At 39.0% G+C, this 72,089-nt stretch overlaps 3 protein-coding genes across 3 annotated transcripts in view; 2 read left to right on the top strand and 1 right to left on the bottom strand.

Moving 5' to 3' along the window:
• Positions 1–7,981, bottom strand: part of LOC133644308 (mitochondrial coenzyme A transporter SLC25A42-like) — a 40,450-nt gene extending 32,469 nt beyond the window's left edge. Inside the window, exons 1-2 of the mRNA XM_062038689.1 lie at positions 7,686–7,981; positions 7,368–7,480 (exon numbers count right to left, since the gene is read on the bottom strand). Of these exons, the coding sequence (XP_061894673.1) occupies positions 7,368–7,436 (69 nt within the window). The 5' untranslated portion in view covers positions 7,437–7,480; positions 7,686–7,981. The remainder of the gene's footprint in view (positions 1–7,367; positions 7,481–7,685) is intronic.
• A 10,718-nt stretch (positions 7,982–18,699) lies between these two features.
• Positions 18,700–54,605, top strand: mau2 (MAU2 sister chromatid cohesion factor). The gene is made up of 18 exons (XM_062038581.1): positions 18,700–19,023; positions 19,344–19,427; positions 23,420–23,515; positions 30,695–30,789; positions 31,024–31,051; positions 32,055–32,210; positions 32,321–32,467; positions 32,551–32,641; positions 32,733–32,836; positions 33,349–33,426; positions 36,811–36,876; positions 36,976–37,059; positions 41,812–41,861; positions 46,013–46,090; positions 46,189–46,300; positions 52,198–52,288; positions 52,370–52,497; positions 52,562–54,605. The coding sequence occupies exons 1-18, from the start codon at positions 18,790–18,792 to the stop codon at positions 52,634–52,636; spliced, it is 1,797 nt and encodes a 598-aa protein (XP_061894565.1). The 5' UTR covers positions 18,700–18,789; the 3' UTR covers positions 52,637–54,605.
• A 9,299-nt stretch (positions 54,606–63,904) lies between these two features.
• The window catches only part of gatad2ab (GATA zinc finger domain containing 2Ab), a 100,147-nt gene continuing 91,962 nt past the window's right edge, over positions 63,905–72,089 (top strand). The window contains exon 1 of the mRNA XM_062038502.1: positions 63,905–64,127. The gene's annotated coding sequence lies outside the window, so the exon portion shown is untranslated. The remainder of the gene's footprint in view (positions 64,128–72,089) is intronic.

Genomic DNA, 72,089 nt, shown 5'->3' with positions numbered 1-72,089 from the left:
AGCCTTGTCTTGGTTTAACTCTTATCTTACTGACAGGATGCAGTGTGTCTCCCATAACAATGTGACCTCGGACTATGTTAAGGTAACGTGCGGAGTTCCCCAGGGTTCAGTTCTTGGCCCTGCACTCTTTAGTATTTACATGCTGCCGCTAGGTGACATTATACGCAAATACGGTGTTAGCTTTCACTGTTATGCTGATGACACCCAACTCTACATGCCCCTAAAGCTGACCAACACGCCGGATTGTAGTCAGCTGGAGGCGTGTCTTAATGAAATTAAACAATGGATGTCCGCTAACTTTTTGCAACTCAACGCTAAGAAAACGGAAATGCTGATTATCGGTCCTGCTCAACACCAACATCTATTTAATAATACCACCTTAACATTTGACAACCAAACAATTAAACAAGGCGACTCGGTAAAGAATCTGGGTATTATCTTCGACCCAACTCTCTCGTTTGAGTCACACATTAAGAGTGTTACTAAAACGGCCTTCTTTCATCTCCGTAATATCGCTAAAATTCGTTCCATTTTGTCCACAAGCGATGCTGAGATCATTATCCATGCGTTCGTTACATCTCGTCTCGATTACTGTAACGTATTATTTTCGGGCCTCCCTATGTCTAGCATTAAAAGATTACAGATGGTACAAAATGCGGCTGCTAGACTTTTGACAAAAACAAGAAAGTTTGATCATATTACGCCTATACTGGCTCACTTGCACTGGCTTCCTGTGCACCTAAGATGCGACTTTAAGGTTTTACTACTTACGTATAAAATACTACACGGTCAAGCTCCTGCCTATCTTGCTGATTGTATTGTACCATATGTCCCGGCAAGAAATCTGCGTTCAAAGAACTCCGGCTTATTAGTGATTCCCAGAGCCCAAAAAAAGTCTGCGGGCTATAGAGCGTTTTCTATTCGGGCTCCAATACTATGGAATGCCCTCCCGGTAAAAGTTAGAGATGCTACCTCAGTAGAAGCATTTAAGTCTCATCTTAAAACTCATTTGTATACTCTAGCCTTTAAATAGACTCCCTTTTTAGACCAGTTGATCTGCCGTTTCTTTTCTTTTCTTTTCTACTCTGCTCCGGGGTGGACCGCTAGCCTGTCCATCAGATGGGGACATCTCTACGCTGCTGACCCGTCTCCGCTCGGGATGGTTCCCGCTGGCCCCACCATGGACTGGACTTTCGCTGATGTGTTGGACTTTCACAATATTATGTCAGACCCACTCGACACCGAGGATGTCGTTGTGGCTTGTACAGCCCTTTGAGACACTTGTGATTTAGGGCTATATAAATAAACATTGATTGATTGATTGATATATATATATATATATATATATATATATATATATATATATATATATATATATATATATATATATATATATATATATATATATATATATATATATATATATATATTTTTTTTTTTTTTTTTTTTTTTTTTTTTTTAAAATAAACCTTTATTTATAAACTGCAACATGTACAAACAGCTGAGAAACAATAATCAAAATAAGTATGGTGCCAGTATGCTGTTTTTTTTTCAATAAAATACTGGAAAGGATAGAAATGTAGTTTGTCTATTTTATCCGATTTTTAATCGATTAATTGAAGTAATAATCGACAGATTAATAGATTATCAAATTAATCATTAGTTGCAGCCCTAATATATATATATATATATATATATATATATATATATATATATATATATATACACCTTCTCATTTCAATGTGTTTTCTTTATTTTCATGACTATTTACATTGTAGATTGTCACTGAAGGCATCAAAACTATGACACCTGTGAAGTGAAAACCCTTTCCGGTGACTACCTCTTGAAGCTCATCGAGAGAATGCCAAGAGTGTGCAAAGCAGTAATCAGAGCACAGGGTGGCTATTTTGAAGAAACTAGAATATAAAACATGTTTTCAGTTATTTCACCTTTTTTTGTTAAGTACATAACTCCACATGTGTTCATTCATAGTATTGATGCCTTCAGTGACAATCTACAATGTAAATAGTCATGAAAATAAAGAAAATGCATTGAACGAGAAGCTGTGTCCAAAATGTTGGCCTGTACTATATATATATATATATATATATATATATATATATATATATATATATATATATATATATATATATATATATATATATATATATATATATATATATATATATATATATATATATATATATATATATATATATATATATATATATATATATATATATATATATATGTATATATATACATATACATATATATATACATATATATACATATGCTGGCGGGCTGGAGCCGGCACGCGGGCCGTAGTTTGGGGACCACTGGTTGAGCCGGCTTTATGGCCGCAATAGAGGACCTCCATTGACTCCATCGTAAGCAGACTTTTATTTACATTTATTTACGAGTTACAATACATTAAAAAAAACATGTTCTTGTCTCTCATAAAGTTTGTAAATTATAAGAAAAATTCCACCCCAAAAAGTGCACGTCCCCTTTAAATAAGCTCAGCATTAGAACAGGGATGTCAAAGTCAAATACATCAGAGGGCCACAAAAACTAATTTGCTAGAAGCCGAAGGGCCGGACTAGATCAATGTTTATTAAAACATATTAAAATGATTGCACATAACCTATTGAACCTAACACAGTGTACTGTATTTTATTCAATGATTAAATGAATAATCCAACAATTTTGTATGGCTCGGTTACTAATTTCAAGTGAAAACATTTTTCAACAGGCTCACAGACAAGAACAAACTTCCTTCAAAGCAGGCGGTTGTAGTGCAGGATAAAAGAGCAATAAGGTGCAGATATAAATAAATAGATTACTGTACAGATAAATATATTGCACTTTTGCATATGCATCCACGTTTATGGATGGATGTTACAGTATATTGTCTTTATATTCCAGCCAGTTAATCCGTTTTTTTGGGAGGAATTGAGGGGATTATTATGATGCGTTCAGGAGTCTGATGGCCTGAGGGAAGAAGCTGTTACAGAACCTGCAGGTTCTGCTACGGAGGCTGCGGAACCTCTTTCCAGAGTCCAGCAGTCCAAACAGTACTTGTTGGGGGTGGGAGGAGTCTCAACAGATTTTTTGGCATCACATCTTCTTTCGTTTTTTTAAAAATGTATTTTATGTTTATAAACTCAGGAAATATGTCCCTGGACACATGAGGACTTTGAATATGGCCAATGTATGATCCTGTAACGACTTGATATCGGATTGATACCCAAATTTGTGGTATCATCCAAAACTAATGTAAAGTATCAAACAACAGAAGAACAAGTGATTATTACATTTGAACAGAAGTGTAGATAGAACATGTTAAAAGAGAAAGTAAGCAGATATTAACAGTAAATGAACAAGTGGATTAATAATTCATTTTCTACCACTTGTCCTTAATCATTTTGACAAAATAATAGAATGATAAATGACACAATAAGTTACTGCATACGTCAGCAGACTAATTATGAGCTTTTGTCTTGTATGTTCACTATTTTATTTAAGGACTTAACTCCAATAAGAAACATATGTTTTATGTACCCTAAGATTTTTTTGTTAAAATAAAGCCAATAATGCACATTTTTTGTGGTCCCCTTTATTTAGAAAAGTACCAAAAAGTACCAAAATAATTTTAGTACCGGTACCAAAATATTGGTATCGTTTCAACACTAGTTCTAATACAGTGGTTCTTAACCTGGGTTCGATGAAACCCTAGGGGTTCGGTGAGTCGGCCTCAGGGGTTCGGCGGAGGTCAAGACACACCCGACTCATCGTGTAAATACAAACTTCTCCCTATCGGTGTATTACGGATACGGCAACAGCTGACTGGTTTGCAGGTGTGTAATTTGTTGTGAGTTTCTGCACTGTGTTGGTTTTGTTCTTTGAACAAGGTGATGTTCATGCACGGTTCATTTTGTGCACCAGTAAAATAACATGGTAACACTTTAGTATGGGGAACATATTCACCATTAATTAGTTGCTTATTAACATGCAAATTAGTAACATATTGGCTCTTAACTAGTCATTATTAAGTACTTATTAATGCCTTATTATAACCCTAACCCTCTAACCCTGACCCTAACCCTAACCAAATAACTTTAAATTAAGTCTTTATTACTTAGAATTAGGGCTGCAACTAACGATTAATTTGATAATCGATTAATCTGTCGATTATTACTTCGATTAATCGATTGATAATCGGATAAAAGAGACAAAATACATTTCTATCCTATCCAGTATTTTATTGAAAAAAAACAGCATATTGGCACCATACTTATTTTGATTATTGTTTCTCAGCTGTTTGTAAATGTTGCAGTTTATAAATAAAGGTTTATAAAAAATAAAAAAAATCCTCTGCGCATGCGCATAGCATAGATCCAACAAATCGATGACTAAATTAATCGGCAACTATTTTTATAATCGATTTTAATCGATTTAATCGATTGGTTGTTGCAGCCCTACTTAGAATATGTTCCCCTAGTGTCCAAATAACTCTAAATTAAGTCTTTGTTACTTAGAATATGTTCCCCATACTAGAGTGTTACCAAAAGCCAGGGGTCACCAACACAGTGCCCGCGGGCACCAGGTAGCCCGTAAGGACTAGACGAGTAGCCCGCTGGCCTGTTCTGAAAATAGCTCAAATAGCAGCACTTACCACTGTGCTGCCTCTATTTTTTAATTTTTATTTATTAACTAGCAAGCTGGTCTCGCTTTGCTCGACATTTTTAATTCTAAGAGAGACAAAACTCAAATAGAATTTGAAAATCCAAGAAAATATTTTAAAGACCTGGTCTTCACTAACTGACAAAGAAACAGATAACAGATTTGGTGTCCAGTTCAAAGTGTGACATGAATTATTTAAAAATTTGAGAGTTGACTTTTGTATTTTACATGAGTTATTATTTGTACAAACATGGTGCAAAGTAATTCATGATTTGTTAAAAAAAAATGTTAGTGGCTAGCTAGTTAAAATGGGATATTGTGATTTCACAAGACTGTCTTAGAAGTGATCATTTGAAAATGTTCAATTTGAAAAATGTGCACTTACAGAAAATATAAAAATAAAGTGTTGCATATTGATATTTATCTGTTTCTATATATATTTATTGTGAGAAATCATTTAGATGATCAGTGTTTCCACAAAGATAAATATCATTAATTATTAATAATAACATAGAGTTAAAGGTAAATTGAGCAAATTGGCTACTTCTGGCAATTTATTGAAGTGTGTATCAAACTGGTAGCCCTTCGCATTAATCAGTACCCAAGAAGTAGCTCTTGGTTTCAAAAAGGTTGGCGAACCCTGCCAAAAACATATAACTTTGTCTTGAATTTGAAAAAATATATATATATATATTTTTCACTAAAGAAGGGTTCGGTGAATGCGCATATGAAACTAATGGGGTTCGGTACCTCCAACAAGGTTAAGAACCACTGTTCTAATCAAATCCAATCACCCCAGATCCCACCTCACTCCTACCCACTTCTCCAAAGTGGGCTGGCTCAAGGTGGAGGACAGAGTTAAACAACTTGCACTGAGCCTAGTCTATAAAATCCACTACACCTCCCTGATACCGAAGTACATGTTGTGTTTTTCAACCACTGTGCCGTGAGATACAGTCTGGTGTGCCGTGGGAGATTATCTAATTTCACCTATTTGGGGTATAACATTTTTTGCAAACCAGTAATTATAGTCTGCAAATGATGTGTTGTTGTGGAGTGTCGGCAGAGTAACCGTGTAATACTCTTCCATATCAGTAGGTGGCAGCAGGTAGCTAATCGTGATCACAATTTTTCAGATGACAGTGGGAGGCATTGTGCAGGTAAAAAGGTGTCTAATGCTTAAACTGAAAAATAAACAAAAGGTGAGTGCCCCTAAAAAAAAAGGCATTGAAGCTTAGGGAAGGCTATGCAGAACGAAACTGCAACTGAACTGGCGACAAAGTGAAGAAAAACATAATGCTGGACGACAGCAAAGACTTACAGCGTGTGGAGCAGACGGCGTCCACAAAGTACATCTGAACATGACATGACAATCAACAATGTCCCCACAAAGAAGGATAAAAGCAACTGCAATATTCTTGATTGCTAAAACAAAGCAGGTGCGGGGAATATCGCTTAAAGGAAGACATGAAATTGCTACAGGAAAATACCAACAAAACAGGAAAAGCCACCAAAATAGGAGCGCAAGACAAGAACTAAAACACTACACATAAGAAAACAGCCAAAGAGTCCAAATAAGTCAGGGTGTGATGTGACAGGTGGTGACAGTACACCTACTTTGAGATAAGAGCTATAGTGTTGCATGCTTAGATATGGTTTAAAGTCATATCCCACGACTTTTTATTGTCAATATCGAGTTTCATATTTTAATGATTTCTGCTGGTGGTGTGCCTTTGGATTTTTTCAATGAAAAAAATGTGCCTCGGCTCCAAAAAGGTTGAAAAACACTGCCTTAACGTAAATGACCGCCATAACCACAACACCAGGGGGAGCGCTCCACTAACCACGTTAAACCCAGATTCCGAACTAACAAAGGTCTTAACTCATTCTCTTTCCATGCCACATCAATGTGGAATGCGCTCCCAACAGGTATAAAAGAAAGGGCATCTCTATCCTCCTTCAAAACCGCAATAAAAGTTCACCTCCAGGCAGCTACAACCCTAAACTAGCACCCTCCCCGGATTGCTAATAATCAAATGTAAACAATCAAATGCAGATACTTTTTATTATGCCTTCTGATCTCTCTCTCTCTCTCTCTCTCTCTCTCTCTCTCTCTCTCTCTCTCTCTCTCTCTCTCTCTCTATGTCCACTACTTGCTGTCCATACCCTACCCCCCCCCCACACCCCTGATTGTAAATAATGTAAATAATTCAATGTGATTATCTTGTGTGATGACTGTATTATGATGATAGTATATATCTGATAGTATATATCTGTATCTGAATCAATTTAAGTGGACGCCGACTTAAACAAGTTGAAAAACTTATTCGGGTGTTACCATTTAGTGGTCAATTGTACGGAATATGTACTTCACTGTGCAACCTACTAATAAAAGTCTCAATCAATCAATCAATCAAATAAATCTGATCCGGCCCGGGGGCCTTGACTTTGACATTGATTGATTGATTGATTGATTGAAACTTGTATTAGTAGATTGCACAGTACAGTACATATTCCGTACAATTGACCACTAAATGGTAACACCCGAATAAGTTTTTCAACTTGTTTAAATCGGGGTCCACGTTAATTCATGGTTGCATTAGAACAGATCAATTCATTTTAAATCCCAACTTGACGGTGTATCAGGAATAAAGACTATGCATTAAGACTGGAAGTGCGACCTTTGCTGGGCTGGAAGCAGCAGGCAGGGTCACCACCGGGGCCACTGGCAGGCGGCTCTGGTGGTCCATATGTGTCCCTCACTTAGTCTCTCATGGATGCTTTACCAGAGCAGCTGCGAATAAAAAAAAGAAACCATTTTGCACAGTTTGTTCCCCTTTTTTATTTTAAGCCCACATTACAAGATCCTGCATTACACAAGCAGCTCAAACTGTTGTTTTTGCATGCAATGCTGCTTTAATCCTATTAATCAACACCACACCTCCTGCAAATGATGTAACATGTGCATGAATAAACATGTTCATATATGATTTAGTTACCTTTTCAAGGTGTCTCGGGCATTCGACGTTGTTACGCCGTCGTCTTGCTGCGTCTCTGCAGGCTGCTTGGGTCCGTAAACGCAACTTAAAGAGGGAGGAGGTCCGTGTTGTTGTTTTTATCACAACGTCGAGCCGCGCGTTCGCATGCTTCCTATTTATAAACGCCAGGGGATTCTATTTTAATCCGCGTGTGTCGCTGCCGCGCGTCCTCGCCACTGCGCTCGCTTTTATTTTGGGGGGCTCGACTGACAGTTCTGGAAGAAACTAGAACGACGTCGTTGCCCACTGTTTTGGACTACAACGCCCACAAAGCCAAGGGGCCTTCTAGATATCGCGAGATTTCGCCGCCGTGGTGGGTTGCCAGGTGCCTTCTCTTTCGTTTGTCCAGTGTGTTCAGAAATGAAATTCACGTTAGGTGAAGGCATGACTTTCCAGTTTCTCTCTTCTCAGCATGTCCGAAAAGGAGTTGGAAGAAGCCGAGCTTATTTAATCCTACCCATTTTCCATTACAGAGCAATTGCTAACACTTCTGTTCACTTCCTGTTCTCAATGTGTACACAATATACTCCATAAATAATAAAATTTAAAAAATCAATTTGATTGATTTATTGAGACTTTTATTAGTAGGTTGCACAGTGAAGTACATATTCCGTACAATTGACCACTAAATGGTAACACCCGAATAAGTTTTTCAACTTGTTTAAGTCGGGGTCCACTTAAATTGATTCATGATACAGATATATACTATCATATACACTATCATCATAATACAGTCATCACACAAGACAATCACATTGAATTATTTACATTATTTACAATCAGGGGTGTGGAGGGGGGGGGTGGGGGGGGGGGGGTATGGACATCAAGTAGTGGACATAGAGAGAGAGAGAGAGAGAGAGAGAGAGAGAGAGAGAGAGAGAGAGAGAGAGAGAGAGAGAGAGAGAGAGAGATCAGAAGGCATAAGAAAAAGAAAAAGTATCTGCATTTGATTGTTTACATTTGATTATTAGCAATCCGGGGAGGGTGTTAGTTTAGGGTTGTAGCTGCCTGGAGGTGAACTTTTATTGCGGTTTTGAAGGAGGATAGAGATGCCCTTTCTTTTATACCTGTTGGTATCAATCAAAGTTTACTTATATAGCCGTAAATCACGAGTGTCTCAAAGGGCTGCACAAGCCACAACGACATCCTCGGCTCAGATCCTACAAACCCCGTTTCCATATGAGTTGGGACATTGGCGTTGTTAGGCCTATTTTAGGGGGGCTCAAGCCCCCCTAAAATGTTCTTAAGCCCCCTAAATAATTTGGTGTTAAATTTTTATTTTTTTTTAAATCAATTTTTTTTTTTTTAGATTTTTTTTGCAAATACATGCCGACATATTCATTATAAAGTGGCCCGAATATGAGTTTAAATAAATAATCATATAACCTGTCATTATTCACTCAGTTTCCCCTCACTTCATAGTGTAAGGTAGAGAGCCTCTTTAGTGCGTCTGTATCCAATCCATTCCACTTGTTCATGTAGAAAATGCCCACATCACTCAAAATCCAGTCCGCATTTTCTCTGCGATCTTGCTTGCGGTCCTTGGACTTGTTCATATAGAAAATGCCCACATCACTCAAATCCAGTCCACATTTTCTCTGCGACCTTGCTTGCGGTCCTGCAGGTGTACGAAGCACATTAGCACACAGCACTGCAGAACAAGAACCTTGTGTCTGCAATTGTAAATAATTTAGTTTTTAAGTTTTGTGTGTATTATACATTAGCCTATTGTTAAAATAATGAAAAAAACATCATTAAATATATTTGTTTTATTGTATTGTTACATTAATAGCTGTTGTATTATTATAGGATGGCTTGTTAAACATTTCATAGGATTTTCAGAGGGTGGAAAAACCAAGACATTTAATATAAAATGTAAAATGAATAAATACATAAAAAGAAAAAGAAAAAAAATGGTTAAAAGCCATCGTCCCGGGGAGCATTTAATTTCGTCCCGTGCACGACGGGACTACGTTAATCTCAAGCCCTGGAAGTTACATTTAGCAAGTCTTTCTTATTTACAGTATGTATAAACGTTTCTCATTTCTATTCAGACTTCCATATATATTTAATTTCCTTAACGGCTTGCCATAATATATATATATATATATAAATATATTATATACAAGCCAAATCATCCCGATCCAGATATTTCTTTAATTCAAGTAATTAAGTAATATTTCCAGGGCTTGAATTTACAACCATTTTAGTCACATATGTGCCCAACATGTAATCTGTGCAACTTCAAAATATTTGGGAACAAACAATTATTGTATTGTGAGCGAAAGTGGTGGCATTAGCCTCTATGTTGTGAATGAATAACATAGAGGCTAATGCCATGACTTTCATTGTGTTTCAGTGTATCTTGAAGGATCATGCAAGTCATTGTTTCTTGTTGATGCTGAAAACAAAATGTCACTGTGCAAACCCATGTTTGTTGTTGTACTGAACACAGATTGAAAATAAACCCACTGAAATAATAATAATAACAAGTAATCATTTCTAAGTCTTTGTTAGCTGTTTGTGAAGTTTTGTGCTCGTGCGCTACGTTCGCTCGCATAATGTGCATCTCCTGGGGGCTAAGCCCCCCCTGTCCTTAAAAGCTAGTGACGCCCCTGAGTTGGGAAATTGTGTTGGATGTAAATATAAACGGAATACAATGATTTGCAAATCCTTTTCAACCCATATTCAATTGAATGCACTACAAAGACAACATATTTGATGTTCAAACTCATAAACTTTATTTTTTTTTGCAAATAATAATTATCTTAGAATTTCATGGCTGCAACACGTGCCAAAGTAGTTGGGAAAGGGCATGTTCACCACTGTGTTACATGGCCTTTCCTTTTAACAACACTCAGTAAACGTTTGGGAACTGAGGAGACACATTTTTGAAGCTTCTCAGGTGGAATTCTTTCCCATTCTTGCTTGATGTACAGCTTAAGTTGTTCAACAGTCCGGGGGTCTCCCTTGTGCTATTTTAGGCTTCATAATGTGCCACACATTTTCAATGGGAGACAGGTCTGGACTACAGGCAGGCCAGTCTAGTACCCGCACTCTTTTACTATGAAGCCACGTTGATGTAACACGTGGCTTGGCATTGTCTTGCTGAAATAAGCAGGGGCGTCCATGGTAACGTTGCTTGGATGGCAACATAAGTTGCTCCAAACCTGTATGTACCTTTCAGCATTAATAGCGCCTTCACAGATGTGTAAGTTACCCATATCTTGGGCACTAATACACCCCCATACCATCACACATGCTGGCTTTTCAACTTTGCGCCTATAACAATCCAGATGGTTCTTTTCCTCTTTGGTCCGGAGGACACGACGTCCACAGTTTCCAAAAACAATTTGAAATGTGGACTCGTCAGACCATAGAACACTTTTTCACTTTGTATCAGTCCTAATTAGATGAGCTCAGGCCCAGCGAAGCCGACGGCGTTTCTGGGTGTTGTTGATAAACGGTTTTCGCCTTGAATAGGAGAGTTTTAACTTGCACTTACAGATGTAGCGCCCAACTGTAGTTACTGACAGTGGGTTTCTGAAGTGTTCCTGAGCCCATGTGGTGATATCCTTTACACACTGATGTCGCTTGTTGATGCAGTACAGCCTGAGGAATTGAAGGTCACGGGCTTAGCTGCTTACGTGCAGTGATTTCTCCAGATTCTCTGAACCCTTTGATGATATTACGGAGCGTAGATGGTGAAATCCCTAAATTCCTTGCAATAGCTGGTTGAGAAAGGTTTTTCTTAAACTGTTCAACAATTTGCTCACGCATTTGTTGACAAAGTGGTGACCCTCGCCCCATCCTTGTTTGTGAATGACTGAGCATTTCATGGAATCTACTTTTATACCCAATCATGGCACCCACCTGTTCCCAATTTGCCTGTTCACCTGTGGGATGTTCCAAATAAGTGTTTGATGAGCATTCCTCAACTTTATCAGTATTTATTGCCACCTTTCCCAACTTCTTTGTCACGTGTTGCTGGCATCAAATTCTAAAGTTAATGATTATTTGCAAAAAAAAAAAAAAGTTTCAGTTTGAACATCAAATATGTTGTTTTTGTAGCATATTCAACTGAATATGGGTTGAAAATGATTTACAAATCATTGTATTCCATTTATATTTACATCTAACACAATTTCCCAACTCATACGGAAAGGGGGTTTGTATATCAGGGCAAGAAAAAACTTAACCCAATGGGATGAAAATGAGAAACCTTGGAGGGGACCGTCGAGTGGATCTAGCATAATAGTGTGAGAGTCCAGTCCATAGTGGATCTAACATAATAGTGTGAGAGTCCAGTCCATAGTGGATCTAACATAATAGTGTGTGTCCAGTCCATAGTGGATCTAACATAATAGTGTAAGAGTCCAGTCCATAGTGGATCTAACATAATAGTGTGAGAGTCCAGTCCATAGTGGATCTAACATAATAGTGTGTGTCCAGTCCATAGTGGATCTAACATAATAGTGTAAGAGTCCAGTCCATAGTGGATCTAACATAATAGTGTGAGAGTCCAGTCCATAGTGGATCTAACATAATAGTGTGTGTCCAGTCCATAGTGGATCTAACATAATAGTGTAAGAGTCCAGTCCATAGTGGATCTAACATAATAGTGTGAGAGTCCAGTCCATAGTGGATCTAACATAATAGTGTGAGTCCAGTCCATAGTGGATCTAACATAATAGTGAGAGTCCAGTCCATAGTGGATCTAACATAATAGTGTGAGAGTCCAGTCCATAGTGGATCTAACATAATAGTGGGAGTCCAGTCCATAGTGGATCTAACATAATAGTGTGAGTCCAGTCCATAGTGGATCTAACATAATAGTGTGGGTCCAGTCCATAGTGGATCTAGCATAATAGTGGGAGTCCAGTCCATAGTGGATCTAACATAATGGTGTGAGTCCAGTCCATAGTGGATCTAACATAATAGTGTGAGTCCAGTCCATAGTGGATCTAACATAATAGTGAGAGTCCAGTCCATAGTGGATCTAACATAATAGTGTGAGAGTCCAGTCCATAGTGGATCTAACATAATAGTGTGAGAGTCCAGTCCATAGTGGATCTAGCATAATAGTGGGAGTCCAGTCCATAGTGGATCTAACATAATAGTGGGAGTCCAGTCCATAGTGGATCTAACATAATAGTGGGAGAGTCCAGTCCATAGTGGATCTAACATAATAGTGTGAGAGTCCAGTCCATAGTGGATCTAGCATAATAGTGGGAGTCCAGTCCATAGTGGATCTAACATAATAGTGTGAGTCCAGTCCATAGTGGATCTAACATAATAGTGTGAGTCCAGTCCATAGTGGATCTAACATAATAGTGAGAGTCCGGTCCATAGTGAATCTAACATAATAGTGTGAGAGTCCAGTCCATAGTGGATCTAGCATTATAGTGGGAGTCCAGTCCATAGTGGATCTAACATAATAGTGTGAGAGTCCAGTCCATAGTGGATCTAGCATTATAGTGGGAGTCCAGTCCATAGTGGATGTAACATAATAGTGAGAGTCCAGTTCATAGTGGATCTAGCATATAGTGGGAGTCCAGTCCATAGTAGATCTAACATAATAGTGTGAGAGTCCGGTCCATAGTGGATCTAACATAATAGTGTGAGAGTCCAGTCCATAGTGGATCTAACATAATAGTGTGAGAGTCCAGTCCATAGTGGATCTAACATAATAGTGAGAGTCCAGTCCATAGTGAATCTAACATAATAGTGTGAGAGTCCAGTCCATAGTGGATCTAGCATTATAGTGGGAGTCCAGTCCATAGTGGATCTAACATAATAGTGTGAGAGTCCAGTCCATAGTGGATCTAGCATTATAGTGGGAGTCCAGTCCATAGTGGATCTAACATAATAGTGAGAGTCCAGTTCATAGTGGATCTAGCATATAGTGGGAGTCCAGTCCATAGTAGATCTAACATAATAGTGTGAGAGTCCAGTCCATAGTGGATCTAACATAATAGTGTGAGAGTCCAGTCCATAGTGGATCTAACATAATAGTGTGAGAGTCCAGTCCATAGTGGATCTAACATAATAGTGAGAGTCCAGTCCATAGTGAATCTAACATAATAGTGTGAGAGTCCAGTCCATAGTGGATCTAACATAATAGTGAGAGTCCAGTCCATAGTGAATCTAACATAATAGTGTGAGAGTCCAGTCCATAGTGGATCTAGCATTATAGTGGGAGTCCAGTCCATAGTGGATCTAACATAATAGTGTGAGAGTCCAGTCCATAGTGGATCTAGCATTATAGTGGGAGTCCAGTCCATAGTGGATCTAACATACCGGTAATAGTGAGAGTCCAGTTCATAGTGGATCTAGCATATAGTGGGAGTCCAGTCCATAGTAGATCTAACATAATAGTGTGAGAGTCCAGTCCATAGTGGATCTAACATAATAGTGTGAGAGTCCAGTCCATAGTGGATCTAACATAATAGTGTGAGAGTCCAGTCCATAGTGGATCTAACATAATAGTGAGAGTCCAGTCCATAGCGAATCTAACATAATAGTGTGAGAGTCCAGTCCATAGTGGGGCCAGCAGGGCTACATCTTGAGTGGAGACAAGTCAGCAGCGCAGAGACGTACCCAACTGATGCACAGATGAGTGGTCCACCCCGGGTCCCGACTTTGGACAGCTAGCGCAACATCTGTTAGACAGTTAGAGATGCTACCTCAGTAGAAGCATTTAAGTCCCATCTTAAAACTCATTTGTATATGCTAGCCTTTAAATAAAACCCCCTTTAAGACCAGTTGATCTGCCGTCTCTTTGCTGCTCTGCCCCCCTCTCCTTCATAGAGGTTATCAGATGACCACGGATGATTCGCTAGCTGTTCAAAGTCATGCACTCATCTGTGCATCAGTTAATGACGTCTCTGCGCTCCTGACTTGTCTCCACTCAAGATGATCCCCTGCTGGCCCCACTATGAACTGGACTCTCACACTATTAACTAGATCCACTCGACGTCCATTGCACCGGTCGCCCAGGGGGGAGGTCCCCACATCTGCGGTCCCCTCCAAGGTTTCTCATTGTATCCCATAGGGTTGAGTTTTTTCTTGCCCTGATGTGGGATCTGAGCCGAGGATGTCGTTGTGGCTTTTGCAGCCCTTTGAGACACTTGTGATTAAGGGCTATATAAATAAACTTTGACTGATTGATTGGGACTTCGGAATACAAAAGTGATAGCCCTATCCTTGAGAAGGGACTACATGTCTAGCTCAACGCCAACATGTACACTACCGTTCAAAAGTTTGGGGTCACATTGAAATGTCCTTATTTTTGAAGGAAAAGCAATGTACTTTTCAATGAAGATAACTTTAAACTAGTCTTAACTTTAAAGAAATACACTCTATACATTGCTAATGTGGTAAATGACTATTCTAGCTGCAAATGTCTGGTTTTTGGTGCAATATCTACGTAGGTGTATAGAGGCCCATTTCCAGAAACTATCACTCCAGTGTTCTAATGGTACAATGTGTTTGCTCATTGGCTCAGAAGGCTAATTGATTATTAGAAAACCCTTCTGCAATCATGTTCACACATCAGAAAACAGTTTAGCTCGTTACAGAAGCTACAAAACTGACCTTCCTTTGAGCAGATTGAGTTTCTGGAGCATCACATTTGTGGGGTCAATTAAACGCTCAAAATGGCCAGAAAAAGATAACTTTCATCTGAAACTCGACAGTCTATTCTTGTTCTTAGAAATGAAGGCTATTCCACAAAATTGTTTGGGTGACCCCAAACTTTTGAACGGTGGTGTAAATTATGACTTAAAGCAGTCGTTTTCCAGACACTTACACACGAGCATCTCCTTTTATGGTCAGGGTGTGCTGTCCTGAATTAGCACACACACACCGAGACACAAAGGAGGAATATAAAAACTGATGGTTTGGCTTCTCCAAGTTAGGAGAGACACATTTTCTTGACCTGACCTCCTCCAGGAACTGCAGTCCTGTATAATGACACTCGCTTGTAATAAAGCAACTTTTAGTCCAGTAAAGAGTCTCCTATGTCTCTTTTGATCCAGCCGCACTGCCGTGTCGCCCTTCTGTCCGGACGAGGATGACAAGACCAGAAATACACATCAAAAGCAATATGAGTACATAATCATACGGGTGGTATTACTACTGGCTGGTTTCATAATACTGCCACTTTATTCTCAAAATTAAAGTTTTTCATTTAATTTTTGTAAAATCTGAATTTTCTCTTAAAAGTTGTTATTAATGTCATAATCAAAGTTTTATGTCAATATAAAATAACATATTTCCTCCTGTGAAATTGCATATTTACAAAGTTATGAATTTTTCCTCATAAAAATGGCAACGCTTCTTATCTATTTGGGACATTTTTTTATTGCAAGGTTGTTACTTATATTTTTATTTATTTGTATAGTCTATATCGGTCTATATAGTCTCCAACTTTTTTCCACCAAATACTGCCTCATAAAACAACGTGGCCCGAGTACCAACATGATGACCAACATTAAAATACAGCCTACTGATAGGCCTATTAGACCAATTCATTAAAAAACAAAGCAGGGGATTTATTTAACAAGGATATTCAATGTTTTTGGCCACACACAGTTTGAACAGTAACACTGTGTTTGAATATTAAAAAAAATAAACCACTGTGTTTATGATCAAGTGATTATTTGGCGTATCACAAAATGGAGTCCTTCAGTTGTTCCACATTAATGTCATGAAACAACGTTGACCTTTCGTCAAATTTACAATACAATAACAGTTAAAAAAATGTAAACAACCTCAAGACCCATTTTTTAAGTTAGCATTTATTTAATATTCTTATTCATCTTATAATTATTATATTTGTAACTGTGTTTATCTAGTATTTATTAGCTTTTTTTTGACCACATGCCAATTTCATTAATTTTATTTGTTCTTTACTTACATATTTATCTAATATTGATGCATTTTAATAATTGTATCATACTAATATATTCATTTATTTTATGTCCTTAATTTTTTGTATTTTTTTTTAACCAGGTATTATGTAATGGGGAGGGAGGCACTGGTTTTTAAAATGTTTTTAAAATGTAGATCAAATTTGGTATTTTTATAAACGACTGTAACATAGAAATGTTTGTCAACATTATTATGCCCCGGGCAAAAATGTTTCTACATAAATGTCGATTTATGAAAGTAAGGCCTACATTTTTAAATTGGCTTAATGGGTTACAATTATCAATTAAATCTTGGAGAATGTTTAAGAGTACAAAAGCCCTTAAATTGATAGCTTTGATAAAAACATTTGAAGGTGGGGAGTCAAACTCATTTTAGCTCAGGGGCCACATGGCCGTAATGGTAAAATCATGGCATGATAACTTAAAAATAAAGACGACTCCAGGTTGTTTTCTTTGTTTTACTTTGACCAAAAATAGAACTAGCACATTACGAAAACGTACAAATCACAACTAATCCTCTGGACGAAACACTTCAAGTTTGTTGAAAATTCAGAGGAAATTGGTGCAGCTTCAAAAACACAATGAGCTTAGACTTGGTCTCGGTGTATCTACTAAGCCAGGATTGAACTTTAAGTCACAGTCTTTCTGGGATTGAACAAAAAACACAACATGTAAACTCTTCTAGGTATCAAATACCGCCTTTGTCATGACCACGTATCAATCCAGTGCTAACTCAACAAACCGTAAGAAACGGAGGTAAAAACTATTCAAAAGGGTTAATTAAGTTCACTTTTCTTGTGTTTGACATTTGACGGGTGTCAAATGACGCAGAAGACATAAAACGGCAGGTTTTAAGTTTCATGTGGGTCGAGGAGGAGGAGGAGCCACAGTCCCCCTTTTCTGTGTACCTCTTGCTTGGCCCCGGTATAAACCATTTGCTTGCCTAACAGAATTGCTATTGTGACATCCAGTGGACACATTTAGAACAGCAGTTCTAAATGTAACCTACTCAGTGGCCATGAGATCGGTAGGTTGTGAGTTCAAACCCCGGCCGAGTCATACCAAAGGCTATAAAAATGGGACCCATTAGCTCCCTGCTTGGCACTCAGCATCAAGGGTTGGAATTGGGGGTTAAATCACCAAAAATTATTCCCGAGCGCGGCCACCGCTGCTGCTCACTGCTCCCCTCACCTCCCAAGGGGATGGGTCAAATGCAGAGGACAAATTTCACCACACCAAGTGTGTGTGTGACAATCATTGGTACTTTAACTTTAGTTTATTTCGTTTAAAAAAAAAAAAGAGCTCATTTTTATACTTGGAAAACTCATCACGCGGGCCGGAAAAAAACTGTACCTTTGACTTTTGATTGATTGATTGAAACTTTTAGTGAAGTGAAGTGAATTATATTTATATAGCGCTTTTTCTCTAGTGACTCAAAGCGCTTTACATAGTGAAACCCATTATCTAAGTTACATTTAAACCAGTGTGGGAGGCACTGGGAGCAGGTGGGTAAAGTGTCTTGCCCAAGGACACAACGGCAGTGACTAGGATGGCAGAAGCGGGGATCGAACCTGGAACCCTCAAGTTGCTGGCACGGCCGCTCTACCAACCGAGCTATATTAGTAGATTGCACAGTGAAGTACATATTCCGTACAATTGACCACTAAATGGTAACACCCGAATAAGTTTTTCAACTTGTTTAAGTCGGGGTCCGCGTTAATCAATTCATGGTCATGACACCCCTGATTTAAAGTGATTTAGGCATCCCTTTTTGTCTTTTGTTTGTTTTTTTCATATTTTTTCGTGTTATTACTCTATCTGTATTGGCTTTTGTTTTTTTCCTTGATGTTGAAATTGCCTTGACGTTTGTGTAAATTATAAATGTATGTTTGTAGTTCAATAATAAAAAAATAAAAAACATCGCTATCAAAAACTCAAAAAAAAAACACAAAAAAACTTTGTGTTACATTTTGTATGTAAGAAAAATGCTATGTAAATAAAGTTAGAAGTGACATATGCCAAACCAATGGGGATGAATGGGGTTATCTTGTAGGATGCAGGGGGGTTACGGCCGCACCTGGCAACCCCGCAGCCCGTCCTGACCGCTGAAAAACTTGTTGTTGTCGGGGAAAATGGCGTCAAACGTAGAAGCCCCGGAGCGCTGGTACCTCGCCCTACTCGGCTTCGCGGAGCATTTCCGAACCTCCAGCCCTCCCAAAATACGCCTGTGCGTGCATTGTCTCCAGGCCGTGTTTCAGTTTAAGCCGCCACAGAGGATTGAGGCCCGTACGCATCTCCAACTGGGCTCGGTTCTCTACCACCACACCAAGAACAGCGAGCTGGCCCGCAGCCACCTGGAGAAGGCGGTGAGCGGGCTTCATGAGCTAGGAAAGAGCGGGGATGACGCTGCGGAGCGGGGTGGTGTAGGCCGCAGGCTGGGAAACAACGAACCGCCTCGGACTTTTAGGAAACTGTTGATTTACCATATTTAGCGTTACTCTATAATTATTAACACAATTTGTTGTATCATCTGCACAGCTTAATTATGAGACATTAGTCCCAATTTTGCCGCTTCCATTCTTTAGCTGCTGTGCAGAATTAGCTGCTGAATGGGAGTCTAAATGCAGATAACGCCAACAATGTCAAACATGACAAGAATAACGCTTTTGTCTTTGCTGTTTTGCAGTGGTTTATTTCCCAGCAAGTCCCTCAATTTGAAGATGTCAAGTTTGAAGCTGCAAGCATTTTATCTGAACTATTCTGCCAACAGGTAATCATGTTCATCTGAGGTACATTGACTATTTTCCATGCCATGTTCATGCATTCATTATCCAGTGTTATGAAACTAACCACATTTCTAGATATAATAATAATAATAATAATACCTGGGATTTATATAGCGCTTTTCTAAGTACCCAAAGTCACTTTACATGTTAAAAACCCATCATTCATTCACACCTGGATATAATGATAAAAATGAACTGGAAATCTCATGTAAAAAAATACAACATAAAGTAGCAAGAAACAGGTCAATAATGAATAAAGCAAAACATGTTCTAGCCTAGTGGTTTTTAACCTTGTTGGAGGTACCGAACCCCACCAGTTTCATATGCGCATTCACCGAACCCTTTAGTGAAAAAAATATATATATGTACACTACCGTTCAAAAGTTTGGGGTCACATTTCAATGTGACCCCTATACACCTATGCATAGGTGTATAGAGGCCCACTGTACTTTTCAATGAAGATAACTTTAAACTAGTGTTAACTTTAAAGAAATACACTCTATACATTGCTAATGTGGTAAATGACTATTCTAGCTGCAAATGTCTGGCTTTTGGTGCAATATCTACATAGGTGTATAGAGGCCCATTTCCAGCAACTATCACTCCAGTGTTCTAATGGTACAATGTGTTTGCTCATTGGCTCAGAAGGCTAATTGATGATTAGAAAACCCTTGTGCAATCATGTTCACACATCTGAAAACAGTTTAGCTCGTTACAGAAGCTACAAAACTGACCTTCCTTTGAGCAGATTGAGTTTCTGGAGCATCACATTTGTGGGGTCAATTAAACGCTCAAAATGGCCAGAAAAAGAGAACTTTCATCTGAAACTCGACAGTCTATTCTTGTTCTTAGAAATGAAGGCTTTTCCACAAAATTGTTTGGGTGACCCCAAACTTTTGAACGGTAGTGTATATATATTTTTTTCAAATTCAAGGCAAAGGTATACACTACCGTTCAAAAGTTTGGGGTCACATCGAAATGTCCTTATTTTTGAAAGAAAAGCACTGTACTTTTCAATGAAGATAACTTTAAACTAGTCTTAACTTTAAAGAAATACACTCTATACATTGCTAATGTGGTAAATGACTATTCTAGCTGCAAATGTCTGGTTTTTGGTGCAATATCTACATAGGTGTATAGAGGCCCATTTCCAGCAACTATCACTCCAGTGTTCTAATGGTACAATGTGTTTGCTCAGAAGTAGGGCTGAACGATTTCAGGAAAAAATCTGATCACGATTTTTCTGACAGAAATTGCGATTTCGATTTTGACTCACGATTTCTTTTCAAATCAAGCTTCAGTAACAGTAACAGATTTAAAACATGACAAAAAATGATATACCATGAAAACATTAAATGCTATGTAATGCAAGGATGAATACTAAAAGGTAAGAATTGCTTCAAACATGTATTTATTAAGAAACATGCATGTACATTCTCCAAAGTTCTTGACCAACAGCAGTTATTAAAACTAAAGAACTAAAACCAGTACAAAAACCTTAATTATGTTAAGATAAATAAAAAAGTTTAAGTTAAATAAAATACAAAACAATTCCAACACAAAAAGCAATGCTTAATATATAATAAGAAAAACAAAATTCAACAACTTCAATAAAGGAAAAAAAGGATCCTGACCTTATGTAAACAGTCTTATACTCAAGTAGGTAGGTCAGTCTTTTATGGCTCAAGAGAGCTAGCCTATCAACATCTATAGCAGCAATTCAAGTACTTTATTCAACCCTGGAAGAAACCTGAACAATATTTTAAAGTGAAATTGAAAAGTAATGGTAATAAAGAAAATACTATTACAAAAACAAAATGACCCAACCTCTGCCCTTCTGAAAAATATGTCAGACATTAAAATAGGTGGGTCATTCATTTACCGCTTAGCAGCACCCAAATATTGCACATCTATTCTGTTAACAATAGAACATAATATTCCTGAAATTGTGGTATGTTTGCTACAATGGGCTGAATCGCTCGGGGTTGACTTTTCACCGGACTTTTTGGTCATACATTCGTCGTGTAACTGCCGGTGGTGATTTTTCAAGTGCCGGAATAAATTAGTCGTGTTGCCTTGGGATGTGGCGACTTTGGCCCGACAAGTTTTACAAAGTACCTGTTTCTGATGCACATCTGAAGTTTCGAAACCGAAGTAGTCCCAAATGACAGACGTGCTGCTCTTCTTCTGTATTAAAACTAAATCCTCCTCCACTTCTGACCCGGCGGCAGCAGCCATTTCTTCCAGGACGTTTGTTTCTTCACCAAAGTTGTTAGTGGGCGTGTACGCGGTAGCCTCGTCAATGGCCGCCTCTGATTGGTTAGCGTGACGGCATGCCCTGCTCACAAGTAGTTTACCACTTCTGATTGGTGAGTTTGACAAGGCATGAGAGTAGCACGAGCAGGCTGCATATACACAACAGACATGTCAGCCAGGAGAGCTAAATAACGTTCGTCTAAAACCGAAGCCTTCACGATCTCAAGATTGAGACTTCTGAAATCGCAATTTCGATCTGAAAACGATAAATCGTTCAGCCCTACTCAGAAGGCTAATTGATGATTAGAAAACCCTTGTGCAATCATGTTCACACATCTGAAAACAGTTTAGCTCGTTACAGAAGCTACAAAACTGACCTTCCTTTGAGCAGATTGAGTTTCTGGAGCATCACATTTGTGGGGTCAATTAAACGCTCAAAATGGCCAGAAAAAGAGAACTTTCATCTGAAACTCGACAGTCTATTCTTGTTCTTAGAAATGAAGGCTATTCCACAAAATTGTTTGGGTGACCCCAAACTTTTGAACGGTAGTGTATATATATTTTTTTCAAATTCAAGGCAAAGGTATATGTTTTTTTTCTGGTGCACAAAATGAACCGTGCATGAACATCACCTTGTTCAAAGAACAAACCCAACACAGTGCATGAACTCACAACAAATTACACACCTGCAAATCAGATGGAAAATTAGAGGGAACATTGTTTGGGGGTATCCTTAATACGCGGATAGGGAGAAGTTTTTATTTACACGATGAGTCGGGTGTGTCTTGACCTCCGCCAAACCCCTGAGGCCGACTCACCAAACCCCTAGGGTTCGATCGAACCTGGGTTAAGTACCACTGTTCTAGACCAAAAATCACTTCATATTCTCTACTGCTCGCTACCATATCTGAGTTAATGTGTGGGGAAATAACTACAAAAGTACACTTCATTCATTAACAGTGTTACAAAAAAGATCAGTTAAAATAATACATAATGTTGGATATAGAGAACATGCAAACCCTGTATTCATTGAATCGAAAATACTGAAATTCCACGACATGGTGAATTGGCAAACAGCTAAAATTATACACAAAGCAAACTATAATCTGCTACCCAAGAATATACAACAATTCTTCTCAACAAAAGAGGAGGAATATAATCTTAGAGAAAAATGTAATTTAAAACATTTGTACGCACGTACAACACTTAAAACCTTCAGTATATCAGTATGTGGAATTCAATTACGGAATGGATTAAGCAAAGAATTCAAACAATGTACTAATATGATCCACTTCAAGAAACTATTCAATCTTAGTGTTTACTAAGTACAAAGAAGAAGAACCATGATAAACATTCTGAATTTATTTCATCCATCCATTAATTTTCTAGATAATCTTACACATCTCACCATATGAAATATAACTTACTTCACCAATTATTTATTTATTTTTATTGTTATTACCGATGGAGTATATTGTGAATAAATTGAGAACAGGGAGTGAACAAAAGTTTTAGCAACTGCTATGTAAAGGAAAAGGGGTAGGATTAAATAAGCTCTGCTACTTCCTACTCCTTTTCGAACGTGTTGAATAGAGAAACTGGAAATTGTGATGTATCATGTTGTATGCATGCATGTTCCAAATAAACTCAAACTATATTTACCCTGAGTCACCACTCTATTCAAGCACATTAATATATTTAACCAAAATTCTATTTCCAGAATTTGGTGGACTCTGCAAAGCCTCTTTTGCGCAAGGCCATCCAGATTTCTCAACAAACACCATATTGGCACTGCAGGCTGCTGTTCCAGCTGGCGGTATGTATCTTACTCATGTAATTTTGTATATTGATAATATTGTGGCTATTGTATGGAAAAAGTGGACACTGCTTCCTGTTTCCTTATAGTGAAACCTGTGCAGTCATTTATCTCACCGTATTTTCCGGACTATAAGGCGCACTTAAAGGCCTACTGAAAGCCACTACTACCGACCACGCAATCTGATAGCTTATATATCAATGATGAAATCTTAACATTGCAACACATGCCAATACGGCCGGGTTAACTTATAAAGTGCAATTTTAAATTTCCCGCTAAACTTCCGGTTGGAAACGTCTATGTATGATGACGTATGCGCGTGACGTCACGACGGCAACGGAAGTATTCGTACCCAATGTGTCACCATACAAACTGCTCTGTTTTCATCGAACAATTCCATAGTATTCTGGACATCTGTGTTGGTGAATCTTTTGCAATTTGTTTAATGAACAATGAAGACTGCAAAGAAGAAAGTTGTAGGTGGGATCGGTGTATTAACGGCTGGCTGTAGCAACACAACCAGGAGGACTTACTTGGATAGCAGACGCGCTAGCCGACGCTAGCCGACGCTAGCCGCCAACCGCATCTGTGATCGGGTGAAGTCCTTCGTCGCGCCGTCGATCGATGAAACGCAGGTGAGCACGGGTGTTGATGAGCAGATGAGGGCTGGCTGGTGTAGGTGAAGCGCTAATGTTTTTATCATAGCTCTGTGAGGTCCGGTTGCTAAGTTAGCTTCAGCGTCGTTAGCAACAGCATTGTTAAGCTTTGCCAGGCTGAGAATTATTAACTGTGTAGTTACATGTCCATGGTTTAATAGTATTGTTGATCTTCTGTCTATCCTTCCAGTCAGAGACTTATTTATTTTGTTTCTATATGCATTTGAGCCAGATGCTATCACTTTAGCTCAGTAGCTAAAGTGTTTCGTCGATGTATTGTCGTGGAGATAAAAGTGAAGTGAAGTGAATTATATTTATATAGCGCTTTTCTCTAGTGACTCAAAGCGCTTTACATAGTGAAACCCAATATCTAAGTTACATTTAAACCAGTGTGGGTGGCACTGGGAGCAAGTGGGTAAAGTGTCTTGCCCAAGGACACAACGGCAGTGACTAGGATGGCGGAAGCGGGAATCGAACCTGGAACCCTCAAGTTGCTGGTACGGCCACTCTACCAACCGAGCTATACCGCCCAGTCACTGTGAATGTCCATTTCGCGTTCCCGACTCTCATTTTCAAGAGGATATAGTATCCGAGGTGGTTTAAAATACAAATCCGTGATCCGCAATAGAAAAAGGAGAGAGTGTGGAATCCAATGAGCCAGCTTGTACCTAAGTTACGGTCAGAGCGAAAAAAGATATGTCTTGCACTGCATTCTAGTCATTCACTCTAACGTTCCTCATCCACGAATCTTTCATCCTCGCTCAAATTAATGGGGTAATCGTCGCTTTCTCGGTCCGAATCGCTCTAGCTGCGTTGAAAACAATAGGAAAATATGAGGATGCGAACAACTGACTACGTCACACTACTTACGGTAGGGGCAAGGCTTTTTTTTTATCAGAGACCAAAAGTTGCGAACTTTATCGTCGTTGTTCTATACTAAATCCTTTCAGCAAAAATATGGCAATATCGCGAAATGATCAGGTATGACACATAGAATGGATCTGCTATCCCCGTTTAAATAAAAAAAATTCATTTCAGTAGGCCTTTAAAGGTAGTGTTGTCCCGATACCAATATTTTGGTACCGGTACCAAAATGTATTTTGATACTTTTCGGTACTTTTCTAAATAAAAGGGGACCACAAAAAATTGCATTATTGGCTTTATTTTAACAAAAAATCTTACGGTACATTAAATATATGTTTCTTTTTGCAAGTTTGTCCTTAAATAAAATAGTGAACATACAAGACAACTTGTCTTTTATTAGTAAGTAAACAAACAAAGGCTCCTAATTTAGCTGTTGACGTTTGCAGTAACATATTGTGTCATTTATCAATCTATTATTTTGTCAACATTATTAAGGACAAGAGGTAGAAAATGAATTATTGATCTATTTGTTCATTTACTGTTAATATCTGCTTTCTGTGTGGAGTTTGCATGTTCTCCCCGTGACTGCGTGGGTTCCCTCCGGGTACTCCGGCTTCCTCCCACCTCCAAAGACATGCACCTGGGGATAGGTTGATTGGCAACACTAAATTGGCCCTAGTGTGTGAATGTGAGTGTGAATGTTGTCTGTCTATCTGTGTTGGCCCTAGGATGAGGTGGCGGCTTGTCCAGGGTGTACCCCGCCTTCCGCCCGAATGCAGCTGAGATAGGCTCCAGCACCCCCCGCGACCCCAAAAGGGACAAGCGGTTGAAAATGGATGGATGAATGGATCTGCTTACTTTCTCTTTTAACATGTTCTTTCTACACTTCTGTTCAAATGTAATAAGCACTTATTCTTTTGTTGTTTGATACTTTACATTAGTTTTGGATGATACCACAAATTTGGGTATCAATCCGATACGAAGTCGTTACAGGATCATACAATGGTCATATTCAAAGTCCTCATGTGTCCAGGGACATATTTCCTGAGTTTATAAACATAATATGAATTTGAAAAACAGGAAAAAAGATTTTGTGATGCTAAAAAATATCGATGTAATCATAGTAGTATCAACTAGATACGCTCCTGTACTTGGTATCATTACAGTGGATGTTAGGTGTAGATCAGAGGTGGGCAATTAATTTTTACCGGGGGCCGCATGAGCAACCCGAGCACTGCTGGAGAGCCACATCGACAATATTTCAATTAAATTTGGCTCAATATTATTTTTGATGTACCGTAAGTAAAATAATAATAATAATAATACTTTCATTTAACCTAACTTAACTTTATACAAAAGCAGGTTGCTTTTGATGGTTGTATTTTTAACACTGTCTTACACTACACTTCCTGATGTACAATACAATGCAAAAATGTCAATTTCTGCACAGGGTTAATTTAAAGTTTATCCTGCATCCTCTTTAAAAGTCCAACATTTTTCCCCGTCAGATTTGGACAACCATCGGTTGTCACAACTGCCAGCTTGTCCCATTTCAGTCCTAACATGTCCAAACACGCATTTACCTATGTGAACAAGTCATTACCTGTGGTTGTCTCTTTAATTGACTGCATGGCTGCCAGCTCCTCCGTGATTTGAAAGTCTGCAATTATCCCACGTAAGAAGATGAGCAGCTGGGCGGTGTCACGTACATCGGAGCTCTCATCCAAAGCCAGCGAAAAACAGTCAAAGTCTGCTGTTCTGTTCTTCAGCTGAAGCTCCAAGTTTCAGGTGTTGTGCCGGATAATGCACCCCCGGTGTAGAATGCACCCCCTGACGGGAGTGTTATATCAACTAAAGCCCACACTTAAAGTTTCCACGTGTAATATTGAATCTATTTAAAAAAAGTTATTTAATAAGAAGCCAAAAGTGCAAAAACAATAATGTTCGTGTTGGAGGAGTTGTGAATGAATGAAATATGAAATCCCTGCTGCAGTCTGCAGGTGTACCTAATGTTGTGGCCCAGCAGCGACTGCAGCAGGGATTTCATATTTCATTCATTCACAACTCCTCCAACACGAACATTATTGTTTTTGCACTTTTGGCTTCTTATTAAATAACTTTTTTAAATAAATTCAATCTTGCACGTGGAAACTTTTAAGTGGGCTTTAGTTGATATAACACTCCCGTCAGGGGGTGCATTCTACACCGGGGGTGCATTATCCGGCACGGGCATTATCAGCGCAATAGAGTCCAATAAGCACTCCTTAATAAACTCTCCGTCAGAAAACGCCTTACTTTTTCTGGCGATTTTGTGAGAAATGACGAAACTTGTCCTGACGGCTGCATTCTGGGGGTGTGAAATATGGCAAAAAGTCCTTGTTGGGTTTGCAGTTTTACCATCAACGCATCAGCCTCCCTTTGCACGCTCTTCATTGGACAGATTCCGGTATTTTTCCTCGTGTAGTAGCGATTCTAATGATATTCTTTAAACACAGCAACATGTGTACCACACATTAAGCACACGGTTTTACCTTTAATTTCTGTAAAGAAATACTTGGCAGTCCATGTCTTGTTGGAAACACGCCATTCGTCATCAACTCTTCTCTTTTTAGCGTCTCATCACTTGTCGCTGTGCACCTTCACTCACAGGTTACACACAGACATACGCCCATAAATAACACTTTTCAAAATAAAAGCAGCACAGTTGTATTGCGCGCACGACATAGATGTTTTTTAAACTTTATTTTGTCATTTGTGATTGCCGCTGTTCACATTCACTCACGCGCATACGTCCACACGGAAGTAATACAAATAACGCTTTTCAAAACAAAAGCAGCACCGTTGTATTGCACACTCGACATACACTACCGTTCAAAAGTTTGGGGTCACATTGAAATGTCCTTATTTTTGAAGGAAAAGCACTGTACTTTTCAATGAAGATAACTTTAAACTAGTCTTAACTTTAAAGAAATACACTCTATACATTGCTAATGTGGTAAATGACTATTCTAGCTGCAAATGTCTGGTTTTTAGTGCAATATCTACATAGGTGTATATAGGCCCATTTCCAGCAACTATCACTCCAGTGTTCTAATGGTACAATGTGTTTGCTCATTGGCTCAGAAGGCTAATTGATGATTAGAAAACCCTTGTGCAATCATGTTCACACATCTGAAAACAGTTTAGATCGTTACAGAAGCTACAAAACTGACCTTCCTTTGAGCAGATTGAGTTTCTGGAGCATCACATTTGTGGGGTCAATCAAACGCTCAAAATGGCCTGAAAAAGAGAACTTTCATCTGAAACTGGACAGTCTATTCTTGTTCTTAGAAATGAAGGCTATTCCACAAAATTGTTTGGGTGACCCCAAACTTTTGAACGGTAGTGTAGATACTCTTTTAAATTTATTTTGTAATTTATGATTGGCCTCACGCAGGCCGGACAGGGACGCACAAAGGGCCGGATGTGGCCCGCGGGCCGCAGATTGCCCAGGGCTGGTGTAGACCCACCAATGGCGTTTGTTTACATTCAGGTACGGCATCATTCGCAGTGACGCCGGTGAGCTACGGTGTGTAGTGAAGCATGTTAAGATATTCCTCGTCCTGCAGGGATGATACTTGTAAGAAACTTACTTTATTGGTCGCCATGGAGGCGAGGATTAGTGATTTAGAAGTAGCTAAAACACTGTAAACTGCGGATGGACTTTAGCCGCTAGCTAGCTAGCCATGTCTTAAAGCACCTCTTCCTGAGGGGCGTTTCAGTGTTATAACTTCACCTTTATCTTTAGTTTTTAAGCCAAACTGCGTCCATTCTCCCTTTTCTGTCTACACACTGTGTCTGCTTGTAATGATTGTGCGCTGCCAAACATGCTCGTCTGCTCGTAAACCAGCAATGACACGACATGACGACGACGGTGATCCGGGGGACTGATACTTTTTAGAGGCGGTTATAGTACCGAATATGATTCATAAGTATCGCGGTACTATACTAATACCAGTACCTACGCATAAAACATGTTTAATGATTATTTCAGGAACAAAATGTTTTTTATCCACAAACTGAAAAATGGTTTAAACAAAAAGTGTCTGCAGATTAGTGTATGTTATAATAGAGAAAGGGACTCTTTGCAGACACACAAACAACATATTTAGAAATAAAAATACCTTTTTCCGTTTAAATTAGTGGGTGTGATTATTCTCCCAGTCACAAAGACAAGAGTGCCTGCGAGTCCGCATTCAGGGCAGGATTACTGTTGACAAAAGTTTGTCACAAAAGCCGCTGCTCCTTCTCAATGTTGTGTTTCAACGCACAGTCTCTGCTAGTGTTAGTCATTTTTCTGTATTTTGTTCTTCTGGGCTGCACTTCCACCTGTGTAAGAGGGAAGAGGCACAACACTAATTGAACATTAATTACGTTGTGACAAGCTTGACTTTCGTGACGGAACGTGAGGTCGCGCGCACACACGGACACAAACACTTTCACAAAAACACATGCAAACATGCACAAACACACACATTCACACACAGGATGAGGGTTTTTTTTTGATTGATTGAGACTTTTATTAGTAGGTTGCACAGTGAAGTACAAATTCCGTACAATTGACCACTAAATGGTAACACCCAATAAAGGCGGATTGTTCCGTGCAGGATAATACCAAGCATTGTTGCTTCCCTACTGTTTACTACTGCGGTAACTTCTAACAGATATTTCCGCCATGTTTGATCAAGGTAAAAATGCAAACAGCTGATCACCGTGATCAAACTCAAACTAATCGCGATCATGATCATAGTCTCTAATAATATTGCCACATCTGTACTTTTGATGATGTGCCTAATCTATGCATGTTCTCATTCATCCAAGTCATTGTCATCTCAGGGCATTCAATCCACCGCAACTGGACTGCTTGGTTTCTCTTAAAAGACATGTTTCTCCTTTCATCCGAGTAGGCTTTATCAGTTTGTGCTCATAGACTTAGATTGGTCAGATCTAGTCAATACCCCAAATATTTATACTCCAAAAACCAGGATGGTTTCGCCCTATCGTAGTGAGAAAAACAACCGTTTTGATGCAAACGAGCAATACTAACTGTCAAAACCAACGACAGTCGTTGAAGTGTAATTTCCCCTCGTTAGCATTGAGGTATTGTGTGGCAGAAAGATCGCTGTGGATCGACGAGAGAAACTGGAAATTGTGATGTATCATGTTGTATGCATGCATGTTTGAAATAAACTGAAACCTGCTAAGGCGTACAGTCAGTGGCCAGCAGGTGGTGGTAGGCTCTGGTCTCATTCAAAAATTGAAACCAGAGGTCTGGTGGGTAAACAAAGCATTTGGAGTGTTTTTTTTATCATTCAGCTTGTTCAGTGTGCCGTGAAAGCCGCTGACCGGGGGCAGACGAGTGCCACCGTGCAGGAGGCGCCACATCGCCTCCATGCCTGGCTCATGTTAAATGGTGCCAGGCAGTTGGCCTGCTGCTGTGTTGTGGCTTCTTTGTGATTGACTTGTGAGGCGTTCAACCCTGTTGTCCCAATGTCTGCTTGAAAACAAGATGGCAGCTGCCCTATTTAAGGGCTTCCTACAACTTTGGGACAGTTGCCATTGTGACCTCTGCTGATGCAGGCGCATGTCCAAATTCTCAAAAAGCTTGGTTTTTCTACAGCAACTTCACACACTGGAGAAAGACTTGGTGTCGGCATGCGACCTACTGGGCGTCGGAGCGGAGTACGCCCGCGTGGTGGGCTCAGAATACACCAGGTACATCTCATTTCCATTTTTAGGATATAATGTAATGTTAGTTGTAGTTTTGAAGGCATGAAAACATTCCGAGACTGGCCTGTTTGCTCCACATTTTATATATGTAGCCTGTTTTTTCTGAGCACATATTGATTTTTATGTAATGTGTATTGGCACAGCACCATTTAATTATTGTTGCGTAAATGTTGGCTGATTTGTAAAAAAATGCTGACATGACGCATTTGTCTCTTCAAGGGCGTTGTTTCTCCTCAGTAAAGGAATGGTGAGTCAGACTTGTTTGTTAAAAATTATGTTTGCGCCTATTTTTGTTGTAATATTTTAACTTCATACTTTCTGTTACAACTAAATTCTTATAAATCATAAATTTTTACTGCTGTTTATTTGTGACTTCTTTGTAATGGAACAACCTTATTAGCAGTAAAAGACTAATTCCAACGCAAAAGAACACAAATAATAAAAAGGAATACACATAACATCTTACTTGGCCTATAATATTTACTTTTCTTAGAAAACAAAAAAATACTATCCTAAACTTGTTTTTTTTCTCATTAATTATTTCTCAACTTATAAAATATATATATATCATTAAATTAAATGAATATTTCTGCGTAAATAGAACTTTTTTTAATTGTAAACTTGTCTTTTCTTAGCATGTTATTCTTGTATACATTTTTATTCATCATTTAATGACATTATTCTTGTATAATGGCACCTTTTTAAATTGTAAAATTGTCTTTACCAGCATTGTGTTCTTGTAAAAAAATGTTATCACTTGATGACATTATCCATGTATAATTGCAACTTGTTATCGTAAAACGTGCACTTAATTGTTATAAACTGCTTTTTCTGAGAAAAATTGCAATCTCTTCCTACATTTTTTATTTACTCTTTGTCATGACTCGTTAAAACATGTTATCATGAAATAACATCGGTGTTTCTCTAAATTATACAAGATTGTTGTAAAATATTTAAAAAAAATGTTTTTCCTTAGAATAACTCTTTTCACAGTATTATAACTTGTCATAAGTAAGCTGTTTTTGTCATGAAAAATATGGTTTCTTGAAATATTCCGTCTTTTTAATTTGCATCACTAATTTGTACAACAGTTATTACTAAATTTATGATTTGTATAACCTTATTCCCTTCACAAATATAATTAAAACTGTTGCTTCCAATGTTTAATGTGTAATAACGCACATTAAACAATACAGTTACATTTTACACAACACGTTTTGAGTGTGATTATGTTTTCCTTGCCCTTATAGCTACTGCTAATGGAGAGGAAGCTAGGGGAGGTCCATCCCCTGCTCACGCTGTGTGGTACCATCGTAGAGAACTGGCAGGGAAACCCCATCCAAAAGGAGTCCTTGAGGGTCTTCTTCTTGGTCTTGCAGGTCACACACTACTTGGACGCTGGACAGGTGGGAAATTCATTCTGGTAGAGCTGGGACACATTGCTAGATTGTTAGATAAGATGGTTGGCTGGTAGGAGGGGATATGTTTGTAGAATCCCATGTATGCGTTCCCTCAGGTTAAGAGTGTTAAGCCGTGCCTGAAGCAGCTACAGCAGTGCATCCAGACCATTTCTACACTCCATGACGATGAGATTCTGCCAAGCAACCCAGCTGACCTCTTCCACTGGCTACCTAAGGAGCACATGTGTGTTCTTGTATATCTAGTAGGTATTTTTGAAATGTTTTAACCATGTTAAGTAAATCATTGAGGGTGGTGACCGCTCATGTGGAAAATATCCTCTAACAGGTGACTGTGATGCACTCCATGCAAGCGGGCTACCTGGAGAAAGCACAGAAGTACACAGACAAGGCTCTAATGCAGCTAGAGAAACTAAAAAGTGAGTGTTCCTGATCTGTTCTTGTACATCTTCCAAACAATTACGCAACAACGCCCTCGCTTACTCTTTGTGCATCTTTGTATTTTTGCAGTGTTGGACTGCAGCCCGATCCTTTCTACCTTTCAAGTCATTTTACTGGAGCACATTATCATGTGTAGGCTCGTCACAGGCCACAAGGCCACTGCGTTACAGGAGGTATTTGGTTTCTCTTGTCCTTGCTTGTTGTGGTACTTTGTTGAGGATTGGTGCAAAGTGAACACCTAGTTAACACTTACTTTGTATGTTTTACTTGTATTTTATTCTTTATCTCTACTCATGGTCCTTACTATTTTACAATTTTTATTATTTTTATTTTCCGACGTTCCTCAGATGAGCCATCTGCCTCAGGGGTTATCGGCCGTGCTTGTGGAGGCGCTTTTGTGTCAGCGTCCTGGTGGCCATGGTCTGATGACCTCCTGGTGCAGATGGCTCCTGTGATAGTGTTTACTCACATGTCCCCTCTGTACTCAGCCATGCATTCGTTTGTCCATATAGTTGCATATGTGTGTTTTTGTCCGTGCGTACGTATGTGGTAATGGGAGATATGGGTCACCGGGGTATTGTTTTTAACTTTGTAAAGCACTTTGCGTTGCATTTTTTTCTATGTATGAAAAGCGCTTTATAAATAAGGTTTAATTCATTGATGTGTGCACATTCTCTGTATCTAGATCTCACAGGTGTGTCAGCTTTGCCAACAGTCTCCCAGGTTATTCACCAACCACGCTGCTCAGCTTCACACGCTATTAGTGAGTATTTTCTACCTTCACTCTCAGGGCATTTGAGTGTCTTGATTTTCAATATTTCATTTACTGTTAAGGTTAATTTTTGACCAGGATTCAGTGTTTCCCATAAACTGCCAAGCTACCTGTGACGGTGGGGGCGTGGCTATGGGCGTGGTCACCATGACATCATCGAGTAATTTGCATAATTTACTACAATGATATGATTTTCTCTAAAAAGGCTAAAAAAATGTGTACTTACTAATTAATAACAGTTTTGTTTTAAATGTCCATCCATCCATCCATTTTACAATATAATTACAACACTTTGTGTACAAATTTATATACAGATTTGAACAATAAGTTATTCACTGAAATATATTTATTAATCGTGGTTCTTACAAAAAATATATCTTATAAAATATAAAAGCTAAAATGTCTCTTAAAGCTCTGCTCCTTTAATTAGTGCATACTAAATAATTTAACTTTAGCCTACTACTACAACCATATTATTTACCAGCAACATAAAGTGAAACAGAGGCAGAGGTGTCCTGCCATAGTCAGTAACAAATAAACAGAAAACAGTAGTGGTCAAATACAAATAAGGCAACAAGAGAAGTATCCTACACTTCTCTTTTGTAAAGTAAATCTGAACAGCCTATATGGGCATCTACATCAACTATATGATTTGCCTGAGAAGCTGGGCAGGAGAAAAACATTTTTTTTATTTTTTTTTTTTTTATTTGTGGCGGACGTAATTCTTTCGTGGCGGGCCGCCACAAATAAATAAATGTGTGGGAAACACTGGGATTTGTTGTTGTATTATAATTTTTAACAAGTATTAGAAAGTGTTATGAATAGGAGATTTTCAGATATGCCAACACTCTTTACCCTTTTGGCCAATCTGGACCCTCTGACTTCCATTGTAACCACATACTCATAATGTAGTATTACTCTAATTATAATTCATGTTATAATGATTTTCCCTATAAATTGGCTTAGAGCAGGCCTGGGCAATTATTTTGACTCGGGTGGCCAAATTTAGTGGAAAAAAATGTGTCTGGGGGCCGGTATATCTATTTTTAGGAGCACTAATACAAAACCTCACAATAATGTCTGATTGAATGCTAAAACACTAAACACCCAGAATGTACATTAAAATAAAGAATTTGATTTAAAATATTAACTAATCATTTTTTATAATTAAAAAAAAATACAATATTAACTATGAACGATAAAACACTGAATATTGACAACATATGAACGTCACACCCCCTCTTGATCGACATATTTTACAATCAAGCGAAACGCAACAAAAATGCAATGAACACAGCGAAATATGAACGCCAAGGGTAAAAAATAAACCCTCCTACAGTCTGATTTATCTGATGTATCACTAAGCTTTAGACCTTTGTTGTAAAAATCTCCTTCCGCGTCTGTCTGACACGCGCATTTCAGGCTGGCCGCTCTGGAAACACTGTGGAAACGCTCTCCACCCACACTGCTTGGTGCCTCATCTGAGCTGCTGTGACTTAGATTACTATAGTAACTAGTATATCAGAATCAGAATCGTTTTATTGCCATTGTTTGAGAACGGGTTCACAAACTAGGAATTTTTCTTGGTGCAATCGTGCAACATAAAACACATATAACACATATTTGGTAATAAAAAGAGCTGTAACCGAGCTATCAGATAGACTTAGAAGGAATTCAAGGAGCTGCTGTTAGGAGTTATTGTTCATTTGCCTGATGGCCGAGGGGAAAAAACTGTTGAGGTGGCGGGAGGTGTGGGTCTGGATGGAGCGTAGTCTCCTGCCTGAGGGGAGAGGGGAGAATAGTGTGTGTCCAGGGTGAGAAGAGTCAGCTGTGATCCGACCCACACGCCTCCTGGTCCTGGAGGAGAACAAGTCCTGGAGGGATGGGAGCTTGCAGCCAATCACCTTCTCAGCAGCACGTACGATGCGCTGCAGTCTATTCTTATCCTGGACTGTGGCGCCGGGGAACCACTCTGTGATGGAGGAGGTCAGGATGGACTCTATGATGGCTGAGTAAAACTGCACCAGCATCTCGGTCGGCACCTTAAGTTTCCTCAGCTGCCGCAGAAAGTACATCCTCTGCTGGGCCTTCTTGATGAGGGAGCTGATGGTCAGCTCCCACTTGAGGTCCTGGGTGATGGTGGTGCCCAAGAAACGGAAGGAGTCCACAATGGGGACGGGGGTGGAAGAATCAATCAGGGTGAGGGGGGATGGTGGGGCTGTGACTTTCCTGAAGTCCATGATCATCTCCACTGTTTTCTGGGCATTCAGCTCCAGGTTGTTGAGGCTGCACCAGGACGTCAGCCGGTCCACCTCTCTCCTGTAGGTGGACTCATCGCCATTCGAGATGAGCCCGATGAGGGTGGTGTCATCCGCAAACTTGAGCAGTTTAACGGATTGGTGACTGGAGGTGCAGCAGTTTGTATACAGGGAGAAGAGCCAGGGGGAGAGTACACAGCCTTGAGGAGTACCAGTGTTTGTGGTTCGACTGTCCGAGACAATCTTCCCCAGCCGCACGTGCTGTCTTCGGTCTGTCAGGAAGTCATTAATCCAACTGCAGAGGGAGTCGGGCACGCTGAGCTGGTAGAGCTTGTCTCGTAGCAGTCCAGGGAGAATGGTGTTGAAGGCAGAGCTGAAGTCCACAAACAGGATCCTAGCGTAGGTTCCTGGGGAGTCCAGATGCTATTATATCATGCAAAGGTGCAGATTCAAACCATTGAAATACTTTGTATAGTTCAAGACTTACGGTCATTTGAAAACATCACTGCACATCATAATGGCAGCTACACTTTCAATCTTAATGATCTAAAAAAAATTATTTGGGAATGTCCTGCGGGCCAGATTGAAAAGCTTAACAGGCCGCATGCGGCCCCCAGGCCTTAATTTGCCCAGGTCTGGCTTAGATGGTAGAGTGGCCGATCAGAAACTTGAGGGTTTCCTGGTTCAAATCCAGCTTTTAACCCACCTTGCTCCAAGTGCCACCCACACTGGTGTAAATGTAGCGTAGCTGTCGATAATGGGTTTTCAATGTAAATCGCTTTGAGTCACTAGAGGAAAAAGCACCATAAAAATATAATTTACTTCACAACTACACTTCTCTTTGTACTATATATATTTTTAAATGTTGCATATTTAGTTTTGTACCCAATGAAAAAAGTAACAAAAATAAAAAAACAATTTTTTAAAGTCAAGAATATAATATCATCATGGTTAGGTCAGTTGAAAAATTCTAAAGCGAGAGGAACAAACTACACATTAAAATGTTTATAATGGTACATTTTATAACAAAGACCTTTTCAGGACCAAAGGGTAAAACGTGTAACCAAATTCATGTAATAGTGAGCACAATTGATCAAATGTTTCCTCTGTTTTACAGGGCCTCTACTGTATCTCAGTCAACTGTATGGATAATGCAGAGGCACAGTTTACGACAGCGTTGCGGGTGAACACATTTCACATACTTTATTTTGCCTTGTCCATTTCATGTCACCTTTGCAATGTTCATTCTTGACTTTAATGTTCAATCTCTGATATTTTGCAGCTCACCACACACCAGGAACTATGGACTTACATTGTCACTAACCTGGCCAGCGTCTACATCAGGGAAGGAAACCGACATCAAGAGGTTAGACAGGAATGCTGTTTGTAATTTTGGAGGGGTGGTGTATTTAGAGTGATTATTTTTATTTTCTTAAAAAGTTGAGTACCAAATCATACCTAAAGAGTAATATATAACATTTTAGGTTTAATTTAGCAGTGGTTTTTACTATGTGAGGCAGTCTCAGGGATGAACTTTAGTCGGTATTTCATTATTTGCCCACTAGAGAGCGCTATCAACAAGCAAGCTGCTCACCTCCATGGTTCCTAAAAAGCAGTGGTTCTTAACTGGCTTGGCTTGGGGACCCACCAGCATTCCTTTAAAGGGACCCTGTTATGCAAAAGCAACTTTTTTACCTGATGGGACCTGCTAATGTGTATTTGGAATCTGCATAAGTCCCAAAGTTTTGAAGTCAAACCATGAAGGCATTGCGAGACATTTATAAAACAATCTTGCCTCTCTTCCCACTTCCTCCAAATGGTCTGTTTGAAATGTTGTTCATGTATGATGTTTTGTTCGAGTGTGACATCAGGGGATTATCCATATATGGCAGAATTTTACCCAAACATCCTTGCCCAAGTCAGACAATTTATACTATGTAAAACTGACTGTGCTACAATATGATGTCGACGATAAAACCCAACGAAGGAAAAGGCTCTGGCTTTTGTGTGCTTTAACCAGCACAAGTCACTACACAAACTTTCATCCTCATCTGAAGCAAAAGTGCTTTACTTTTAACTTTTATGATTCGTGGCAATGTACCTTCAACTGTGAGGAAGTCGCTCCGAGTTTGTGCAAAGATTAGCCCTGCTTGAACCCAGACTTTTACAAAAAGATGGATTTTCCCCCAAAATACTGCTTTTAATGGCGGGTTTGGTGACTACTATCTATGGAAATGGAGGAGACAATGAAACTAAGAAATAACAGTAGTTTAGAAATGTGTGAATGATATGTTGGCAATGTCAGCCCAAGATGTTGTGTAGCTAGCTTTGCCTTCTAATGCAAGACAACAGTATCACCGTCCTCCGGCACAATAAAAATGATCTTCCTTAAAACAACTTTCGATTGGATCAGTGCCTACTGTATTTGGCAGTGGACCAGTTAGTAATATCATTCGTTATTACGTTTACGAGCCTTGGTAATGACTATGTAGCGCGTAACATAGCGAACTGCAATATCAATACGCAACGGAAGTGACAGCAGACAAGTTTCGGCAACGGTCCACAATACCTAAGGCAGAAAATTGAAAACGGTGTAAGGAACAATGTTGAAAAAGGAAGTAAAGCGTGACCACCTTTTCAGTCATAAATAACTTTTTTCAATTATACTTGCATACAATGTTCATTACACCGTTTTCAACTGTCTGCTCCAGCCACCTGGTCCGTCTGTGAAACTTGCTCTTCTGTCACTTACTTTGTGTCTCTCACTTCCTTTGTAGCATTTTCTATCGCTTGGTAGGCGCGGTACACCCTGGACAAGTCGCCACCTCATCGCAGATAGACAGACAACATTCACACTCACATTCACACACTAGGGCCAATTTAGTGTTGCCAATCAACCTATCCCCAGGTGCATGTCTTTGGAGGTGTGAGGAAGCTGCATTGCGATACGGCTTTATATTAACGTGTTGTGACGTTTGTAATTGTTGTGGCTTTTGCAGTCATGCTGTAGCTAAAATTTGTTGTGTTGTGGCATTTGCATTTGTTTTGACCTTTCTCTGTATGTTTTGTTGACGCCACAGACGGGCAGACAGACCTGAGTAACGTTTAACGTCCTTATAAGTAAAAGTGCCCAACTTTGTAAAAAGTCTGCCGCTCTTCAATCCAATTTTTTATTTTTTACAAGTATTAATAAAAATGATTGATTGCCTTTTAAAGCGATGTTAGATCAATAAATATCATCTGAAAGGCCAACTTGCCCTGTACACATCGATGTAGTAGAATCTTAGGAAAATAAATCAATAGATCGTTGTATTGGATGAATTGTTACACTACTAATTATTACATTGGTGCCTTCCGCTCTTGTAGAGTGACCCACAGGTGCCAACAGGCACGCATTTTAACCCCTGAACAAGCCTGCACCCTCGCCTGTTCTTTAGGCACCCTCCCGCTTGTTCCCCGAATCCCGGAAATGGTCCTGCGTCGACCAACTGCTATCAACCTGCAACGTATAGCTTAACAATCCAAATAGCGTTAAGCCTGGAATGTACTCTCGCGTCACATAGTTTGCCTACACAACGGTGTTATGCTCCTCCCCCTGCAGATCCTCCCACAGACCTTGACATGCACATCAAAAAAAGAGTTGTGATTAGTTAGCTTGTTATTACTTCATTTCTGGTGTTTTCCGCCCGGAAAAAGTAAAACAAAACTACAATCTCCATCATAGAAACAATGGATAAAATCGAACAGGGTTTAATCGGGCAAATATGACAAATTATACAATACTACAGGGGTTGCACAGCCCACCTTCAAAAGCGTCTTCTCTTCTGGTTTGGAAGCAATGTTTGGATTAAAAGTGTTGTTTCAAAGCTCCAACATTAAAGTGGGTGTCGCGTTAGACAATTGTTAACTACTACACACAAGAAGGTCTCTCTTTTAAGAAGATAGTCAACAAGAGTTGTGGTTGCTCACACAGGAAAACACTGCCCCCTAGGGTTTTGGAAGCAAATTGCAAGACACGCGCCAACCTCAGTTTAAGAGCTATAAACGAACTAAGAGGCCGTCAAAGGGGACGCAAGCTACGTGACGAGACTATATTCATACCTTTATAGTTGCTCATAGAGCCGGCCGGGATTTAATTCATTTGCTTTTTGCCCTCAGTTCTTTCTTATCCAGGATGACTTACTCCCTGTGTTTGTAAACAATAACAAAAATGTCAAATATTTTCTAATAAGAACATGAAAAAGAAAAACATTGATCTAATCACTTTAGTATAGTGTATATACTGATACTACAAAAGGTAATGACAGTATTGATATTTGGATCGATCACTTCACATTGAAGCTTTAGCGATTAACATGGCTTCTTATGTCATTCTGCTTGGTGTCTAAAATGTTTAGCCTTTATTTGTCCTCTAGTTGGAAGAAACATACTTTATTTTCGACCGTGAAGGTGAAAATGTAGTAATAGAATTTGCTTTGCACTGAGTATGGACATTAGCCACGCTGAGACAAGTTTGCTGCTTTTTCCTCAAATTCTAGTCGGTGTTCTTGCATCCTCCTTATATTCACGCACTCCCAGCATGTGTGGAAATTTTTGCTTACAAGAATTACTCAATTTCTTGTGTTTGTTTGTTTAGGATACCAGATATTTACCTTCCAATTACAGTACAATGGTATATAATTGTAAAGAAATAAAGGTTTATATACTTTTAAATGGTTACTTGCATTCCATCCATTTCTACTGCTTGTCCCTCTCGGGGTCGCAGTTGAGCTGGAGCCTATCCCAGCTGCACTCGGGCGGAAGGCAGGGTACACCCTGGACAAGTCGCCAACACAGATAGACAACATTCACACACTAGGGACAATTTAGTGTTGCCAATCAATTATTCTAAATTATGATTACATTACATTATAAACACAGTATGGTTTTTATTGGTAATTTCTTCAGTTTAACAGTATGATGTAGACAAAAGAGCTGAGTCTGTCTGCATAAAGTGTGTGCCACCTTGAGACAAGAATATGTTGATTGACAGTCTAAAAGTAACATGTCTTCCTTCACTCTTTATTTTTGCAGCTTTATGCATGTTTATGCATTTTTTACAACATCCTTATTTCTTTTCCTTCTTACGTCGCGAACAAAAGATTCATTGATCTTGTAATGGCAAGTAGTAGATAATAGCTCGTAGCTAAGCTACCTTCCTTTAGCATAGTGATGAAGAGATTCTTCTTTTTTCCGATGGTAAGCAGCTTCCTTTGAGGCTTTGGTTCTGTGCCAGAAGCCTTAGGAGACACAGAATGTTTAATGAACGTCGTAGTGCTTCAAATGAGGCCTGATGTGCTTGAGCCAATAAGCCCCTAGAACAGAGAACATAGTGCCCTGTGATTGGTCCGCCATGAGCCAATAGTGTGCTGTTTATGATGTCACGTGGGCAAAGCAGCTTCAATATTTAGTCATTAATTATTGTCTTAATCGAACACCAGAAATCAAATAACTTTTTCACAATATAGTTTAGTTTTTTGAAACGCATGTGTAAGCTTGGAAACAAGCTACTCCCAAATGTACATCAGGTACTAAAAGTGCCTTTAAAATGACGTGTTTGTGAACGTCACATCGCTACCAAGCAAAGAACCAGTTGAGAATCATTGCAATAAAGGACATGTGTAATGCTACAGTGAATCTCAGGTAAAACAATCCATACTTGAGGTTATCTTGGCGATTATTAGTGAAAACTAGGGCTGCAACTAACAACTAATTTGATAATCGATTAATCTGTCGATTATTACTTCGATTAATCGGTTAATGATCGGATAAAAGAGACAAACTACATTTCTATCCTTTCCAGTATTTTGTTGGGGAAAAAACAGCATACTGGCACCATACTTATTTTGATTATTGTTTCTCAGCTGTTTGTAAATGTTGCAGTTTATTTTTAAAAAAAATTAAGAAAATAACTAGCCTCTGCGCATGCGCATAGCATAGATCCAACGAATCGATGACTAAATTAATCGCCAACTATTTTTATAATCGATTTAATCGATTAGTTGTTGCAGCCCTAGTGAAAACCACCATTTAATTTAGCTAATTTTACAAAAGTTTGATATTTTACTTTCTCCTGCAGTTGTACAGCCTCCTAGAGAGAATAAACCCAGACCACAACTTCCCAGTCAGGTAAGACCGTGTGGAGTTTATTTTTAATAGTATTTCAGTCACTATTATCAGACTATTTATCAATATGTACAGTGCATCCGGAAAGTATTCAGTGCTTTACTTTTTCCACATTTTGTTATGTTACAGCCCTATTCCAAAATGGGATAAATCAATTTTTGTCCTCAAAATTTGACACACAATACCTTTTATGTTGACATTGTGAAAATGTTTTTTTTTAGAGATTTTTGCAAATTAATAAAAAAATAACAAAACTAAGAAATCACAGGTACAAATGTATTCACAGCCTTTGCCAAGAAGCTCAAAAGTGAAATCAGGCACATCATGTCTCAATCGATCATCCTTGAGGTGTTCCTACAGCTTAATTGGAGTCCACCTGTGGTAAATTCAGTTAATTGGACATGATTTGGAAAGGCACACACCTGTCTACATATATAAGGTCCCATACTTGACAGTACTTGGCAGAACACAAACCAAGCATGAATTCGAAGGAATTGTCTGTAGACTTCCGACACAGAGTTGTCTCGAGGCACAAATCTTGGGAAGGTTACCGAGAGATATCTGCTGCCTTGAAATTCCCATTGAGCACACTGGCTTCCATCATCCGCAAACAGAAGAAGTTTGGAACCACCAGGACTCTTGTAAGAGCTGGCTGGCTTTGTAAACTTAGCAAAGGGCCCTAGTCAGGAAGGTGACCAAGAATCTGATGGTTACTCTGGCAAAGCTACATCATTCCTCTGTGAAGAAAGAGAACATTGTGGATGGACAGTAATCTCTGCAGCAATCCATCAATCGTGCCTGTATGGTAGAGTGGCCAGACGAAAACCATTCCTTCATAAAAGTTTGCCAAAATGTACCTGAAAGACTCTCAGACCACGAGAAACCAAATTTTCTGGTCTGATGAGACAAAGCTTGAAGTATATGGTGACAGGCACCGCTCATCACCTGGCCAATATTCCTACAGTGAAGCATGGTGGTGGCAGCATCATGCTGTGGGGATGTTCTTTCAGCTGCAGGAAATGGGAGACTAGTCAGGATAGAGGGAAAGATGAATGCTGCAATGTACAGAAACATACTGGATGAAAACCTGCTCTAGAGCGCTCTTGAACTCAGACTAGGGTGACCGTTCATCTTTAAGCAGGACAATGTCGCTAAGCACACAGCCAAGATATCAAAAGAATGGCTTTAGGAAAACTCTGTAAATGTCCCGATTGAACATCTCTGGAAAGATCTGAAAATGGCCTTGACGCTTCCCGTCCGACCTAATGGAGCTTGAGAGGTGCTGCAAAGAGGACTGGGTGAAACTGCCCAAAGATACACTACCGTTCAAAAGTTTGGGGTCACCCCAACAATTTTGTGGAATAGCCTTCATTTCTAAGAACAAGAATAGACTGTCGAGTTTCAGATGAAAGTTCTCTTTTTCTGGCCATTTTGAGCGTTTAATTGACCCCACAAATGTGATGCTCCAGAAACTCAATCTGCTCAAAGGAAGGTCAGTTTTGTAGCTTCTGTAACGAGCTAAACTGTTTTCAGATGTGTGAACATGATTGCACAAGGGTTTTCTAATCATCAATTAGCCTTCTGAGCCAATGAGCAAACACATTGTACCATTAGAACACTGGAGTGATAGTTGCTGGAAATGGGCCTCTATACACCTATGTAGATATTGCACCAAAAGCCAGACATTTGCAGCTAGAATAGTCATTTACCACATTAGCAATGTATAGAGTGTATTTCTTTAAAGTTAAGACTAGTTTAAAGTTATCTTCATTGAAAAGTACAGTGCTTTTCCTTCAAAAATAAGGACATTTCAATGTGACTCCAAACTTTTGAACGGTAGTGTAGGTGTGCCAAACTTGTGGCATCGTAAGACTTGAGGCTGGAATTGCTGCCAAAGATGCATCAACAAGGTATTGAGCAAAGACTGTGAATACTTACACTACCGTTCAAAAGTTTTGGGGTCACAGTGAAATGTCCTTATTTTTGAAGGAAAAGCACTGTACTTTTCAATGAAGATAACTTTAAACTAGTCTTAACTTTAAAGAAATACACTCTATACATTGCTAATGTGGTAAATGACTATTCTAGCTGCAAATGTCTGGTTTTTGGTGCAATATCTACATAGGTGTATAGAGGCCCATTTCCAGCAACTATCACTCCAGTGTTCTAATGGTACAATGTGTTTGCTCATTGGCTCAGAAGGCTAATTGATGATTAGAAAACCCTTGTGCAATCATGTTCACACATCTGAAAACAGTTTAGCTCGTTACAGAAGCTACAAAACTGACCTTCCTTTGAGCAGATTGAGTTTCTGGAGCATCACATTTGTGGGGTCAATTAAACGCTCAAAATGGCCAGAAAAAGAGAACTTTTATCTGAAACTCGACAGTCTATTCTTGTTCTTAGAAATTAAGGCTATTCCACAAAATTGTTTGGGTGACCCCAAACTTTTGAACGGTAGTGTATATATTTATTTTTTAATTTGCAAGAAGCTCTAAGAAACGTTTTCACATTGTCATAATGGGGTATTGTGTGTAGAATTATGAGGACAAAAATGAATTTATTTCATTTTGGAATAAGGCTGTAACATAACAAAATGTGGAAAAAGTGAAGCGCTGTGAGTACTTTCTAAATGCACTGTAAATAATATAAATAGTAATGTATTCATTAAACTAGATCACAATTAAAGGCCTACTGAAATTTTTTATTTTTATTTAAACGGGAATAGCAGATCCATTCTATGTGTCATACTTGATCATTTCGCGATATTGCCATATTTTTGCTGAAAGGATTTAGTATAGAACAACGACGATAAAGTTCGCAACTTTTGGTCGCTGATTAAAAAAAAAGCCTTGCCTGTACCGGAAGTAGCGTGACGTCACAGGAGGTAGGATTCCTCATAATTCCCCGTTGTTTACAATGGAGCGAGAGAGATATGGACCGAGAAAGTGACGATTACCCCATTAATTTGAGCGAGGATGAAAGATTTGTGGATGAGGAACGTTAGAGTGGAATCCACACTCTCTCCTTTTTCTATTGTGGATCACGGATTTGTATTTTAAACCACGTCGGATACTATATCCTCTTGAAAATGAGAGTCGAGAAGGCGAAATGGACATTAACGGTGACTTTTATCTCCACGACAATACATCGACGAAGCTCTTTAGCATGAGCTAACGTGATAGCATCCGTCTCAAATGCAGATAGAAACAAAATAAATAAATCCCTGACTGGAAGGATAGACAGAAGATCAACAATACTACTATCAGGAGACACCGAACCAAACACTGGACATGTAAATACACGGTTAATGTGTATTCGACGCCTGTCGAAGCCTAGCAATGCTGTTGCTAACGACGCTAACTTAACAACGGGACCTAGTCAGAGCTAGGATAAAAACATTAGCGCTCCACCTACGCCAGCCAGCCCTCCTCTGCTCATCAACACCCGTGCTCACCTGCGTTCCAGCGATCGACGATGTGGTCGGCGGCCCGGAGACGTAGGAAGTCAAGGTGAGTTCGCCGCTGGCGCGTCGGCTATCCAACAAAGTCCTCCTTGTTGTGTTGCTACAGCCAGCCGCATACACCGATCCCACCTACAACGTTCTTCTTTGCAGCCTCCATTGTTCATTAAACAAATTGCAAAAGATTCACCAACACAGATGTCCAGAATACTGTGGAATTTTGTCGAAGAACACAGAGCTCTGTGTATTGTGTCCAAAAGGGTCCAAACACTTCCGTGGACCTCGCGACGTCACGCGCATACGTCATCCTGTAAAGGCGTTTTGAACCGGAAGTTCCCCGGGAAATTTAAAATTGCACTTTATAAGTTAACCCGGCCGTATTGGCATGTGTTGCAATGTTAAGATTTCATCATTGATATATAAACTATCAGACTGCGTGGTCGGTAGTAGTGGGTTTCAGAAGGCCTTTAAAGGATCTCTTATTGACACCTGCACTGGTCTAGTAAGTTCAGTACAAAAGTGATGTGTACATTACCTCTATCTATACTTGGCATTGTTTTTGTAAGTTTCAGCCAACTCTTCTTTAGATTTTGCAGCAATGTTCTCGTGTTGAGTGCAATATTTGGCATTAAGAATGCAATTGGAGACGTAATATTTACATTTTATATTTGTCATATTTGTGTTTGTCCAGCTCGCATTGCTTACGCGCCGCTGCCTTCTACATCCGGGGACTGCTCTCCTTCTTCCAAGGCCGCTACAACGAGGCAAAGTATGATGTCTTTTTTTAGGCTGTCTCATAAAAAAAAAAAAAAAAAGGCAACATTTTAACATGCATACTTTTTACATTTGTGCTGTTTACTTCTGTAGACGGTTCTTGAGAGAAACACTCAAGATGTCCAATGCTGAGGACCTGAACAGACTGACCGCCTGCTCGCTTGTTCTGCTGGGCCACATCTTCTATGTACTGGGCAACCACAGAGTAAGACCAAATGACTCATCACAGTTCTTATGGATGTTTGAATGCTTGTGATTGCTTATAATTAGGTGACATTTTGTCAACGCTTGTAAGTTCTCCCACCCATATAGTACAACATAATTTGTTTGTTGCATAATTCTGCCATCACTATGTGAGTTATTGTGAGAATGTATTGTGTTTATTTCCTCAAACCCTCGCATACACTCTAATCAATGCTGTACTGCAGCTAATTGCTGTTTGCAATGGTTTTCCTCTTGAATAATGTTACATTTCCACTGAATAACACTGCACAACTAGAGGCCTTATTCAATTTCCACTTACGGGAACAAATAGCAGATGGCTATATTTGCCTTTACGAATAAAGTATTACTGAAAGTACCATACATACCTAAATAAATGTAGCGTAATGTTGTGTGACGTGTCGCACTTTATAAGTATTTTAACAGTCACTATGTTTCCATGCACTTAATTAGTCTGATTTAGGGTTGTACGGTATACCGGTATTGGTATAGTACCGCGATACTATTGAATCATATTCGGTACTATATCGCCTCTGAAGCGTACCGGTCCCCCACCCCTCCCGTTCACCCGTCGTCTTCACGTCATGACATTGCTGGTTTTACGAGCAGAGGAGCATGTTCGGCGGCGCACAATCACAGAGTACTTACAAGCAGACACAGTGTGTAGACAGAAAAGGGAGAACGGACGCACTCCTGAAGGATTTAATAAAGTACTATCTATCTATCTATCTATCTATTTTGGCTTAAAAACTAACGATAAAGGTGAAGCTATAATACTGAAACGCCCTCAGGAAGGAGTGCCTTAAGACGATGTCCACATCCGCAGTCGGCAGTGTTTTAGCTACATCAAAATCACTAATCCTCGCCTCCATGGCGACAAATAAAGTAAGTTTCTTACAAGTATCATCCCTGCAGGACGAGGAATAGCTAAACATGCTTCACTACACACCGTAGCTCACCGGCGTCACCGCGAATGATGCCGTACCTGAATGTAAACAAACGCCATGGGTGGATCTACACCTAACATCCACTGTAATGATACCAAGTACAAGAGCATATCTAGTCGATACTACTATGATTACTTCTTTATTTTTAGCATCACAAAATTTTCTTTGGTTTTTAACATTTATATTATGTTTATAAACTCAGAAAATACGTCCCTGGACACGAGGACTTTGAATATGACCAATGTAGGATCCTGTAACGACTTGATATTGGATTGATACCCAAATTTGTGGTATCATCCAAAAACTAATGTAAAGTATCCAACAACAGAATAATAAGTGATTATTACATTTGAACAGAAGTGTAGCTAGAACATGTTAAAGGAGAAAGTAAGCAGATATTAACAGTAAATGAACAAGTAGATTAATAATTCATTTTCTACCACTTATCCTTAATCATTTTGACAAAATAATACAATGGAAAATGACACGATGTGGTACTGCATATGTCAGCAGCTAAATTAGGAGCCTTTGTTTACTTGTCTTTTACTACTAAAAGACAAGTTGTCTCGTTCGCTATTTTATTTGAGGACAAACTTGCAATAAGAAACATATGTTTAATGTACCCTAAGATTTGTTGTTAAAATAAAGCCAACAATGCAATTTTTTGCGGTTCCCTTTATTTAGAAAAGTACCGAAATACATTTTGGTACCGGTACCAAAATATTGGTATCGGGACAACACTACTCTAATTTCTGAAATCGTTCATTTTTTTGTATTTTCACACCTACATGTGAAGTCCAAGTGTCCATGCACTCTCTCTAACATGACTATTGGTCACACGCCATGTTCTTCTCGTACACTGGGGGGCGCTTATTTCCTTTTAGCGCGTTGACATATGACGTCACACTAGGCATTTGCTCCTCCATACAAGTAAACAGCTTAGCTCTGTAGTACCTGATGTCAGCTGTAATATTGGCACATATTACGTCTCTAATGGATATGCTGATGTTGCATAGCAGACAGCATCAGGGAATGATCTTACGAACATGACACTACTACCAAGAATGTATGGGAGCGGATGCAGGTCCGAAGCAAACAAAGACCGGCGGCAGAGAGTTTTTTCGAAGGATTTTTTTCACATTTCCTTAAATAAAACAAAACTTTTGAATGTCTCGGAGATCATTCAAAAGGCTCTGTGGATTGATGGAAGGAGTTTTAAAGGCCTACTGAAAGCCACTACTACCGACCACGCAGTCTGATAGTTTATATATCAATGATGAAATCTTAACATTGCAACACATACCAATACGGCCGGGTTAACTTATAAAGTGCAATTTTAAATTTCCCGCTAAACTTCCGGTTGAAAAACTCCTTTGGATATGACGTATGCGCGTGACGTAGCCAGTAGAACAGAGGTATGGCTCCCCCATTGAGGCCAATACAAAAAGCTCTGTTTTCATTTCATAATTCCACAGTATTCTGGACATCTGTGTTGGTGAATCTTTTGCAATTTGTTTAATGAACAATGGAGATTGCGAAGAAGAAAGTTGTAGGTGGGATCGGTGTATTAGCGGCTGGCTGTAGCAACACAACAAGAGAACTTACTTGGATAGCAGACGCGCAAGCCGATGCTAGGCACCAACCGATGCTAGCCGCCAACCACATCTGTGATCGGGTGAAGTCCTTCGTCACGCCGTTGATCGCTGGAACGCTGGTGAACACGGGTGTTGATGCGCAGTTGAGGGCCGGCTGGCGTAGGTGTAGCGCTAATGTTTTTATCATAGCTCTGTGAGGTCCCGTTGCTAAGTTAGCTTCAGCGTCGTTAGCAACAGCATTGTTAAGCTTTGCCAGGCTGAGAATTATTAACCGTGTAGTTACATGTCCATGGTTTAATAGTATTGTTGATCTTCTGTCTATCCTTCCAGTCAGGGATTTATTTATTTTGTTTCTATCTGCATTTGAGCCAGATGCTATCACGTTAGCTCAGTAGCTAAAGAGTTCGCCGATGTATTGTCGTGGAGATAAAAATCACTGTGAATGTCCATTTCGCATTCTCGACTCTCATTTTCAAGAGGATATAGTATCCGAGGTGGTTTGAAATACAAATCTGTGATCAACAATAGAAAAAGGAGAGAGTGTGGAATCCAATGAGCCAGCTTGTACCTAAGTTACGGTCAGAGCGAAAAAAGATTTGTCTTTCACTGCATTCTAGTCCGTCACTCTAACGTTCCTCATCCACGAATCTTTCATCCTCGCTCAAATTAATGGGGTAATCGTCGCTTTCTCGGTCCGAATCGCTCTTAGTACGTTGAAAACAATAGGAAAATATGAGGAAGTGAACAACTGACTACGTCACGCTACTTCCGGAAGGGGCAAGGCTTTTTTTTATCAGATACCAAAAGTTGCGAACTTTATCGTCATCGTTCTATACTAAATCCTTTCAGCAAAAATATGGCATTATCGCGAAATGATCAAGTATGACACATAGAATGGATCTGCTATCCCCGTTTAAATAAAAAAAATTCATTTCAGTAGGCCTTTAAATCCGAAAGAAAAGACAGTTTGTGCCCCGGCCAATACTTTTCCAGATGAGTGTTGCTATTGTTTTGGATTATCTTGCCAGTTGTGTGAAATAGAGATATTGTTCATCAGTTTGGAGTGTGCAAATGCAGCGTGAAGAGGTACTATGTGTACGCTTTATTATACCTGCTTCATTCTCTTTCTTCTCATTCGTATTTCGTTCGGGAGTCGGAATGAAGCCGGCATTCTACATTTCCTTAGCTACCTTTTTAAATAAATCTAAAAAAAATGTTCTCCAATCGATGCACTTTAAAATGTTTTGTTCTTTTAATTTGTGAAGCAATAAAGAGTCTCCTCTTCATTACAATTGTTGTTTATGTTGTTTTTTAGTGATATCTGCTTCCGGTTTGTATCCCGCGTGTTGAGACTGGTGCATGCGCGATACGAAAGGTCCCCTCCGGTGGTCGAGAGATCTGGTTTTCAATCGCATAATCCAGTTGTTAGTCCGACTTTTCAAAAATTTAACACGATCGAATTAAGGTGTTTCAATGGGTTGTAGGATGCTTATTTTAGAGCTGATTTATTTGAGAAAATGGACTAATTTAGTGCATGGCCACATACTGACGCACCCCAAAAGAAAAAGGGAGGAAAACAAAGAAAGCTAGCAAGAAATTGGACCGAATGCTCAAAGTGGATTCATTCTATGCACAGTAGGACACAGTGGAATAAAATAGTACAAAATAAATAGGTTGAAATAAAACTTGAATGGGAAAAAAAAAAATCATTCGATTTATTATCATACTCATCTCAGTTGCCTAGTGGTTAGAGTGTCCGCCCTGAGATGGGTAGGTTGTGAGTTCAAACCCCGGCCGAGTCATACCAAAGACTATAAAAATGGGACCCATTACCTCCCTGCTTGGCACTCAGCATCAAGGGTTGGAATTGGGGGTTAAATCACCAAAAACGCAGCTGCCCACTGCTCCCCTCACCTCCCAGGGGGTGAACAAGGGGATGTGTCAAATGCAGAGGACAAATTTCACCACACCTAGTGTGTGTGTGACCATCATTGGTACTTTAACTTGAACAAAAAACACAAACAGTGCAGGAAAGCGCTAATGTCAGCTAACGAACCTCCATTTGGAGGGCTGGAACTCGAAAAGATGACCAGGAAGCAGAAAAGAGAGAGCCTGGAGTGAATCACTCCTTGCTAAAAGAGAAGAGAGAGTGTCCGCCCTGAGATCGGTAGGTTGTGAGTTCAAACCCCGGCCGAGTCATACCAAAGACCAATGTTCCCTCTAATTCGTCATGTGTGTGAGCAAACGCACAAACTCCCTGTGCATTCAGTGGAGCACATGTGAGCAACATCAGACGTGCACACTGTGGCCACACCAGCGTCACACCACATTTTCTGCGCGGCATTAATTTGCTGTGCGCAAAGGACGCGTGAGCAGTGCGCAATTGCGCAGGCGCGCACCTTAGAGGGAACGTTGCCAAATACTACAAAAATGGGACCCATTACCTCCCTGCTTGGCACTCAGCATCAAGGGTTGGAATTGGGGGTTAAACCACCAACATGATTCCCGAGCGCGGCCACCGCCGCTGCTCACTGCTCCCCTCACCTCCCAGGGGGTGTCACAAGGGGATGGGTCAAATGCAGAGGGTAATTTCACCACACCTAGTGTGTGTGTGCAGTGTTTCCCATAAACTGCCAAGATACCTGTGGCGGTGGGGGCGTGGCTATGGGCGTGGTCACCATGACATCATCGAGTAATTTGCATAATTTACTACAATGATATGATTTTCTCTAAAAAGGCTCAAAAAATGTATACTTACTAATTAACAATAACAGTTTTGTTTTAAACGTCCATCCATCCATTTTACAATATAATTACAACACTTTATGTACATATTTATATACAGATTTGAACAATAAGTTATTCACTGAAATATATGTATTAATTGTGGTTCTTACAAAAAATATATCTTATAAAATATAAAAGCTAAAATGTCTCTTAAAGCTCTGCCCCTTTAATTAGTGCATACTAAATAATTTAACTTTAGCCTACTACTACAACCATATTATTTACCAGCAACATAAAGTGAAACAGAGGCAGAGGTGTCCTGCCACAGTCAGTAACAAATAAACAGAAAACAGTAGTGGTCAAATACAAATAAGGCAACAAGAGAAGTATCCTACACTTCTCTTTTGTAAAGTAAATCTGAACAGCCTATATGGGCATCTACATTTGCCTTAGACGCTGGACAGGACCAAAAATAAAACATTTATTTTTAATTTTTTATTTATTTGTGGCGGACGTAATTCTTTCGTGGCGGGCCGCTACAAATAAATGAATGTGTGGGAAACACTGGTGTGACTATCAGTGGTACTTTAACTTGTATGTGTACTTTGCAGGAAAGCAACAACATGGTGGTCCCTGCCATGCAGCTCGCCAGCAAGATCCCCGACATGTCCGTGCAGCTTTGGTCCTCTGCGTTGTTAAAGGGTTCGACCACAGGCTCTCATTTTTTTGGAAACAAATAATGATTTGTTTTGAAAGCCCTAACACCGTTGCTCACGCTTGCAGATTTGAACAAGGCGCTCGGCAACACCATGGATGCCCACGAAGCAGCCCAGATGCACCAGAACTTCTCCCAGCAGCTTCTGCAGGACCACATCGCAGCCTGCAGCCTTCCCGAGCACAATCTCATCAGCGTATGTTAAGATAACGCCATTTTTACTTTCAACTCTAATATACCGCACCTCTTTGATGTTGTAGTGGACCGACGGCCCTCCTCCTGTCCAGATCCAAGCCCAGAACGGCCCCACTACCAGCCTTGCAAGCCTGCTATGAGGAGGACTTTGTATGTATGCGTGTGTGTGTGTGACTGAGTGCGTATGCATGTAGTTGGTACATTGTCACAGGCAACCAAATGACATCTTAAAAGTTGCTATCATTTTAGTCCAGATACAGTGGTACCGCGGTTTTAGTAGAATTCGGTTTTAAGCCAACATTTTCATCAAGAATGTCTGTTGTAGTTTGAATAAACACATGTTTTTACATTCAGTCATATAGACAAAGCTCTAATATACAGTCAAATTCCAATCGAAGTCAACGAGACTCTGGTTTCCAGAGTGTCAGCGAATGCACCACGCCTCTATGGTAAGTTTAGCCAAACAATCAAGAGTATTATGGCACTTACTGGCTGTCCTCTGTAGTTTGGTAGAGAGCCTCGTCTTGCACTAGTAGCTTCATTGCAGAGGTGGAATTTGTGGGCTCGAAGAGAGTTACAAGCGTTGCAGAGTCGCGACGGTGTGATTGCATGAGTTGACGTGGACAAAGTCGTGTGTTTTTGGCTACAAGACGAGTGACATTACTTTGACAAATAGGGTGAGGAACCACGTTGAGTTTCAGAAAGCAAAGTAAGGAGGTGGCGTTTGTGAGGCCATCCCCTGCTACCTTCTCTCCCATGCCACTCATCGCCAACAAGAGTAAGTAGTTTTTATCCATTTCATGCATTTTTGTGTGTCTGGAACATATTAATTGAGTTTGAGTTTGAGTTTATTTCGAACATGCAAGCATACAACATGATACATCACAATTTCCAGTTTCTCTTTTCAACATGTTCGAAAAGGAGTAGGAAGAAGCAGAGCTTATTTAATCCTACCCCTTTTCTTTACATAACAGCTGCAAAACTTTTTGTTCACTTCCTGTTCACAATTTATTCACAAACTCCATAAGTAATCACGATAAAAATAAATAAATAAATAAATAATAGTAAGAATTCGATAATAATTGAATTTACATTTGACTTTCAACCGATCCTTTGCAAGAGATTAATAACCAAAACCAAGGTACCACTGTCGATCATATTTCCTGGTTCACTGCTATCACATGAATTTGCTGTTGAACAATTACCACTACTGCTTGTCAAGTTTGGGCTGGACTCTGAGAACTTCTCCACTTCCACCATTGAGACCCCTTCATCTACATTTTTGCCAGCTTCCTTTTCCATTTCTCGGGAAAACCAGGTGACGGGTAGACAAGAGGGTAGTAAAGATGTAGAAGTCATTAATTTATTCATGTCAATATTTTTGTATCTGTTGTTAAATATTCGACCATTCGACAATTGTTTTGGTTTTGTTTGGATGCATTCGTTTCCATGTATGGAAGTTACTGATGTGGACTCCTTGTACATTACTTTCTGACCTGGGTTTGCGAATAAGATATTCTGGGTAGATATTTTTTGCACAAAATCCATATTAGAGAAGTAAAGACATGTTGTAATATATTTTTCACACAATAATCAGTTGAAATGTCATGAAATGTTTTTTGCTATTTTTTTTGGAGTGAATGCATTTCTAAAAAAAAACAACCAAGTGTTCAGTTTTCATTATCAATCGTTTCGATGTCTAAGTTGAGTTTTATAATATTGTGTTGTGACACTTTTTTTTTTTTTTTTTTCATAATATATTAAATTGATGTATTCATTTTTACAAAGTTCAGGTGTTTTTCAGCTAACTGTAACCTCCAGGTAGTTGTTTTTTTTGTTTGTTTTTTTACATTTTACAAATCGGTCCCTGTTCTACTCCGTTGTTTCCTTGACAGTTTGTGTGTACAAATTTGCCACTCATTGAACATTTTATTGTACAGTGACATTTTATAAAATTCAATTTAGAAAAGTGTCATGTATTTTTAGCCCTAATTATGTAGAATAATCTCAATGCTTCGTATTTAAGGCACTGTTATGGATACAGTTTAAACTTGAGTACTAGTTGAACTCTATTAATATCTACGTTTTTATTGCTCATGTTTTCAATAATTTTCCAATAAAAGTCTAAAATATTGAAGACGTTTTTGGCAATGCCTCATTCTGTTTTGATGAAAACCTTACATCAACAAAAACCACCTCAAAAATGTTTTTGTACCAATGTTTGTGCTACCTCTGCTTTCCGTTGTCTGAAATGAGTGAAAAAGAACCATTTTAGTACAATTTGAGCTAATCCAGTGAATGAATGTATGCTATATTCATGTTCTGTACATACAGTACAGGCCAAAAGTTTGGACACCTCATTTCAATGCGTTTTCTTTATTTTCATGACTATTTACATTGTAGATTGTCACTGAAGGCATCAAAACTGTGAAGTGAAAATGCTTTCAGGTGACTACCTCTTGAAGCCCATCGAGAGAATGCCAAGAGTGTGCAAAGCAGTAATCAGAGCAAAGGGTGGCTATTTTGAAGAAACTAGAATATAAACCGGGTTTTCAGTTATTTCACCTTTTTTTGTTAAGTACATAACTCCACATGTGTTCATTCATAGTTTTGATGCCTTCAGTGACAATCTACAACGTACAGTCATGAAAATAAAGAAAACGCATTGAATGAGAAAGTGTGTCCAAACTTTTGGCCAGTACAGTATGTATTTTATTCATATAATATATTAGATCTTTCACTAATTTGCTTGTCACCTGTAGCACAAAACTAACAAGATGTACAGTATTGTTCCTACATTGGATTGTTTTTAGCATTTTTAATGCACCTAAAAAAGATTATCCCCATTTTTCTGCATGCAGCCCTCAATGGAAAAACTTTGGGGTAAAAACTAATCAAGATAAAATAAGTTGTTATATGAGGAGATCTCCAAATTTAAAGTATAACCTGAAGCTTAATATATCTACCCAAGCTAGAATTTCTTCCTGTCACACACACATACCAATACGCCAAATAATTACTTAAGTCAGTGATTGTACGCGGAATCTATCTAGTCTTATGCCAGAAAATCACCTAATTTAATATTCAGACACAACAGTGTTTCCCACACATTCATTTGTGGCGGCCCGCCACGAAAGAATTACGTCCGCCACAAATTATTATTTTTGTTTTGTTTGTTGTTGTTGTCCTGTCCAGCTTCTCAGGCAAATCATATAGTTGATGTAGATGCCCATATAGGCTGTTCAGATTTACTTTACAAAAGAGAAGTGTAGGATACTTCTCTTGTTGCCTTATTTGTATTTGACCACTACTGTTTTCTATTTATTTGTTACTGACTGTGGCAGGACACCTCTGCCTCTGTTTCACTTTATGTTGCTGGTAAATAATATGGTTGTAGTAGTAGGCTAAAGTTAAATTATTTAGTATGCACTAATTAAAGGGGCAGAGCTTTAAGAGACATTTTATCTTTTATATTTTATAAGATATATTTTTTGTAAGAACCACAATTGATAAATATATTTCAGTGATTAACTTATTGTTCAAATCTGTATATAAATATGTACATAAAGTGTTGTAATTATATTGTAAAATGGATGGATGGATGGATGGACGTTTAAAACAAAACTGTTATTAATTAGTAAGTATACATTTTTTGAGCCTTTTTAGAGAAAATCATATCATTGTAGTAAATTATGCAAATTACTCCATGTCATGGTGACCACGCCCATAGCCACGCCCCCACCGCCACAGGTATCTTGGCAGTTTATGGGAAACACTGCACAGTGTTCAAACTTTGATGTTACAGGGGCCACAATATTAAATATACTTGTTAACTAAAACCTCTGCCTTGTTTTTAATGAATATCTAAGCCTACGACGCTACTGTATTTTATTGTTGGTCATTATGGCAGTACTTGGGGAACCAAGTGTAAAACACAGTACAGTTTTCTTTAACTTTTAAGGACATTTCCATGTAATTCATTTAAATGTTGAAGGTTATTTTAGTACAATGTTTATTTAACTTTAATATGCAATTAATTTGATTTGAGTCATTTAAGTACAGTGTTTTATTTTCCTATATATTCAAACACAGTCTTATTGTTCAAATCTCACATGGACAAAGATAAGACTTTCTGGAGGAAAGTTCTGTGGTCAGATTAAACAAAAAATTAGCTGTTTGGCCACAATACCTAGCAATATGTTTGGGGGAGAAAAGGTGAGGCCTTTAATCCTAGGAACACCATCTCTACCGTCAAGCATGGTGGTGGTAGTATTATGCTCTGGGCCTGTTTTGCTGCCAATGGAACTGGTGCTTTACAGAGAGTAAATGGGACAATGACAAAGGAGGATTACCTCCAAATTCTTCAGGACAACCTAAAATCATCAGCCCGGAGGTTGGGTCTTGGGCGCAGTTGGGTGTTCCAACAGGACAATGACCACAAACACACGTCCAAAGTGGTAAAGGAATGGCTGAATCAGGCTAGAATGAAGGTTTTAGAATGGCCTTCCCAAAGTCCTGACTTAAACGTGTGGACAATGCTGAAGAAACAAGTCCATGTCAGAAAACCAACACATTTAGCTGAACTGCACCAATTTTGTCAAGCGGAGTGGTCAGAAATTGAACCAGAAGCTTGTGGATGGCTACCAAAAGCGCCTTATTGCAGTGAAACTTGCCAAGGGACATGTAACCAAATATTAACATTGCTGTATGTATACTTTTGCTCACATTTTCAGTAGAGCCATAATAAATTCATAAAAGAACCAAACTTAATGAAAGTTTTTTTGTGACCAACAAGTTTGTGCTCCAATCACTCTATCACAAAACAAATAAGAGTTGTAGAAAGTATTGAAAACTCAAGACCGCCATGACATTATGTTCTTCACAAGTGTATGTCAACTTTTGACCACGACTGTACTTGAGGAGCCAAGTGTTCTCCGAGTAGAGATGCAGAACAGCAACACTGGGACCCGGAAAAAGTCTCATAAGGTGGTCAGCAAATATATATTTTATTTAGGATAAGGGTATTTAATGACGCAGAGCCATCTCACAACTGTTATTTAGCTAAGAAATATGCATTTTATAATAGAGGTTATTATTGTTATTATTCACTATCAATAGTGCTATTTCTATTGGTATTTGTATTGCTCCATTTGTAGTGTAATAATGCTCATTGTCATTTCTGTATTATTATTTATTTCACTAACTGCTTCTTTGCTATCACTTTTACTATCATATTTGTACATATATTTGCTGTTGTTGTTCTATTGTTGTTGTTATTGTTGTTTCTCTGTCTTGTCCCCACAATTTCCCCCTCTGTCTTCCTTTCCCCCCCCCTCTCTTTCTATCCCCTCCTGCTCCGGCCCGGCTGCACCAAATATTAATATAAATACATTTAATAAAGTCAAATACAAATAAGGCAACGAGAGAAGTATCCCACACTTCTCTTTTGCAAAGTAAATTTGTACAGCCGATATGTAACAACAACAACAAATGTAACTTAGATATTGGGTTTCACTGTGTAAAAGCGCTTTGAGTCACTAGAGAAAAGCGCTATATAAATATACTTCACTTCATTCACATATGGGCATCTATGATTTACCTGAGTAGCTGGACAGGACAAAAAAAAATGCATTTTGTTTAACCCTTGTGTAATGTTCATATTGTTGTTACTCAGCCAGTGTTTGTGGGTCTTATGGACCCGTTGCATTTTGTGGCTTTTAATGCCTCACAATCAAACACTTTTATGTTAAAATACTGAACAGATGTTTACCTTATCCCAATAAACATCTGTTCAGTATTTTAACATAAAAGTGTTTGATTGTGAGCCATTAAAAGCCACAAAATGCAACGGGTCCATCAGACCCACAAACGCTGGCTGAGTAACAACAATATGAACGTTGCACGGAAAATTTCTCCGCCAGTTTCTGCATCCCACAGGGATTCTTCTTTTGTGTTTCTGCACCTGCGGTTCCCACACAAGGTTGCAACATTGTTTGTCAACACTGTCTGCTCTCATTTTCTCGCACATTTGACCCCTGATGTTCTGTGTACCTACACTCTGTCCTCCTCCTGTCTTGGCCTGCTGTGTAAGTGTGGGTGTGTGTATGTGTGGTAAACAGAACATCAATTTCCACACTTCTATTAGCCCCGGGTCATCTTATATGTAATAGAAATGTGTAGGGGGGGTGTGGTCATTAAATATGTGTTATGATATATGTTCTTCACAGAAAATGAGCCAAAGTCAGTGAGTCTCTAAAACAGGCCTGGGCAATTATTTTGACTCAGGGGCCAAATTTAGAGAAAAAAAATGCGTCTGGGGGCCGGTATATCTATTTTTAGGAAAACTAATACAAAACCTCACACTAAAGTCTGATTGAATGCTAAAAATGTTATGACAGAGCGCCTTAAAAACGGAATGGAATTTTTTTTTTTTTCTATGAACGATAAAACCCTGAATATTGAGAACATATGAACGTCACAACCCCTCTCAATCGACATATTTTACTATCAAGCCAAATGCAACAAACACAGTGAAATATGAACGTGAAGGGTAAAAAAAACAAAAAAACATCTACAATCTGATATATGTGATATATCACTAAGCTTTAGAACTTTCTTGTAAAAAAAATCTCCTTCCGCGTCTGTCCCTGACACCCACATTTCAGGCTGGCCGCTCTGGAAACACTCTGTGGAAATGCTCCCCACCCACACCCTAAGATTTTTTGTTAAAATAAAGCCAATAATGCAATTTTTTTCTGGTCCCCTTTTATTTAGAAAAGTACCGAAAAGTATCAAAATAATATTGGTATCACACTAGTCACTAAAATACAGTGTTGGGTTAGTTACTGAAAACCAGTAACTAGTTACAATTACTAGTTACTTTATTTCAAAAGTAACTCAGTTACTAACTCAGTTACTTACACCAAAAAGTAATGCGTTACTGTGAAAAGTAACTATTTAGTTACTTCTTCCCCCCCTCCCCCCTTTTTTTAAGGCTCCCATTAATGCCCTTTTAGCCTTCATTTCAGTTCTGTTATTGCACTGGAGAATAATACAATGTGTTGATCAACTTGACATGCATTTGCATCACTGAACTCAGAAAGCAATGTGGTCTACATACAACACACAAACAATGTGGTCTACATACAACACACAAACAATGTGCTCTACATACAACACACAAAGACAAAGATATGTTTCAAAGGGCCAATTTATTTCAGGCCAGAAAAAATTGACAAAACTATTTTAAATAGCTGCAACATAATGGCACTTTAACTTGAACTCTAAGTAGATAGGATCTTTGATCCAAGACACACCTTACATTTAACTAAAATGTTATTTTCTTTGCGCTCGACAAAAGAAAAGTATTGAGAATGTATCCATGTTAAAAAACTCGACTTCTGGCTTCGCCATGATGTCTTGTTAGTTGTTATGAGAGTAGCGTATGTGTGTGTGGCCCTTTAAGATATGACAGCATGAGAGGTGAGTGACGTCAGTGAGTGAGTGGGCGAGAGAGGTGAGGGAGCGGCGACAGTGAGTGCGTGTAGGTGCTCTAGCTTGGTGGATGGCTGCGTGCAATAAAGTCACAAAGTTGCAACAAACCGCCGGGCTCGTCATTCACCCTCAGCTGTAAAGACCCACTTCCGGGTAAAGTGAAGGTTGTTAGACCCGAAGTACGGCTCTGGAGGAACGTCTCCCCTGCGGGGAGGTGTGCTTTCTGTGGGTGGGGGAAAGCACGCCTCTTCTTTTCCACCGGAGCGCTCCAATAAAACACACTCAGATCTTCAGTTTCTAGCCGATACTACATACAAATAACGTAAAATAACGCAGTAACGCATCATGCAGTAACGGTAACTGAGTTACTGTATATAAAAAAATAACGCGTTAGATTACTAGTTACCGCCGAAACTAACGGCGTTACAGTAACGCGTTACTTAGTACTTGTAAATAATGTAAATAATTCAATGTATATACCCTGATGATTAACTTGTGTGATGACTGTATTATGATGATAGTATATATCTGTACCATGAATTGATTACGTGGACCCCGGCTTAAACAAGTTGAAAAACTTGTTTAACTTATAATCAAATGACAGCAGTCATTTCCATGATATTATTTTGTAATATAAGTGTTTTGGCCCACTTACAATGACTATAACATATTGTTTTTCATGAGCTGTGTACTAGCATTATATGTCTGGGTGGGGGGGTCCTGCTTTGGAAATAATGTGTACCCCTTTCAGATATCGCATTTAGTTCCCACTAAACCAGGGGTGTCCAAACTTTTTCCACTGAGGGCTGCATTCTGAAAAATCAAAGCAAGCGGGGGCCATTTTGATATTTTTTATTTTAAAAACCAATACAATATATGTATAAAAAATATACATTTAGGCCTCCACTCAGGCTTGATCCCGGGGACCACAAAGGGTTTTGGTCAAAAAAATATTAAAAATGTGTCATTATTCAGTATTATTATTATTATTCAAGTTTTAATTCTCTAGATCAGGAGTCACCAACGCGGTGCCCGTAAGGACCAGATGAGTAGCCCGCTGGCCTGTTCTAAAAATAGCTCAAATAGCAGCACTTACCAGTGAGCTGCCTCTATTTTTTAAATTTTATTTATTTACTAGCAAGCTGGTCTCGCTTTGCCCGACATTTTTAATTCTAAGAGAGACAAAACTCAAATAGAATTTGAAAATCCAAGAAAATATTTTAAAGACTTGGTCTTCACTTGTTTAAATAAATTCATTTATTTTTTTTATTTTGCTTCTTATAACTTTCAGAAAGTCAATTTTAGAGAAAAAATATACAACCTTAAAAATGATTTTAGGATTTTTAAACACATATACCTTTTTACCTTTTAAATTCCTTCCTCTTCTTTCCTGACAATTTAAATCAATGTTCAAGTAAATTTATTTTTTTTTATTGTAAAGAATAATAAACACATTTTAATTTAATTCTTCATTTTAGCTTCTGTTTTTTCGACGAAGAATATTTGTGAAATATTTCTTCAAACTTATTATGATTAAAATTCAAAACAAATATTCTGGTAAATCTAGAAAATCTGTACAATCAAATTTAAATCTTATTTCAAAGTCTTTTGAATTTCTTTTAAAGTTTTTGTTCTGGAAAATCTAGAAGAAATAATGATTTGTCTTTGTTAGAAATATAGCTTGGTCCAATTTGTTATATATTCTAACAAAGTGTAGATTGGATTTTAACCTATTTAAAACATGTCATCAAAATTCTAAAATTAATCTTAATCAGGAAAAATTACTAATGATGTTCCATAAATTCTTTTTTTTTATTTTTTCAAAAAGATTCGAATTAGCTAGTTTTTCTCTTCTTTTTTTCGGTTGAATTTTGAATTTTAAAGAGTCGAAATTGAAGATAAACTATGTTTCAAAATTTAATTGTCATTTTGTTCGTGTTTTCTCCTCTTTTAAACCATTCAATTAAGTGTAAATATCATTAATTATTTATAATAACATAGAGTTAAAGGTAAATTGAGCAAATTGGCTATTTCTGGCAATTTATTTAAGTGTGTATCAAACTGGTAGCCCTTCGCATTAATCAGTACCCAAGAAGTAGCTCTTGGTTTCAAAAAGGTTGGTGACCCCTGCTCTAGATCAACATTAGGTCTATCTGTCAATATAACATTTTTAAAGATTTAAGTTGTATGCTCTTGTTGTCAAAGAAAACCCTGTTTTTTTATGGAAAAAATACAAAATATGCAATATTTTCACACAATAAAATTTTTAAGTGGAATATTTGAGATTATATAATAGTTGGAGCCTTAAAAAGGTCAATAACTCATAACAACATTGATTTTAATTCATTATTATTTTTTGAGCAATGACACTTAAAAACAAATCACACTAAAATTATTGGGGATCCAAATAATTAAAGTGTTAAAAAATAAATTATATATTTTTTTACTGTTTACTTTTAACATAATAATCTCGAGATCAACTTCAGATCTAACCGTCAATTATACGTTTTATTGTTGTTTATGTTTTTCGTTTGTTCGTTTTAGGCCCTTCTTTATAAAAAAAACTGTTCAGTTTTTTATATGGCAAACACAAAATATGCAACATTTTCTCCCAAAATATCTCAGATGTGACGTAGTTGGAGCCTTGAATAGGTCAATAATTCATAATGACATTGAAACAGCCTGCATGGCAGCTTTGTGTTATTAGAGTATACATTGCGACATTTTCTTGTTACATTTTACCTGTTTGCTATTTTATACCACTTATCATGTTTTTACTTGTTTTCAATCGCATTTTTAAAATGTGCCGTGGGGCCGTTAAAAAATGACCTGCGGGCCACAAATGGCCCCCGGGCCGCACTTTGGACACCCCTGCACTAAAACATTCACATGTTGCACAATGAGATGTAAACATGGGATCATGTGTACATTCCTGTAACTTTTTGTTTGTAAAAAATACCTTTATTAGTATTTCTTTAATATAATAACTAGGGATGTCCGATAATGGCTTTTTGCCGATATCCAATATTCCGATATTGTCCAACTCTTTAATTACCGATACCGATATCAACCGATACTGATATATACAGTCGTGGAATTAACACATTATTATGCCTAATTTGGACAACCAGGTATGGTGAAGATAAGGTCCTTTTTTAAAAATTAATAAAATAAAATAAGTTAAATAAATTAACATTTTCTTGAATAAAAAAGAAAGTAAAACAATATAAAAACAGTTACATAGAAACTAGTAATTCATAAAAATGAGTAAAATTAACTGTTAAATGTTAGTACTATTAGTGGACCGGCAGCACGCACAATCATGTGTGCTTACGGACTGTATCCCTTGCAGACTGTATTGATATATATTGATATATAATGTAGGAACCAGAATATTAATAACAGAAAGAAACAACCCTTTTGTGTGAATGAGTGTGAATGAGGGGAGGGAGTTTTTTTTGGGTTGGTGCACTAATTGTAAGTGTATCTTTTGTTTTTTATGTTGATTTAATAAAAAAAAAACCCCCAAAAAACGATACTTATAATAAAAAAACGATACCGATAATTTCCGATATTACATTTTAAAGCATTTACATCTCTAATAATAACATAATTTTATGGTTACGGTTCGGGTTCGGTGAATGCGCATATAAAACTGGTGGGGTTCGGTACCTCCAACAAGGTTAAGAACCACTGCCATATACCTTGTATGGTGTTCGGGTCTGTGTTACCCGTTTTCATTTTTTATGAAAAGAAAAATGATACAATTAATAATTTTGTCTTAAAATATTTTTTTTGAAAAAGAAGGGTTGTCCTACATGTTGGTCAATACTGTGTATGTTTGTATGTGCATTAAAAAATAAATATATCCGCGCTGTCAATTTTCGGAATGTCGCTTCACAGCCATGCATTTGGGAAATCCAACATTTCCTGTATGTGCGTGAACGCGGCATGACGTCGCCAGTGTGGTGGCACATAGCAGCGAGCGGAGTGGCAGTGGCGGACACAAGAGAAGGGCTTCCCCTGGATTTTTCTTTTTTTTTTTTTTCTTCCTCCCTCCACTTTAACGGCGAAAACACCGACATAAAACCCCGGCGGCGTCGCAGGGGAACTCGACCGAGCAACCCGCTAGTCTCCGTAAGTCCACTCATTCACAACTTATATACCACGTTTTGTATTGACAATTTCCACCGCGGCGACACGGGCAACTTTCTCCGCCGATGCTAAGCTGGCTAGCCTAGCTCCATCGTGCAAGGTAACAGTGTGCGTGCGCACACACACACACACACAATTACACACACACTTAAAAATATTAACCCCCAACTTCTTTTAGGATGCTCCGTTTGTAACTTGTCATGAACATTTAAACCTGGCGTCAACCGCGATGCCATAAAAGTAGATATATGGTACTATTTAGAGTGAGTTATTGACGCCAGACTGCGTGGTTAAAGAGAGTGTCTGGCAGGCAAGTGTCCGGAGAGTTAGCATGAGATCATTAGCACGCTAACTTAGCTCGTTAGCTAGCCCCCCCCTTTTTTTATTTATTTTTATTTAGGTGAGGTCATTGTCTTGTCCTGTATCGCTATTTGGGCCTTTTATTGATTTGTTTTCAGCCCGAACTAATGTGTTTGTTTAAAAAATAATTAATAAAAAAAAAAAAAAAGAACGCTTGTTGTTAATGACCACCGTGGCCTTAGTTAGCCGCCGCCGAGCGGACAGACAGGGCAGGTTGTTGTTAGTCGAGCCTTCAAGTCAACGTTATTGTTGTTGACGTCAAGTAAAGTTGACACCGTCAAAAGTTGATTTGAAACGTGACTACTTTTTTTTTTTACCCCCCACAACATCACCGCCTGGTAGATCAATATAAACCAGTGGTTCTTAACCTTGTTGGAGGTACCGAACCCCATTAGTTTCATATGCACATTCACCGAACCCTTCTTTAGTGAAAAATAAAATGTTTTTTTTCCCCCAAATTCAAGACAAAGTTCAGTGTTTCCCACACATTCATATATTTGTGGCGGCCCGCCACGAAAGAATTACGTCCACCACAAATAGATTTTTTTTAATTTTAATTATTTTATTTTATTTTATTTTTTTGTCCTGTCCAGCTTCTCAGGCAAATCATATAGTTGATGTAGATGCCCATATAGGCTGTTCAGATTTACTTTACAAAAGAGAATTGTAGAATACTTCTCTTGTTGCCTTATTTGTATTTGACCACTACTGTTTTCTGTTTATTTGTTACTGACTGTGGCAGGACACCTCTGCCTCTGTTTCACTTTATGTTGCTGGTAAATAATATGGTTGTAGTAGTAGGCTACATTTAAATTATTTAGTATGTACTAATTAAAGGGGCAGAGCTTTAAGAGACATTTTAGCTTTTATATTTTATAAGATATATTTTTTGTAAGAACCACAATTAATAAATATATTCCAGTGAATAACTTATTGTTCAAATCTGTGTATAAATATGTACATCGAGTGTTGTAATTATATTGTAAAATGGATGGATGGACGTTTAAAATAAAATTGTTATTATTAATTAGTAAGTATACATTTTTTGAGCCTTTTTAGAGAAAATCATATCATTGTAGTAAATTATGCAAATTACTCGATGAAGTCATGGTGACCACGCCCATAACCACGCCCCCACCGCCACAGGTATCTTGGCAGTTTATGGGAAACACTGAAGTTATATGTTTTTGGTAACACTTTAGTATGGGGAACATATTCTAAGTAACAAAGACTTAATTTAGAGTTATTTGGTTAGGGTTAGAGCAGGGGTCTCAAACACGCGGCCTGCAAGACGTTATTTTGCGGCCCGCACCTTAATATGAAAATTTAATGTTAGTGCGGCCCGCAAGTTTTATATGAATGGCGCTTGACAGCGTCATACTTGCCAAACCTCCAGATTTTTCCGGGAGACTCCCGAATTTCAGGGCAACCATTCTCTCGAATGTCTGCTGATTTTCACCCAAACAACAATATTAAGGGCGTGCCGTGATTGCACTGCCTTTAGCGCCCTCTACAACCTGTACAAACAGCGTGCCAGCACAGTCACATGTTGTATTTGGCTTCTGTACACAGACAGAAGTGAATGCAAGACATACTTGATCAACAGCCACACAGGTCACACTGAGGGTGGACGTATAAACAAGTTTAACACTGTTACAAATATGCGCCACACCAAACAAGAAGGACAAACACATTTCGGGAGAACATCCGCACCGTAACACAACATAAACACAACAGAACAAAAACCCAGAATCCCATGCAGCCCTAACTCTTCCGGGCTGCAATATACACCCCCAAACCCCGCCCTCCCAACCCTGCCCCCTCCTCCGTGCGTCGGTTGAGGTGGGCGGTGTTGGGGGGGGGGGGGGGGGGGTTATATTGTAGCCCGTAAGAGTTAGTGCTGCAAGGTGTTCTGGGTATTTGTTCTGTTGTGTTTGTTGTCTTACGGTGCAGATGTTCTCCCGAAATGTGTTTGTCATTCTTGTTTGGTGTGGGTTCACAGTGTGGCGCATATTTGTAACAGTGATAAAGTTGTTTATACGACCACCCTCAGTATGACCTGTATGGCTGTTGATCAAGTATGTCTTGCAGTCACTTACGTGTGTCTGCAGGAGCCGCATACAACATGTGACTGGGTCGGCACGCTGTTTGTATGGTGAAAAAGCGGATGCGACGACAGGTTGTAGAGGATGTTAAAGGCAGTGCCCTTAATATTGTTGATGCTGTTTTTGATTGATTGATTGAAACTTTTATTAGTAGATTGCACAGTACAGTACATATTCCGTACAATTGACCACTAAATGGTAACACCCGAATACGTTTTTCAACTTGTTTAAGTCGGGGTCCACTTAAATTGATTCATGATACAGATATATACTATTTTCATAGTACAGTCATCACACAAGATAATCATCAGAGTATATACAATTAATTATTTACAATCCGGGGTGTGGGATATGGAGGGGGGAGGGGGGTTTAAGATTGGTTGGTATCAACACTTCAGTCATCAACAATTGCATCATCAGAGAAATGGACATTGGAACAGTGTAGGACTGACTTGGTAGGATATGTACAGCAGGTAGTGGACACAGAGAGAGAGATCAGAAAGTATAAGAAAAAGTGTCTACATTTGATTATTTACATTTGATTATTTACAATCCGGGGAGGGTGTTAGTTTAGGGTTGAAGTTGCCTGGAGGTGTACTTTTATTGCGGTTTTGAAGGAGGATAGAGATGCCCTTTCTTTTACACCTGTTGGGAGTGCATTCCACATTGATGTGGCATAGAAAGAGAATGAGTTCAGACCTTTTGTTAGATCGGAATCTGGGTTTAATGTGGTTAGTGGAGCTCCCCCTGGTGTTATGGTTATGGCGTTCATTTACGTTAAAGGCCTACTAAAATGATTTTTTAAAATTTAAACGGGGATAGCAGATCCAGTCCATGTGTCATACTTGATCATTTCGCGATATTGCCATATTTTTGCTGAAAGGTTTTAGTAGAGAACATCGACGATAAAGTTCGCAACTTTTGGTCGCTGATAAAAAAAGCCTTGCCTGTACCGGAAGTAGCGTGACGTCACAGGTTGAAAGGCTCCTCACATTTCCCCATTGTTTACACCAGCAGCGAGAGCGATTCGGACCGAGAAAGCGACGATTACCCCATTAATTTGAGCCAGGATGAAAGATTCGTGGATGAGGAACATGAGAGTGATGGACTAGAGTGCAGTGCAGGACGCATCTTTTTTCACTCTGACCGTAACTTAGGTACAAGCTGGCTCATTGGATTCCACACTCTCTCCTTTTTCTATTGTGGATCACAGATTTGTATTTTAAACCACCTCGGATACTATATCCTCTTGAAAATGAGAGTCGAGAACGCGAAATGGACATTCACAGTGACTTTTATCTCCACGACAATACATCGGTGAAGCACTTTAGCTATGGAGCTAACGTGATAGCATCGGGCTTAACTGCAGGTAGAAACAAAATAAATAAACCCCTGACTGCAAGGATAGACAGAAAATCAACAATACTATTAAACCATGGACTTGTAACTACACGGTTACTGCTTTCCAGCCTGGCGAAGCTTAACATTGCTGTTGCTAACGACGCCATTGAAGCTAACTTAGCAACGGGACCTCACAGAGCTATGCTAAAAACATTAGCTATCCACCTATGCCAGCCAGCCCTCATCTGCTCATCAACACCCGTGCTCACCTGCGTTCCAGCGATCGACGGAGCGACGAAGGACTTCACCCGATCATTAATGCGGTCGGCGGCTAGCGTCGGATAGCGCGTCTGCTATCCAAGTCAAAGTCCTCCTGCTTGTGTTGCTGCAGCCAGCCGCTAATACACCGATCCCACCTACAACTTTCTTCTTTGCAGTCTTCATTGTTCATTAAACAAATGGCAAAAGATTCACCAACACAGATGTCCAGAATACTGTGGAATTTTGCGATGAAAACCAAGCTTTTTGTATTGGATACAATGGTGTCCGAATACTTCCGTTTCAACGATTGACGTCACGCGCATACGTCATCATACATAGACGTTTGCAACCGGAAGTTTAGCGGGAAATTTAAAATTGCACTTTATAAGTTAACCCGGCCGTATTGGCATGTGTTGCAATGTTAAGATTTCATCATTGATATATAAACTATCAGACTGCGTGGTCTGTAGTAGTGGGTTTCAGTAGGCCTTTAAGGAAGTAGTTTGACATGTACTTCGGTATCAGGGAGGTGTAGCGGATTTTATAGACTAAGCTCAGTGCAAGTTGTTTTACTCTGTCCTCCACCCTGAGCCAGCCCGTTAAGCCACTGATCCTCAAACTTTGTCAGATTAGCTCAACCGTGAAAAAGCCTTTTATGGAGGCGTAATGGTGGACGCTGTTTGTGCCTCCTCCGCAGTGTTGGGTTAGTTACTGAAAACCAGTAACTAGTTACTTTATTTCAAAAGTAACTCAGTTACTTACACCAAAAAGTAATGGGTTACTGTGAAAAGTAACTATTTAGTTACTTCTTGTACTTTTTTTTTTTTTTTAAGGCTCCCATTAATGCCCTTTTAGCCTTCATTTCAGTACTGTTATTGCACTGGAGAATAATACAATCTGTTGATCAACTTTGCATGCATTTGCATCACTGAACTCTGTTAAGCAATGTGGTCTACATACAACACACAAAGACAAAGATATGTTTCAAAGGGCCAATTTATTTTAGGCCAGAATAAATTGACAAAACAATTTTAAATAGCTGCAACATAACATACATAAGTAACAAACAGCATAATAACAACATAGCTATAAACCTGGCTTCACCTAAGGAAGGCACACGTGACATACACGAAGCCTAACAAGGCAGATTTTAATTGTTGTTTTGGGCAGTAGACAGGATCTTTGATCCAAGACACAACTTACATTTAACTAAAATGTTCTTTTCTTTGTGCTCGACAAAAGAAAAGTGAGAATATCTCATACTTGCCAACCCTCCCGAATTTCAGTGCCTCTCCCCGGGACAACCATTCTCCCAAATTTCTCCTGATTTCCAGCCAGACTTAAGGCACGCCACCTCCAGGTCCGTGCGGACCTGAGTGAGGAAAGTTCTCTTGTCGTCTGAGAAGAGTTGTATCCCAAATAGCTGCAATCGCCCGTTGCCTTCTCTTAAGGTATTGAATTGTGATTTCCAAAAGCGCCTGTACATGTAGAAGAAGGAGAAACACTGGAACGTCTGGATGATCCGCCTCCATCTTTGTTATGAAGCTGACTATGGCGCGTTCTGTCTGATGTCTCTTCCTGTGTGGAGCGCGGTCTTTCTGGCGTCACTTCCTGTGTGGGCGGAGGTCATTCTGGCGTCACTTCCTCTCCGAACTCACTTTGTAAACGATCAATGAGTCCATACAAAGCTAGGTGCCGGAGATTCAAGAAATACACGGCTGCCTTCCCCTTGTAAAAATTTGTTTGAGGAGGGGAACCTTAAACGCTGGTTTAGTGTGGCTGAAACGGGACTTAGGCTAAATAATTATTCGTTTAAGGGGTTAAACGCCTTAGTGTAGACATGGCCTAGGTGTGGTGAAATTTGTCCTCTGCATTTGACCCATCACCCTTGTTCACCCCCTGGGAGGTGAGGGGTGCAGTGAGCAGCAGCAGCGGTGGCCGGGCCCGGGAATCATTTTTGGTGATTTAACCCCCAATTCTAACCCCTGATGCTGAGTGCCAAGCAGGGAGGTAATGGGTCCCATTTTTATAGTCTTTGGTAGGACTCGGCAGGGGTTTGAACTCACAACCTACCGATCTCAGGGCGGACACTCTAACCACTAGGCCAGTGTTTTTCAACCTTTTCTAAGCCAAGGCACATTTTCTTCATTGAAAAAATCCAGAGGCACACAACCAGCAGAAATCATTGAAAAATGAAACTCAGCAGCCGATATTGACTTTAATAAGTTGTTTTCGCAATTGTTGGATATGAATTCAAACCATAACCAACCAAGCTTCACTATAACTCTTGTCTCAAAGTAGGTGTACTGTCACGACTTGTCACTTCACGCCGTGACTTATTTTGAGGGTTTTGACGTTTTCCTGTGTCATGTTTTAGTTCTTGTCTTGCGCTCCTATTTCGGTGGCTTTTCTTGTTTTGTTGGTATTTTCCTGTAGCAGTTTCATGTCTTCCTTGAATGCTATTCCCCGCACCTGCTTTGTTTTGCCAATCAAGAATATTTAAGTTGTGCGGACGCTATCCTTCTTCGTGGGGACATTGTTGATTGTCGTCTGCTCCACACACTGTAAGTCTTTGCTGTCGTCCAGCATTCTGTTTTGGTTTACTTTGCAGCAAGTTCAGTTTTAGTTTCGTTTTGCATAGCCATCCCTTGCTTCAATGCCTTTTCTTAGCGGCACTCACGTTTTTTTTATTTTTTATTTAAGTGTTAGATACCTTTTTACCTGCACTATGCCTTCCGCTGTCGCCTGCATATTGTGATCACGACAAACCATGTTCCCGACATCTACAAAGCAATTAGCTACCTGCTGCCACCTACTGATATGGAAGAGTATTACACAGTTACTCTGCCGATCTCTAGACAACACAGACAGTCAACAACAGCACATTTGCGGATTATAATTACTGGTTTGCAAAAAACCCAATTAGGTGAAATTACATAATCTCCCACGGCACACCAGACTGTATCTCATGGCACACTAGTGTGCTGCGGCACAGTGGTTGAAAAACACTGCACTAGGCCACTGAGTAGGTGACGAGTGTTGCACAACACTCGTCACTGAAGTCACAATTACCTTTTATTTTTATTTATTCTCAAATATATTTGATTGAATTTTACAGTCAAAATCACATTTGACAATCATACTTTGCTCTAGGGCTGGGCGATATGGCCTTTTATTAATATCTCGATATTTTAGGCCATGTCACGATACACGATATATATCTCTATATTTTGACACTTGATGCATATAATCACAGCAGTGTGATGATTCTATGTGTCTCCATTAAAACATTCTTGTTCATACTGCATTAATATATGCTCATTTTAAACTTTCATGCAGAGAGGGAAACCACAACTAAGTCAATCTACCAACACTGTATTTATTAAACGGTTGCACAAACATTCATGTAATTTCAAAACAAACTGCAAGATTGTCAGAGACATTTTAAAACAAGCTATGAGTGCACTTTTGTGCATGATGTCACTAAGATGTCATATCAAAACAACACTAAATTAAAGTGCACTTTTTGTACAGAACGCCACTACAATAGTTTAAAACAAATAAAGTGCACTTTTGTGCATGATGTCACTCAAGATATTTCAATAACTGTCAAATAAAAATTAGCTGCATAATAGGAAATCAAATAGTGTATGTCCTTCGCTATGTGGTAGGTTCCTGTGGACGCTGTTTTTGACTATTTTCTTCATACAGTGTTGATGTGGAAATGGTGTTGATGTGCAGGTTGCTTCGGCATTTTGTTGGGTGTGGCAACGGCCGAGATGTTGACATGCGGAGTTTCAAGCACTCTTCACTCTATAGCGGGTGGCTTTTCAAATGATGTTACAAATTAGCAGTGCTGCTACTTTTTGTAGCAACG

The sequence above is a fragment of the Entelurus aequoreus genome, linkage group LG27 (assembly GCF_033978785.1).
Source record: "Entelurus aequoreus isolate RoL-2023_Sb linkage group LG27, RoL_Eaeq_v1.1, whole genome shotgun sequence".
Taxonomy (NCBI): domain Eukaryota; kingdom Metazoa; phylum Chordata; class Actinopteri; order Syngnathiformes; family Syngnathidae; genus Entelurus; species Entelurus aequoreus.
The sequence above is the reverse complement of the archived record's forward strand: the minus strand, read 5'-3'. Positions and strand labels throughout refer to the sequence as shown.

What these genes read in the sequence shown, in the direction of transcription:
- mau2 (XM_062038581.1), top strand. Translation starts at nt 18,790, where the DNA reads ATGGCGTCAAACGTAGAAGCCCCGGAGCGCTGGTACCTCGCCCTACTC. An exon ending in GCAGCCACCTGGAGAAGGCG is followed by an intron (nt 19,024 to 19,343) that starts GTGAGCGGGCTT and finishes GCTGTTTTGCAG; the next exon opens with TGGTTTATTTCCCAGCAAGT. An exon ending in GGCCGCTACAACGAGGCAAA is followed by an intron (nt 46,091 to 46,188) that starts GTATGATGTCTT and finishes TTACTTCTGTAG; the next exon opens with ACGGTTCTTGAGAGAAACAC.